At 36.9% G+C, this 72089-nt stretch overlaps 1 pseudogene across 1 annotated transcript; it reads left to right on the forward strand.

Annotated features, from left to right (window-relative positions):
- The first annotated feature begins 13591 nt into the window (after positions 1-13591).
- On the forward strand, positions 13592-14173 carry LOC307051269 (dematin-like; annotated as a pseudogene). The gene has a single exon. The product of its transcript is annotated as a dematin-like (transcript).
- Positions 14174-72089: the final 57916 nt, after the last annotated feature.

Below are 72089 nucleotides of genomic sequence, written 5' to 3' on the forward strand. Positions count from 1 at the left end.
TTTATTCACTTAAAATGGGAATTTTTAATCTCATAAGGTTAAAGAGATTAAGACCTTCCATTTGTCTTTTCAGAATTACCCACTGTTCTGCTCATATACCATGAAATAGAGGTATTTGTGTAATCTAGCTCTATATTCTCACTAAAACTTATTACTTTGATGTGACTAAACCTCAATATAAATAACTTTACCAAGTTAATAAAGTATTTCAGTTTTCTACCAAGATGGAAATACACAAATTAAATTGGTGATTAACAATATTTTACTCAACATTAATTATTAGAGAAATGCAAATCAAAACTACAATGAGGTAACATTGATCAGAATAGCCATCATCAAAAAGTCTACAAATAATAAATGCTGGAGAAGGTGTGGAGAAAAAGGAACTCTCCTACACTGTTGGTGAGACTGTAAACCGGTACTGCCACCATATGATTCTGCAATCCTACTCCTGGGCATATATCTGGAGAAAACTATAATTTGAAAAAATACATGCACGTCACTGTTCATTGCAGCTCTATTTACAATAGTCAGGACACAGAAGCAACCTACATGTCCATCGACAGATGAATGGATAAAGAAGATGTGGTACATATATACAATGGAATATTACTCAGCCATAAAAAGAAACAAAATTGAATTACTTGTAGTGAGGTGGATGGACCTAGAGACTATCATACAGAGTGAAGTAAGTCAGAAAGAGAAAAACAAATACCATATGGTAACACATATATATGGAATCTAAGGGGAAAAAAAAGGTTCTTAAGAACCTAGGGGCAGGACAGGAGTTAAAGATGCAGACATAGAGAATGGACTTGAGGACATGGGGAGGGGGAAGGGTAAATGTTTATTTTAATGCTAAACTTTTGGAAACTCTCCAAAAAAATCGGAGTAACAGTTTCACGCTTTCCATGAAGATGGTGACATTTATCCTCTGGCTTTATGTGCCTCTATGACAACTCTACAGTTGAGAATGTCAGCTAAGTGACATATAAGAATTACAAAACCACATATTATAAAAGAAAATAAGGTTTTCAATAAAGATGAGAAATTCAAAACAGGAAAATAAAGGTGGAAAATATTTGAAATCATGAATGAATGCAGTTAGTACAGTAATGTCTTATCATCTGTGGCTTTGGCAATCATGTTTTTATTTTTCTATAGAATGGAAAAATATATATTATTTTATATTGTGCAGTTACATATATCTGCATAAAAATTTTAAACTGCACGCATATATTTCTACATAGAATAGTTCCAATCCCCATGAACAAATAGTCTACTGGAATGACTACTTCCCCACTTTTCTGGGCCACTTAAATGAATCTAGGGGATACTGCAGGTATAAGGCATCTATTTAAACCACATGTTCTCAATATGTAGATAGAAAAGTATAAATACATGTCCTTCAGGATCATCATAATTTGTGAACGTGCCAAGCAGTTATACAAGCATTTGGCTGAGACTTACTAAAAAGGCAAAAAAGAAGTTAAGTGTAAGATACATTAAATTTCAAGTCAGTAAGGGTTGGTTTGAAAACTTTAAAAAGAAATCACTTTGCATAATATAAAACTTCTAGGAGAATCTGCCTCAGCAGATTACACCACTTCAGCAATATTTCCTGAACAACTATATGTGTGTGTGTTTAACTAGTGATTTGGTTTCAATGGGATGAATAAATTTAAAGCAAATTTCTAACTCAGATTGATCTTGTTTATTGTGGAAGTAGATTTTTACTATAATTTTTATTTCCTGAGGTTTAATTTTTTTAGCATATTAAATGCAAGTTTTTTCTGTGTTCTTGGTCTAGTCAACTTTAGTTTTGCCACACACTGTACTTTTCAATAATGTAAAACCTACGGTTGGCAATGTATCACTGTGCAAAAAATAGATGCCAGGACGATGCAGTTCACTAAGTAGATGTGGATCCCAAATCCACTTGGGATTTGGACCCAAGATTTTAGAAATGCAGTTGATTACATGATTCACAGCATCCAGGAGGTAATAATAAACCAGTGACAGTCAGGACATTCTTGATTTCTCATCTCAGGCTCAAAGTTTCTGGATTCATCTCTGATGTCTCCCTAACTTCAGGTCCCATATTTAATAATCAAGTCCCGAAGTTCTACTGTCATGGATCTTTCAAATCAATTTCTTCATTTCTATTCTCTTTGCCAACACCATATTTCAGACTTGCATTATCACAATCTGTTCTGTCACAATACAGACTTCACGCTAATCAATCCTGAAAATGCCATCAGGTTAATCTTCATAAAACGCAATTCCGGGCATGTCATTCACCTGCTCAAAAATTTTCAGCAGCTCCCCATTGCCTAGAGAATAAAGTCTCTACTTCTTAGCTTAAAATTCAAACTGTCCCCTGTATTATAATTATTGTTGGATATTTAGTTTCTTCTTAGGTGGTGGAACCAGTTTTTCCTTTTTACATAGAAAGTAACTGGCACAGAAATTTACACATAGAAGCATGAATTCATTCTTATAGATTCTGTCATGACTCACATATCTACCTTTCTCAATTCTAACATTTAATTATCATAAGATTACACTCTCTTATTTTTAATTTCCTCTGGACAATAATATTCATTACTCCAGAAATTTTTCTACTATGGTTTTTCAGAATTAAGTATCAGAGACAATTTCTCAAACGTAGCATTCAGTATTTTTTCTATATTATTGATATGAGATAAAGAAGAAAAGACATTCCATTACTTATCTGTGGAGCATAAAATCCTTGAGGTCAGAGATTGACCCTAATCTTCAGTCCTTCTCAATCTACCTTTACTTCCTTCTTCAACTTCTCAGCAGCCTTGTATGAGTCCAACAGATGTGTTCACTAACTTCTGAATGCCCAGCCATGGAGAAATCAGGTAAGAGAAGAAAGTATCAAATGATATTTTCAAAGGCCATATTTGTCTAATCACTTTATTCTGCATTAACAGTCCACCTGTTCTGGGTTGTTTATCAGTGCTGTCTCTCTGCAGGGAGAATGATTACAGGTGAATCTCCACATGGATAATTTGGATGGGAGATCACTTAGACCACTTGTGTTCAATTCAGAACTAAAAATACTATTGGGGCCCCATAAATGTTAAATAGCACTAATAGTAATAATAACTAACCTCTTCTTAGTAGATGTGCTCCTGGGTACACCCACTTGAATTTTTCCAATTATAATTCAAGAACATTTCAGTTCCCTTTATTCAGAACCATTATTCAGGCTCTTCTGGAAATGTTTTATTCAGTTTGCACATCTCTTCTCCACAATCTTTGATTTAGAATTCAGCTCTCTAATAATGAGGGGAAATTGGGGTCTGAAAGAGAAAAACACCATTTTCTTAAATGATGAATGCTGCAGGCACACACTGTCTTAAATTACAATACAACTACATTTAAAAAATATCCATGATCACATCTCTGACATTACAGCAAAATGACATGAGTAACATCAAAAACTGGTTTGAAAGGATTTTAGTGGTATTCTCTAGGCAAATGTGTGACCTGACTAGACAGGAATTGTGGGTATAAGTAAAAAATAGAAAATATCTTTTTCTTTTTGTGGTGGTGGTTGCTGTTATTGTTGTTGCCGTTGATAATAAAGAAAAAGGTCTGATCCCTCTGGAAAGCTGTGCTCAACCCTTTCCCTGGGCTGTAGTTTACTCTGCTATTCACACCAGAGGACATTGGGGCAGCATCTAAGGCACTGTAATGAGATCTGAACAAAAAAAGCTTTCAAAATATCAATAAATCAGCCCGGTTTATCCCCAGCTCAGAGAGCTGGGACAACTCATTGTGAGACTTCCCTGTTTTTAACTGCAGAGCAGGCTGTTTTGCTTTGACTCCTTCGTAAACCCAAGTGTAACACATATCTACTTGGCCATTCTTGGGAATAAAAGAAATAAAAAGAGTCAGTCCTGGAGCATCTGAGTACTATAAGTTTGGAGAGCTTTAAGGGTCCAGCTGAGGCAACAGGGAACTCAGCTGAATGACTGCTTGCTAATGGAGGAATGAAAGGACATGATGGACACAGAAGCAGTGGCGGACAAGTGTCTCGGTGGGGAAATCTGCCAACCTGACAATGCCTTGCCCAGGAAATAGGGATGCATTTAGAACCACACTATTTTTAAATGACCATGACAAGAGCTGTTAAGTATTAAACAGGTGTGTGCTATCCATGATTGCATTTGTATCTCGCAATTTAGTGGTGTCAGTAGAACTAATGACTGAGACGGATAAAGTGGCATACTTCCCTCATGGATTAAGATTCTGTATGAAAGCCAAAATAAAGTGCTGCACACCTGCCACATTTGAGAAAACAGAGTCATAATTCCTAAGATGCTTATCTAAACTTTCTGGTCTTAAATTCTCAAATGGATCAGCTGAAAATTTCAGATATTTGCAAGTTACAGAAAATCACAAAACTTCTTTGGGCATATATCAGTTCCAAATCTCTTACTCAGGCTAGCTTCAAAATTACATTTACTATGACTCCTGCACATGTGATCTAGTAAGATCACTGACATATATTAATTACTATAAGATGAAACAAAACAATGATGTAGAATAAACCAGTAGTTTAAAAAAATCCCCAGTTCCAATACTTTACACTTGAATTTGTTAAATTTTTAAATATATACATAAACACTATTTGGCAGGTGAAATAAAAACTTGCAAAATATCTTTGAAATTTCCCCTCAGAATTTTAAGCTACTTTATTAACATTATCTTTCCTTCCTTCTTTCTTCAATATAAGTAAGACTATAGTTGATTTTTTTCTGAAAATAGCTCAGCAATTCAAAAACTCTTTGCTCTATTCAAGATGTTTTGCTATGAATTATACAGTGTAAATGAATAAATAAGACATTAGTCCATATCATCAAAAAACCTATTAAATGCTGGAGAGGGTGTGGAGAAAAGGGAACACTCTTGCACTGCTGGTGGGAATGTGAATTGGTACAGCCACTATGGAGAACAGTATGGAGGTTCCTTAAAAAACTAAAAATAGAACTACCATATGACCCAGCAATACCACTACTAGGCATATACCCTGAGAAAACCATAATTCAAAAAGAGACATGTACCAAAATGTTCATTGCAGCTCTATTCACAATAGCCCGGAGCTGGAAACAACCTAAGTGTCCATCATCGGATGAATGGATAAAGAAGATGTGGCACATATATACAATGGAATATTACTCAGCCATAAAAAGAAACGAAACTGAGCTATTTGTAATGAGGTGGATAGACCTAGAGTCTGTCATACAGAGTGAAGTAAGTCAGAAAGAGAAAGACAAATACCGTATGCTAACACATATATATGGAATTCAAAAAAAAAAAAATGTCATGAAGAACCTAGGGGTAAAACGGGAATAAAGACACAGACCTACTTGAGAACGGACTTGAGGATATGGGGAGGGTGAAGGGTAAGCTGTGACAAAGCGAAAGAGAGGCATGGACATATATACACTACCAAACGTAAGGTAGATAGATAGTGGGAAGCAGCCGCAGAGCACAGGGAGATCAGCTCGGTGCTTTGTGACCGCCTGGAGGGGTGGGATAGGGAGGGTGGGAGGGAGGGAGACGCAATAGGGAAGGGATGTGGGAACAGATGTGTATGTATGACTGATTCACTTTGTTATAAAGCAGAAACTAATAAAAAACATAAATTAAAAAAAAAAAAAAAAACCTATTCTGTGAGTGTAAATTACATCTTCAGAAAAGCACAAATATAATATATGAAGATTTAATTGCCATACTAGAGATACAAAATAATTGGAGCAACAAAAAATTTTAATTAAAAATTATGCTTTCAAAATTTGAAGATAATATTGAGACACATCTCAGACAAATGGAAGAATTTCAACAGAGGTAAAAGGTAAGGCCTTTTTGGGAAAAGAGAATATTTTAAGTAATATTAAAATAGATATAATAAAATTATCTTCATAGAAGATATGCAAATCAATCAATGTGATACACCACATCAACAAAAGAAAAGACAAAACCACATGATCATCTCAACAGATGCAGAAAAAGCATTTGACAAAATTCAACATCCATTCATGATTAAAAAAAAAAAACTCTTACCAATGTAGGTATAGAGGGAGCATATCTCAACTTAATAAAAGCTATTTATGACAAGACCACAACCAATATAATACTCAGTGTGAAAAACTGAAAGCCTTTCTGCTAAAATCTGGAATAAAACAAGGATGCTCATTCTCACTTCTCTTCAACATAGTATTGGAAGTCTTAGTCACAGCAATCAGACAAGAAAAAGAAATAAAACGTATCCAAATTGGAAGGAAAAAGGTAAAATTGTCATTATATGCACATGACATGATACTATATATAGAAAACAATAAGGACTCCACACAAAAACTACTAGAACTGATAAATGAATTCAAGCCAAGGTAGCAGGATACAAGATTAACACACAGAAATCAGTTGCATTTCGTTACACTAACAATGAAATATTAGAAAGGGAATGTAAAAAAAACAATACCTTTTAAAACCACACCAAAAAAAATAATAAAATAAAATACTAGGAATAAACCTAACCAAAGAGGTGAAAGACTTATATGCTGAGAACTATAAAACATTAACTCATTATTGCCCAGGGGATTTTTGCAGGAACTAATGCCTGTGGCCATAGATTTTTATTTTGGCCAGCCAAAAATTAATTCTGTTATTTCACTAACACTCTGTTGTTTATTACATTCAATAGTTACACCTGACACACCTGTAAAGTCTTCTAATTTTTGTGAAATGTTGTCTTCAATCCACTCTTCTGTAGAAGCAAAGAAGCATTCTCCAGCACTGTGAGTTTCATTTTCACTTTCCATATCAGAATCAATCACTAAAGTTTTTGTCTTTTTATTGGTCTAACAGTCACATAGTCTGAATCAGAACTATGTTCTGAAGAACTATCACCTTCTGAGACACTAGTATATGTGTCGCTCAGACAATCAGAGAAAGTATCTGCATAAAATTCACCAAAAAATTCTTCTTCACTCATAATTTCGCGGTGTGTCAGTTTTGAAAATTTTACGTTTATAACATACACAAGGTTGGAACAAAAACCTAATGGAGCAGAATGCGAATGATAATGATAATCATAAGTTGTATAATGAACCCTTGATCAATTGTAAGCTCTAACAACTTCGCACAGTGATGTTAATTGTAGCACTCTCTATAAACGTATTGATAACATCTCCAGTCAATAACGTTTGGGTAACAAAAGACCTACTATTATGTCTCCAGTCAATACTGTGTTAATAAAGGAAATTAAAGATGATTCAAAGAAATGGAAAGGTAACCCACATTCTTGGATTGGAAGACTTAATATTGTTAAAATGGCCATACTTCCCAAAGGAATATACAGATTTAATGTGACCCCTATCAAATTACCCATGACATTTTTCACAGAACCAGAACAAATAATACTAACATTTATATGGAACCATAAAAGACCCAGAATTGCCAAAGCAATTCTGAGGCAAAAGAACAAAGCAGGAGGCATAACCCTTCCAGACTTCAGATAATACTACGAAGCTACAGTAATCAAAGCAGCGTCGTATTGGCACATAAACAGATATACAGATCAATGGAACAGAAGAGAGAGCCCAGAAGTAAACCAACATACCTATGGTCAATTAATCTTCGACAAAGGAGGCAATATAAAATGGGAAAAAGACAGTCTCTTTAGCAAAAGGTGCTGGAAAGGTTGGACAGCTGTATGTAAATCAATGAAGTTAGAACACACCCTCACACCATGTACAAAAGTAAATTCAAAATGGCTTAAAGAATTAATTATAAGACACCATAAAACTCCTAGAAGAGAACACAGGCAACACATTCTCTGATATAAATCATACCAATGTTTTCTTAGGTCAGTCTCCCAAGGCAACAGAAATAAAGACAAAAATCAACAAATGGGACCTAATCAAACTTACAAGCATTTGCATAGCAAAGGAAGCCATAAACAAAATGAAAAGACAACCTATGGAACAGGAGCAAATATTCGCATATGATGTGACCAACAAGGGTTTAATTTCCAAAGTATACAAACAGCTCATACAACTCAACAACAACAAAAAAAAAACCCAATCAAAAATTTGCAGAGGGAAGAAAAGAGCTTTGGGACGCTGTCCAGTACTGTTTTGCCAATCCCCTCTCCTCTCTGTCTTACTGGCTTCTGCTCCGACAATTACCTTTCTTGTCTGCCCCATTCTGTTTTTATGATTCTGGGCAGAGGAGGAATAGGGCTCCAGAGAGGGCCCAGTCTAGACAGGCCAGGCTATGGGAACACTTGTTGGCTGAGTGGCCTTGGCCAAGTCACTTCATGGTTAGAGGGTCACAGCCCTTCCTCTCTGAGCTGAGACCTCCTTTCATGTGATTTTTGTTCCTGCAGTCACTAATCAACAAATATTTATCGAGTGACTACTAGGTGCCGGGTGATGTGCTTGGGCATGAGGATACAGCAGAGAAGACAGGCACAGACTCTGCCCTCAGAGAGCTTGTCATCTGGGTTGGACGGGGCAGGGGAATCAAAAGAGACAATAAGATCACTACAATAGACGAAGCTGACTGGCTGGGGGCAGTGGAGGGTGCTTTGGCAAAGCCAAGAAAGAGCAATTAACCCAGTGTGGGAGGTTGGAAATAGCTGCACTATTTGGTCTGGGGTGGGGGGAAGGGAGCCTTGTGGCTGGACAGTATGGGAGAGAATGACCAGAAATGAGTGAAATAAAAGTTCCCTCAGGCTGAAGTGTGGGGAATGGATTCACCTATCCTCTTCCCACCATTCCACACTCTTTTCCCCTCTCATACCTATCTTCCCCTGCCTGGGCTACATACAGACAGGTGACAGACAGCTCCACGGATGCCAGTGGGAAGCATTGCAGTCTGGGCATGGAGAAGCTGTGCTTCCACCGCACTCACCCTCACTTACACTCACACTCACAGTGATACTCCTGCCCTGCTGCAGCTGGGTCAAGTCTGGTGCACGGGAACAGGAGGCCTGGTCCCCAGGGCTTCAGCAATTCACATCCCTTCACTCAGATGCAGGGCTCTGTCTGTTGTATACTAAAGAATTTGGCTTCTGTCCCTGGTTCCTGAGAGGGAGACTCTAAATCTTTGGAATACCTCAAGTAATACGAGTGTCTTTGTTATCTATGAGTCCCTCGGCTCACACCTGAGTTGATGCTAAGAGATGAGGTGACTTGGGATGAGGCCTGGTGAGCAGAAAGACCAACCATATCATTGCAGAATTGGGGCTTTGAGCCAATCCGTCAGAGGAGATCGAGTCATGTTGCCAACAATTCATTCATGCCTATGTATGAAATCTCAGTAAAAACTCTGGACACCAAAGCTCATGGAACTTCCTGGTTGGTGAACATATTGATGTACTGGGAGGGTGACATGCCCTTTGTGTCTCCATGGGGAGAGAGCATGGGAGCTCTGCACTGAGACCCTCCTTGTGTGTCTTTTCATTTGGATGTTCCTGATATATATACTTTATAAAAAACTAGTTGTCAGTATAGCACTTCTGAGTTGTGTGAGTCATTCTAGTGAACTATTGGACCTGAGGAGGGTTTGAAGACCTCTGGACTTGTAGCTAGTTAGGCAGAAATGCAGGTGGCCTGGGGACCCCACTTGTGACTGGCAGCTCAAGTGGAGGCAGGCTTGTTGGGACTGTAAAAAAAAAAAAAAAAAAAAAAATTTGCAGAGGACCTAAATAGACATTTCTCCAAAGAAGACATATGGATGACCAATAGGTACATGAAAAGGTGCTCAACATCACTAATTATTAGAGAAATGCAAATTAAAACTACAGTGAGATACCACCTTACACAAGTCAGAATGGCCATCATTAAAAAGTCTACAAATAACAAATGCTGGAGAGGGTGTGGAGAAAAGGGAACCCTCTTATGCTACTGGTGGGAATGTAAATTGGTGCAGCCATTATGGAAAACAGTATAGAGATTCCTCAGAAAACTAAAAATAGAATTACCATGTGATCCAGCAATTATCTGGGCAAAACCGTAATTCAAAAATATACATGCACCCCTATGTTCATAGCAGCACTATACACAATGGCCAAGACATGGAAACAACCTAAATGTTCATTGACAAATGAACAGATAAAGAAGATGTGTACATATATACAATGGAATACTACTCAGCCATAAAAAAGAACAAAATAATGCCATTTGCAGCAACATGGATGCAACTAGAGATTATCATACTAAGTGAAGCAAGTCAGAAAGAGAAAGACAAATATCATATGATATCACTTATATGTGGAATCTAAAATATGACACAAATGAACCTATCTATGAAGCAGAAACAAACTCACAGACATTGAGAACAGACTTGCAGTTGCCAAGGGGGAGGGGTGGTGAGGGAGGGATGGATTGGGAGTTTGTGGTTAGTAGATGCAAACTATTACATATAGAATGGATGGACAACAAGGTGCTACTGTATAGCACAGGGAACTATATTTAATGTCCTGGGATAAACCATAATGGAAAAGAATAAACAAGAATATGTGTGTGTGCATATATATACACACACACACATATATATGTATAACTGAGTCACTCTGCTGTACAGAAGAAATTAACACAACATTGTAAATAAACTATACTTCAATAAAAAAAAAATAAAAGGATTCAAATTCCAATGCAAAAACAAAAACAAAAACAAAAATAACATTTTACCCATGTGCTTCCCTGAATACTTTAGGAAATCCTGTCCAGAATTAAGACTAACATAAGAGAAATCTGAAGCTCTCTTCTATATTATCCCTAAAAGCTGATGAGTCCAAAAACCACAATTTGGTCTCTTTTATTTCTAAAAAACTTACTAATACCCATAACTTATTTCTTTTTTAATATAAATACATTGGCCAAATCTTTTAATGGACTGTAGCTAGAAAAAGAGACCGTAGCTGCTTACTGGTAAGATTTACACCTATAGTTTAAAATTCATGCTATCTGGGTGAACACTGGGACCTAATAAACACCTCCATATACCCTTTAAACAGAAATTTTAGCAGGGGTCTAGTACAGGTTCTTGAAGGAGCCATTAACAGTAGTACCCTCAGGTCTCACATTAATGGTAAGTAAAATAATTCCCAGGTGAGAAATGATGCTATTAAAACTAGGTTGGGAAAATGGAGGCACAAGTAATTGGTTAGCCATTTCCTTCTTCTTCTTTCTTTTTTTTCTTTTTTTTTTTTGTAACATCTTAATTATAAGGTCTTCTTTTTCCCTCCCCAATGTCCTGGTGTTAAGGCCTTTCAAATTGTATTAAAACTCGTAGCTGATTTAGGAAGAGCTAGAATTTCTATGCTTAAATTACTGATTCTAACCCAGAAGTCATATTGCAGCAGGGGAACATAACACAGTTACCTGGGAACTTTTCAAACTAAATACAGTCCCCAACACATACCTCATGCAATGGAAATCTTCCTATATCTGCCATTTGCCATTAAAACCACTACAAAGTAAGCCATTGCTTCTGACGGTAGTGGATCAAATTTCTAAGTTGTGAGAATTATTTATGTATTAACTAAGAGATTGAGAAACACCTTTGCATCAAGTAAGAGTTTAATTATGCAGTAATTCAATAAACATTTTTTGAGCAACTACTACCTGCCCAGCACCTAGCCTCTAGGAATACAACAGTGTGGAAAATAGACACAGTATTAAATAAGCCAGCAAGTTCAGCATGGAGAGAACTATGATAGGTATAAAACAAAGCATTATGAGACTATGCAGAAAGAATACTAACCCAGTCTTAGTGAGTCAAGGGAAAATGTCCAGTGGAACTGGAATCTGTATTGAAACATAAATGATGAAACGACTTAGGCAAAAAGGAAGAGAATAAAGTCCCCAACAGAGGCAACAGTCTATATTAATGCCCAGTGGTGGGAAATTATATCATGTTTCAAGAACTAAAGAAATCCAGAATGACCACAGTATAGAATTAAAGTGGAAGAAAGGGAAAGAGATTGAGCAGTACAGAGATAAAAGATGAGGCTAGAGAAGTAAAGAGGGGTCAGATCAAGGGTGCTTTAAGCCATGTAAACATGTTTGAATTCTATCAAGAGAACACAGAAGAACAGATGAATATTTAAAGCAGGAGAGAGACCTAATTTTTTCCTTGAGAAAGAAAACTGACTGCAATGTGCAGTACATATGGGGGGGGAGGGTCTAGAATCATAGAAATGGGTTAATATTCAAACTTGTTTTGTGTTTACTTCTGAATAAAAGTTCAACTAAGTATTAAACAATCAGAACTCTCTGGCTAACCACTGATTATTCTGTGAATTATCTAGTTAAAACACAGTGTCTTAACGATTATACTTAATAATTGCACTGTTTATAATCTAAGTTGTTTATTATCTGAGGTTTAACACTCAGAGAGTCGATTAAATTGGGTAACTCCTCTCTTGGATGAGAGTAGTAAACTTCAGTGGGACGCTAACTACCTCTGAGAATTATGCTTAACTCAGAATTCCTTTGCCATAGGAGTATTTGATTTTAGGCTGGGTGAACTGTTTCTTAATATATATGCCCACAGGGAGAATGTTATTTTAATAAGATGCTTCTATAAGCCACACCCTACTTAAAACAGAAGGTTTCCCCTTTGTCTTCATAAGCAAAAACTGAAGGAGCCCTGTTTGTCCTTAAGTAAACAACTGGGAGGTAATGTAATACTGAGTCGGTGGTCTGCAAAGTATCTCTTTGCCAATTCAGCTATCCATGTTTTGCTTTTGTTTTTAACTATAGCTTTCCTAGAAAATACATCTATGTTTAACCTTATTGAATACCACTAATTTGACCTAAATCTGCTTGTACTGGTCTTTCAGCTGTTCTCTTGATTTCATGATCCACTGTTTTGCTCTGCTACCACTATGACACAATTAAAATAAAAGTATCCAAATAATTAGAAATTGTGGAGGGGAGGTAATAAAATAAACAATGTCATCTCAGAGATCAAGGTAAAAGATGGAGTCTTTAAAAAATATAAAATCATTGATTCATCTAAGCAGTCAAATTCTGATGCTGAGTAATAGACTTGACCCAATGGAGTATAAGCACTAAGGATTGCTCAAGACTATCAACTGAATTGTGGGGAAAACTGCTTATAAATCTATTTCTATTCATGTTTATATAGCCGTCCTTTAAAAATTTTAACTGTAGTGTATGTTTGCTAACTCAGAAAATTATATTAATATAATATATTATGTTAAATTTATTTATAAATACATAAGTGTTCATCTATTTGGGACTAAACTGTGTATATAATATTGTTAATGTTATATAATCAAATTTACCGTTCATTGTTCTTACTATGTGGCATCTAGTTTACAAAACCCCACAGACAGCCTATTTTATGGGAATTTACATTCAATTCAAAAAACAGTTGCTTTAAACTTATCTAGTCGTGGCTGGTATTATAGTCCTTTAAAAGTCATTTCCAGAAACTTTAATCTCTCTCAAACTGCTGAGGATAACCTGGCTTATTTTATATGGTACACAAATAAACATTTTGTGCATTTGTTTTAATGGCAGCTGGAAATATAGAGCTAGCACACAAACTAGCACACAAATCAATGGACAATCACATGCTGGGCACAAGGACTTGGCTGCCACCCCCCAGGACAAGGCCATCTTGGACATGGGGTGGCCTAACCTCACAATCTACAAGCCCCACTTTACCTTCCCTCATGGAACACGTGGAGCTGCCCAGAAGCCAGGAGCTCACTGTCACTCAAATCAACCCCCCCCCACTACCATCTCCATCACCCTGGAGGTGTGGGCAGAGAGCTGGTCTCCTGGAACCATCTCTCAGATTTTAGCCCCAAGAACCAGCCTCTACCATTTCCATCATCCCAAGACCACCTGCCCAGATTCCAACATTTACAAGAAGTTACTCATCTACAAACAGAGAGAGTTCATGGGAGGCAGCCCTCAGAGAAAGGCTTCATTGAGGAACTCATCGCTGAATCACCCAAGTTCCCTGTATCCCAGCCTCCTGACTCCAACCAGTTGGCCAAGATCGAAACTGACTACTGGTCTGCCTCCCATGACTCTTCATTGTGGAGACAGAATGGAGGAAGCAGAAGGCATCTCAGGGACTTCCCTAGTGGTGCAGTGGTTAAGAATCCGCCTGCCAATGCAGGGGATGCGGGTTTGATCCCTGGTCTGGGAAGATCCCACAAGCCGTGGAGCAACTAAGCCTGTGCGCCACGACTACTGAGACTGCACTCTAGAGCCTGCAAGCCACAGCTACTGAGACCACACGCCACAACTACTGAAGCCCACACGCTTAGAGCCTATGCTCCACAAGAGAAGCCACTGCAAAGAGAAGCACACACACTGCAACAAACAGTAGCGCCTGCTCACCCCAACTAGAGAAAGCCCGTGCAGCAACAAAGACCCAATGCAGCCAAAAATAAATAAATATATAAAAATTTTAAAATAAATAAATAAATAAAAAGTGTATTTTTTTTTTTTGTTTGTTTTTTTGGGGTTTTTTTGGCGGTACACGGGCCTCTCACTGTTGTGGTCTCTCCCGTGTGGAGCACAGGCTCTGGACACGCAGGCCCAGTGGCCACGGCTCATGGGCCCAGCTGCTCCGCAGCATGCGGGATCCTCCCGGACCGGGGCACGAACCCATGTCCCCCTGCATCGGCAGGCAGACTCCCAAGCACTGCGCCACCAGGGAAGCCCTGTTGTTTTTTTTTTTAAAAAAGGCATCTCACAGGGAGGCAGATGAAGAGAAGGAAGAGGAGGGCGATGGTAACTCCAGAGAAGAAATGGCACTCAAGGAAGCATCAGAGAGAGAAATTCAGTAAGGTGATGTCCAACTTGGGAAAGATGGTCTTGAAAGAAGAGATGGAAAAGTCATTGCCTATCCAGAGAGAACCAGTCACTATTGGACTGGACACCCTTTCATACTTCCTTACACCATGGAAAGTCTAATTGTTCTCTCTCTGCCTATGGCAGGACCACCCTGAGCTTACTATACCTCTCAGACTTCAGCCCATGGGGAGTGAGAATGGAAGCTCACACCTTGGTGATCTGTCCCTATGAAATGCTGGTGGTGACCAGTAAGGGGCAAATGAAGTTGCCTCCAGGCTTGACAGGCATTTGTCAGACAAGGACTTCTCAAGGGTATTTTCCATGTCTTCTGCAGCCCTGGGGTTGTGGGACATGGACTTCCTTCCCCACAATGAGGGCACAGTCCTCTTTCTCTCATCCCTGGTCCTCACTGGATGGGGTATATCCAGCCTGGACTCAAGCACACACAGAGTAAATGTTTGTGACCTCTCCCTGTCTCCATCCCCACATGAAGGTTCCCAGAAGAAATTAAGGAAAAATAAATATGGCACTTAAGAGGTCAGACCTGTCAGCTGTCTTGACCAATGGGTGGGTAGAACCCCCAGCCCTGGAAGGAGGAGGGTGAGAGTGGGAAGCAGCCAGGCAGGCAGGGAAAGCTCCAGGATCCCGTGTGTACCCAAGCACTCCTCCTCACTTCACCTTTTACAGCTCCCCCATCACCATGACCTCCAGCCTCTTTGACTCTAGCAAAAGCAGGCTCCAGCTCAGGGAGATTTCAAACAGGGAGGCCGCCCTGCCCTCTATCTAGTTCACCTTGTCCTCTACTTGCGACCCCCAAGCTTCAAAGACTCTTGCTCCAAACCTGTGGCTTCCCCTAAAACCTTGGCTTAGAGTGGAGATGTCACCAAAACAAAATCCTTGCCCACCATCAGCCTCCAGGCAAAGTCAGCTAGAACTCTACCTTCTAGTACCAGCCCGAATCCTGGGCAGAACCCAGGCCTTCAAACTCCCTTGGATGGGATCAAGAGGCCAGGCTACAGGAGCATTTCTGAATGTCCTGGCTACCAGGTCCTGCTCCCACCCATACCTAAAGAATGTAATTTATTGGAGCACCACCCCCTCACACTGCATTTGTCACCTAACTCTCTGCCCTACCTTAATTATACTCCCAGCTTTTCCTCTTTACAAATACATATTTGTATATAATTTTTATATATAGATGTAAATAGGTATAGATCTGTCTATCTCTGGGTCTGGGTTTTATTGCCCAGAGCCTGGGCACCATGCATGTGATAATGCTGGGGAGGGGGGACTCTGCTTGGAATTAAAGGTTCCATTGGGTCCCCCCCCCCAAAAAAAGATACATGTATGTAAATATAATTACGTGAACATTCTATTATTGCCAATATTTAAGTGAAAGTAAAATAAGACCCATTGAGAAAGGGTGGATTTGAAATGTGTGTGTGTGTGTGTGTGTGTGTGTGTAAAGAGAGAGAGACAGAGATAGGGAATCCAAGTATAAGTGATACTCAGAAAAGGCAAAAATATGAAGGTAGCTTTTTTCCTGCCTTCAGACTTTAACTGAAACATTAACTCGTCCTAAGTCTTGAGCCTGCTGGCCTTTGGAATGGAACTATATATTCTCAGCTCTCCTGGGTCTCCAGCTGGCCGAATCACCCTGCAGATCTTGGAACTTGCTAGCCTCCATAATCATGAGCCCGTTCCTCAATTCTTTATAATAAACATCTTTCTAGAAAGATAGATAAACAAAAATGTCAGAAACAGATGTTATATTGTGCTATTATGCATGAATGCACACGTGAGTGTGCACACACACACACACACACACACATTCTGTTTCTCTACAGTACCCCAACTGAGACACTGTTATATAAGAGGACTGAGGACAATATCTCCATTCTAACATGAGGACCAAGAGATCAGTTCATGCTTCATATGTTATCTGGTGATGGAAACAACATAAAAAGAATAGTTATCTCCCAGCATAATGATGCATTTGATAACACCTGCACATTTTTATAACTTGCTTATCTGAAAAAAAACTATTATTAAGGTTAGCCAAAAGTTAAGTGAGTCTTATTAATAATTGTATTTTTAATTTTCTCCTCATCAAATGATTTATTTTCATGTGCTTCTAATCGTGAGAGCACATTTTAATATAGCTATAGAGTGTAGCCCTAAAGAGATGGCCCATTTACCATTGTGGAGTAATATAAAAGCAATGGCAGCTAGTCATACAGGTGTTTTCAATTTCCCTCGTACATGGTATACAGCCCTTGGTTCAGTGGATAATCCAACTGTAAACAGTGAGTCATTGTTAACAACTCTGGGAAATAGGATTAACAATTTCTAATTTCAAAGTAAACCTATTTCATTTTTGTCCTGCAAATAAAAACAATGCGTTCAGAGATTTAGCTTTTCATATTTCAGAGCTTCCCAGAAACAAAAATGTTGGAAACAAATTTTTTATTGTACCGATGCCATTATTGGAAACCATTGAGTATATGTTCTTAATAGCTTTTTAACAGTTTGGTACCAAAATAATAATGATGATGACGATGATGATGATGATGACGATGATGACGATGACGACGACAATGATGATAGTAATAATAAAAATAAATTGAAGTTCAATCAGATGAAACTTAAAATTTGAATTGAAAAAAATTTAATTGAATATCTGAAAACTAAAAATCTTTTAAGTATCTACTACTCAATGTAATCAGGAGAAAAATAAAAAGCTTACTTAATATTAGAAAGCTTTGTTTCCAAAACGAAAGTTTTAGATGAAATTTTAGGAATCCGGTGTGCCTTAGAACACAGTTAAATTGAATCAATAATCTTGTAATTTTTCTGACTTGTTTATTGTACCATTCTAAAACCTATTTTCCTCTACCTTATCTGTGAATTCCTTTAGTAGAATATTGCCTCAATTGAAATCTCTACCTCTACACTGAGTTATAGACTCTTCTCAACTCCCTATTCCAAAGAATAGAGGATGGTGGCTTTATTCTGGTTTTAGAATACAAAAGTGTCACTGTGTAAGGCCATAGGGTCTCTGTCAATAACACTCATGCCTGGCTTTTAAAAAATGTTCATGCTTGAGCCCTACACTCAGGGATTTCTCTAATTGGTTTGAAACTGCTAATCTGTGTTTTTTAAGCTCTCCAGATATTTACATATTATACAGCTATAGTGGGAAACACTAGCCTGGATTAACCAAGGAAGGGTTACTCCAAAAGGAAGCGTGAGGCTTTGTAACTGGGAATTAGACCCACAATATTTATTGTCCAAGTTTGTAGCAAGAAAATTGTACTGAATCCAAAGGGCGAATGAGATCAATCAAGAGACAGAAAAAAGTTAGTGGACAGGAAAGTCAATATTGCAGACTGGAGGAATTTTGTGGAACAGTTTTTATGACTTGTGATCATTAGCAGAAAGTAGGTTCAGGAGATAACTTGAATAACCCATTCCAAGGTGAAAAAACTAAGACTAAATATCTTCCTAGCTCCTTCTGTGTGAAACTTGACTACCTGTCTAGCCAAAGAAATTATACTATCCTAACAGTACAAGTTACATTTTTTCCATTGAAGTCATTAATCATCGACCAACTTGTTCACATCATTCTGAGATGGGTAAATAACTCTCTAATGTGAGATTAGAGAAGGTCTGTGTCATCTATAAGTTTATGGTAGAGAGAAGTTAAAAATCAGAGCTCCACGTCCATGACTGACCAATTCTACTCACCTTTAAAATCCCACTCACCTTACAAATTTGTAAAGTATTTTTATATATCTGTACTCTCGATGGATTTTGGAAGCCACTAGAATTCATTCATTTATCAGTCTTTTAGTCTGTATTAGCTATATTTGGTAGGTACTATGCAAGGCAATCGACACTCAGAAAAAGATATAATCCTTGTCCTCAGAGATCTGACATTCTCATAAACTAGACAAAAGTTCTGCAGCTATTAAAATATATTTACAATACTGCATAATTAGTGATATGTTGGAAGATAAGACCAAGGTGCACAGAGGGCAGGCACAAAAGAATTTAACAACTGTGGTTGAGAGTGGATAGCTGAAGACCATCAAAATGCTTTTGAAAGGAGATTATATTTATAGTAGTTCTTGAAGCAAAGAAGAAGAGGGTTAAGTCCCTATAATGCAAAGCCACAGAAAACTCAAAGAGCATCATTATGGTATGGTCCAAAGAGCAGCTGCATGTAGGGAATGAAGTGGGGAAAATAGGACAAGACTAAAAGATGGCCTTTTCTTTTATACCCAAAATAGTTTGAATTCTATCTTGAAGGTAATGGAAAACAATTTGAAGATATCACACAAGAGTGTGAACAATCAGATATTTAAGAATTAAAAGAAGCTAAATGAGAGGCGGAAACATTAGCTATAAGACTATTAAAATAATAACAGTTGAAAATTATGCTGGACGGAGCTAAGATAGCTAAGATAGAGTCCGTAAGTGCAGAAAGAACAGAATTCATTGAAGAGGTATTTAGGAATTGACAGGATTTAGTGAACAGTAGGAAAGAGGATGGTTGGAACAATATAGAATGACTCCCAATTTTTAGCTTATAAAACCAAGTCAAACTGAAGTGCCATTTACTAATGGGATAAAATGAAACAACTGATTTAGGACACATAAAGCTGAGGTGCCACTGAGCAGCCAACAGGAGCTATCTTAGAACTGTTGGAGATATGCCATGATGCTTGCAAGTGAGTTGTGCTTCAAATCAGGATTGTGGAGTTATCAATTTAAACTATTTCTTTGTTATAGCCATGGGTCTTCTCAGAAACACAGTTCCCAGTTTCTCCTTTCTGATACAGGGGAGACCATAGAAACAGTTGATGTCAATATTGAGGTGACAGAAAATCTGGCAGAATTCACACATTTGTCACCTAATATGTTTTTAAGATAGTAGGGCTTTGGATAAAACCATGAAAAACACTGAAACATGGAATATGTTGGAGGATATAGGTACAAAAAGGAGGCTAAGAAAGCTCAGAAAAATAGAAGGAAAACAAAGAAGCCAAGAAAGGAAAGCATTTCAATGAGAAGAAAAATTAAATAGTCAATCCTACTATCTAATACCACTCAGAAATTAATTATATGAGAACCATAAATAATTCATTCAATTTTGCAATTAGAAGTTTTGGGCAACTTTGGCAAAAGTAGTTTTGTTGATTTCCAGGAGTGATATTCTAATTACAGTAAGCTACATATAAGAGGCATGCATATGAAGTAGAGATATTGTTTCTCTACTTCTTTGGTTGTTAATGGACAGAACAATATGATGTAATACCTGCAATAATATACGAGACTGAGTTCTGGATTTATTAATTGTGTTTGGTTGCAGAGGTGAAAGTTTGCTGAATGGAGTCAGTATAGTAAGAAACATTCAAGTTATGAGATTCAATCATGATGCTTGATGAAGTGCCTGAGGAAATGGGGATGATGTGGGACCCATGGCAAAGTAGGAAGGATATTTTTTAAGAAAAAAATGACTGCTTCTTATGAGAAGAGAGGAAAAAAGGCTAGAGTATATACAGATATTTTGTAGGTGAAAGGCTGAGAAACTAGAAGAATCCTCCTAGTCTAATCTACTCTGTTTTCACCATTAATTCCAAGGCACAGTCTACTTCTGGGAGTCAAAGAATAGGAGTAGCTTAGGGAATCTGAGAAGGGTTGTGGGAGCTTAGAATAATAATGCATGGAAGAGACACTGATGAAAAGCTTAAAAGATTTCCAGGAAGATTTAAGTACCCAATTGAAGCTAGAAGCTGTAAATCTGCTTTCTCCAATACCCCCATAGTTATATGATTTCCTTTACCAGTGCTCAGTTGCCTGGACATAATAAACGGATAATCCAGGTTGACAACTGTGCCTCGAAGTGCAGCTAGAGAGAAAGACGTGGAAACAAAACTGTTGAAGTTATCGGAGGAAGAAGGACTGAGAGAAAGTTTCAAGATTAAATGCAGAGGAAAATGAAATCAGGATGGAGAAATAGAAAGCTGAAGAATCAAGGAACTAAAAGTTATCTTAAATTTAATACATGGATATAGTGAAGAAAAGGGATTGAAAGTTGGAAAGGTATATTCAGTAAGTAGACTGTTGTAACTTACCATTGCATAATACAGCAATTATTTTGTTTTGTACCTTCATCTTCTACTACCATGCCTGGCACTCAGTAAATGTTTGTCAAATTAAACTTATTCTGAGAAAAATAGAAAAAAAAATTTTTTTAAATTGAGAGATGAACCATACAGTGTTCTATGTTGTAAAATACTTTCCTCATAGAGACAGAACATAAAGGGCCTATATCCAAGTTAGTAAACTACTAAAAGCAATAGCAAGCACTAAGCCTTCAATTTCAAGTTAAAACTCGGAGGATGTGATTCAAATACCCTGACCTTAGATTAGTAAATTCTAATTTTAAAACTAGATGAGTCATCCTGTTTATAGGATATTTTAAGTAAAGACTGCATCCCATGAAGAAGAGAACCCCTATTAGAGCCTAAAACTAACACAGAGCAAATACAGCAAATTATACACAATTTTTGTTGTTGGCTTTTTTCCACAGAAAAGTAAATCAGTTACCGGAATTTGACTTCACTCTGCTGAAGAAACTGATCCTAGGGATATATATATTGAAAATCACTTGTAAGAATTTCTACTATTCTCATTTTAGAGGAAAAAAGTCCTTAGATATCATTAACCCAAGCGCTTCATTGTACAGCACAAAGAGTAAGTCCTGTAAAGGTTATGTGTTTTCAACAGCACATGGAGAGTAAGCCACTGCACTGTAACCAGGATCAAACTCTTCCACTATAGTGAGAATCACTGGAATAGTAAAGAATCTCCCTAGCTTATCTATGTAAGTGTGTATATCAGGGAAACTGAGTAAAGTAGCCATGATTTCAATAAAAGGGATTTCTTTCCATCTACCCTTTACCAAAGTACTGTGGGCTACAAATCCTTCTTGTACATTCTTTGTGTGTGTGGCAAATGAGCAACAGAAAAGTTCAAATAGGCCATAATACACACACACACATGTATGCACACATATACAAACAGATACAGAGACAGGGAGACAAAACAGAGAAGAGTGACAAAGAGAGGAAGAAAATATGATGAAAATGTATCATTTAGAAATGGAAGTTTCTCTCCTTGGATAATTAGAAACAGGCCATATTCACCTACCTTTTTTAAAAATCCCTTATGTGTTTTACTAAAATGGTAATTAGCTGTATTTTCCATTTTGGTTGAGACATATTGTATATTATTTGCAGTGTAGTTCTGGTCTCAAGAGGGAAATAATCAGGAGAATATTTTTCAATGTCTCCTCTCTGTAAAGATTTACTGAGTTGTCTCTAATATACACTGACAGCCTCTGCATTGAAATTAGAGGAAAGTAGACATCAATATTGTCAAGCTAAAAAAAAAAAACAACTCTCTCCTTTCATTTTCATTCTACTAAAATAAATCAGGTCCATATCTTTTAATATTTTATTAGAATTGTTCATTCCTGAAGGTCAAGAGCAAAAGGACTTTTCAAAGTTTAAAAAAGATTCAAAAACGGTGGCTGCTAATTGATAGTCTCCAGACACCAACAGAAGGCTGGACTAGCAGCTTAAAAGCCATATTAATTTCCTTGTTGAAGCTGCTGGTGTTACTTACCAATGTAACTTAACTTCGGTATATCCTATATTAGAGTTATTTGTTTGCAAACAACAGAAACCTATTCTAGATAACTTAAATAAAGAGAAATTTATTAGAAGGATATCAGGGTGTTACTAAATGCATAGAGTTCTAATCCTGGAAAAACCAGGATTAGAAACAAAGCAAGAACCCACTGGAACTGCTTTGCTGAAAGGGAAAAACTGCTGAAATAATTGAGCTCTAGCTATTTCTTCCATCCTGTTTCATTCCACTGGAGATTTAGAATTCTAGAAGAGAGAATCTATTTGGATAAACTTAGGTTTCACACGTACCCCTTGATTGTACCTGAGTAGTGAGATGCGGGGACCCCTTCAGCTTCAGCAAGTCAGAAAGACTACATACAATAGAAGAGAGATCAGTTTTCATGAGAAAATCAGGGTATTGATAAGAAATAGAAATTGATGCTGGGCAGTCAAAATATAAAAACTGCCCACCTCAAGCCAACGGTCAGTGTTAATTTTGAAGTTAACAAAAAATATATTATTATGACTATTATTGTTGTTGTAGTTGTTATTGTTACTATTATTATTCTAAGTGCTACATTTTGCAAATATGCCTGTTAACATATAAGAAAATGTATACATTATTAAAATGTCCCAGTACCTAAACAGCATAGGATACACTGAAATTCTGGGACAAGTGTCCCCCTCAAGTGATAGTGTTTATGAATATCTTTGCTTCCTAGAAGCAGTCTGAGTGCCTGTGGGCCCAACAGTCTGTTTATTTTTTCTAGAGTCACAAATCAAGCTTTATTTTTATAGTCTGGTGAGTCAGCATAAGTATAAAGTGGAGAGAGCCATTCAGTCTTGCCCCAAGGAAGAGAAAAGGAATCACCTCAGAAATTATTTAATTCATGCTTCAAACTAGTATATATACCCTGAAAATCATTTCTGACTGCATGAACACATGAGAGAAATTTGCATCAGATAGTTCTGATCTGACAATCATAAACATTAAACCCTAATAACACGTAATGCTGCAGAAGTTTCATATATCTGCATTCATAAAGCACTATCTGTTTGGAGCAAAAATAAGCCACCAAAAGAAGATTCAAATGGCTTCAGTTTAATGTGATGACTAATAAAACAATGCTTAACACTAAGTAAAACTCTAAATTCTGTATCAGTGGTTCCAACAACTTCTATATTTCCTGAATTAATAATTACCTAAATGCAAAGAAATCTTACATAATATGAGCATTTTCTTTTATGTGTATTGTGTGTTGTTTAAGAAATATAGTCTTATATAGTGAAAAATCAATGAACAAGTTTAAATAATTCCAAAAAAATTTTAGTCATTTTATGTATGAACTGAGATGATATTTTAATACAATATCTAAAGCATGTTACATAGAGTTATGAGACATATGTCTTAGAAGGTAATTGAGAAGCATTTTAGTCCAAGCTTTATTTCATGAGATTATCAATGCTCTAATAATGAATATTGCATAATTAAGACAAGTCAACACAGTAAACAGGATTGGGTCTGGACAATATCTAGCACACTCCTGAATATCAGAAATATATGGCTCAAAAAAATGATATGAAAGCTAATACACTGTCTACCTTTGACATTTAACTTCTTCGGGGCCAGAAAAAAAAATTGTCACCTTGAACATTAACACTTGCCCTTATTTTCCATAGTCTCTAATTTTCAAACCTTTCATGGAAAATGTACTGCTGTATATCGGGTCTCAAATACTTTACTGACAGTCCTCTTCCTCCTTCCTCAGTATTACCATAGGGCTTTATGGAGAGCAAACAAGTGGCTCATTCAGCACTAGAATATATCAAATGGTTTCCCAAAGAAATTATGGCAACATATTCTCACAAACTGGCGTTGCTATATGAGAGGTTTTCATAAAGCATTATCTTAAAATAGGTAAATTTATATAGAGCAAATCATATGTTTATTCTATTTTGTTGACAAAACACTCTCCCTCCACACACACACACAGAATCAGACTTTCAAGATTAGAAGAAAGTGAGCAGATAAAAGAGAATATTGTTTCCTAAATACAGAAAGATTATTTTATGTAGGGGAATATTAATTTTTAATGAACATATTATTTATGCATCAAAAAAGTATGATTGGAACATCAACTGCCTTATTTCCCAGATATGTGCATTACAAAGAAGTTAAAGGTTTATTATTGTTTGGTTTGGTTTGAATTTTGGTTTTGGTTTTGGTTTGTTTTGTTTTTTCAAAAGCCTATTTTAGAGTGCTAATAATTTCTGAATATAGATGAAGGTAACATATGTATTCATTATACTACTCCTGGAATATTTCTATGTATTAGAAAACTTATAGTATTAGTTACTTCATGCCTCTACACATTTTGCATACATTGTCCTTCCCTACCTGCTCCACCCATCTAATTCTAATTATCTTCAAGCTCAAACATCACTTCCTCAGCCAGGTGACCTGTCCACACAAAGCCAGGCACTCTCCCAACTGTAATTGAACTATATATGGTACCCAGACAATGATATTTGTTGTATTCTTCTATGCTTGTTGTCAAGGCCAAATCTTCCACTTTCAAGGGTACCAACTGCAAATATGCATTAAAATAACATGGAGAAAATTATTTTAAGGTGCTGATATAATTCCCTGCCTAGACTTACTGAGGGAAAAGAATATTTATTTTTTTAAAGTCCTTGAGCCCAGTGCTCATCTATAGTTAAGAGTAACTGCACTAAACTGGAAACTCCTCAATGTCAAAGAGCTTTTCACTTATTTGCTTACAACTTGTTGTTGATTCAAACACATGGTAGACACAGAGCAATGTTTAGGGAAGCATATAATGTAGTCACAAATATCAATCAATGAAGATGATGAAGACAGAAATATATAGAGAAGTACAGGTTGAGCTAGAAGATCAGTCAGGATTCAATCAACAATGCACAGAGGCCTGTATTCACCTGATCTTCACATAAGGCTCGGCTGAAGAGACAAGAATAATGGGAGGATCATCAGTTCTAGCAGCACAGACTGCTTCCTGTATTCAGGCATAAATCTATATTAACAAAGAGGAAATACTTCCTGCAGAGGGGATCACAGCTTCTAGTTAAGTCATTCCTATTAGAGCAAAAGCTTCTAATGCTCCAACGTAACTGTAAACTTTCTATTAATAAAGAACTCGGTTGCATTTACATATTTTCAGGTGGCTGTGAGAATACTTTCATGAGATTTTTTAAACTGAACTAATTTTATTACGTGTCACTTTATTATTATTATTGAGTCCCATATCCCTTTCCTCTGTAAAACCATATAATTCTGTCTCCTTTAAAGTAGTTTCTTCAACCATGAACAAGACAAAAAGACAACCCTCAGAATGGGAGAAAATACTTGCAAATGAAGCAACTGACAAAGGATTAATCTCCAAAATTTACAAGCAGCTCATGCAGCTCAATATCAAAAACAACAAATAACCCAATCCAAAAATGGGCAGAAGACCTAAATAGACATTTCTCCAAAGAAGATATACAGATTGCCAACAAACACATGAAAGGATGCTCAACATCACTAATCATTAGAGAAATGCAAATCAAAACTACAATGAGGTATCACCTCACACCAGTCAGAATGGCCATCATCAAAAAATCTACAAACAATAAATGCTGGAGAGGGTGTGGAGAAAAGGGAACTCTCCTGCAGTGTTGGTGGGAATGTAAGTTGATATAGCCACTATGGAGAACAGTATGGAGGTTCCTTAAAAAAGTAAACATAAAATTACCATACAACTCAGCAATACCACTACTGGGCATATACCCTGAGAAAACCATAATTCAAAAGAGTCATGTACCACAATGTTCATTGCAGCTCTATTTACAATAGCCAGGACATGGAAGCAACCTAAGGGTCCATCAAAAGATGAATGATAAAGAAGATGTGGCACATATATACAATGGAATATTACTCAGCTATAAAAGGAAATGAAATTGAGTTATTTGTAGTGAGGTGGATGGACCTAGAGTCTTACAGAGTGAAGTAAGTCAGAAAGAGGAAAACAAATACCATATGCTAACATATATATATGGAATCTAAAAAAATAAAAAATAAAATGGTTCTGAAAAGCCTTGGGCAGGACAGGAATAAAGACGCAGACACAGAGAATGGACTTGAGGACACGGGGAGGGGTAAGGGTAAGCTGGGACGAAGTGAGAGAGTTGCATGGACATACATACACTACCAAATGTAAAACAGCTAGTGGGAAGCAGCCACATAGCACAGGGAGATCAGCTCGGTGCTTTGTGACCACCTAGAGGGGTGGAATAGGGAGGGTGGGAGGGAGACACAAGAGGGAGGGGATATGGGGATATATGTATACATATAGCTGATTCACTTTGTTATACAGCAGAAACTAACACAACATTGTAAAGCAATTATACTCCAATAAAGATGTTAAAAAAATAAAATAGTTTCTTCAAACCAAGCATTCTGAATACTATAAAGAAATGGTTTACTCCACAGAATTCAGATAAATATATCAGGCATGTGGAAAGCATTTGGTTTGCTGAGTAATGAGTCACTATCTGAACTAAAATATAAGAAAAGTGTCCCTGCACCCAGGACAGCCCATTCACGATGAATGAAGCATGACTGAGTGCCTCAGCATCACTGCCTCCTGAGGACATTTTCCCTTCCTTTCATCTACCATTATTCATACATAAAACTATTCCTTCTCTCCTAACATTCCCTTCCTTTTATGAGTAAGAAATTGTAAGATTTCACCAGGTAAGAAAAACTCATGTGTTCAGAGTCTATTTCAATATATAATACTAATAACATATTAAATTGGCATTAAAAAGTTACACTATAAAGTCATGGACATTGTTGTAATCACGTCTGTATCCCCAACTTTTGGAACAATGTCTGGTCTAGAACAATAGGCACATGACAAATATTTGTTAAATAAATCAATGACTTAATAATATTAGATCTACTCTTCTTTAGAATAAATTATTTAAAGCAAATGTAGGTTAGTCTTCCTGTGTTATAAAACACATATTTTTTCACTCAAAAACTTAGACTTCAGAGAATCCAGAGTAGCATATCTCTGCAAGCTCAAAAGCTGCAGTCAACCACGGTGGTACGACTATCAGTTGACACTCTTCCTATCTCACTAAATCCTGAGTTAGAGTGCCCTTGAAAAATATTCCAGAGTGAAAGAGGATGCAGAAGCATGTGAAGTTTCTATCCAGTAAGGCATGAACAGTTTTGGAAATAAGGAAAATCACAAGACCACCCAGAAATGGAAATAGTACATTTTAGTAGGTAGAAGAAAATGCATTCTCTTCTACTATTGATACGTTTATAAAATGTGGGATTAGGTTTCCTACCAACAAAGACCCAGACACCTGAAAATTTATGTCCCAACTTAATCATAGTTTAGAAAAAAATCTCATATCTGATATTGTAGAATCTCTAATGTGGTGCCTTTTTAAAAATTTTGTTGGGTACAAGATTGTAACAGAGAAATACACTTAGACTAGCATGTCATACAGAGGTCTCTATGCCTTTAATGTTGCTATTAATAGCCAGGGAAATTCAGAGCCTCTTACTTATTCTCTCATTGTTTGCACCTGATGTCAACTTAGAATGATTTGCTTAAAATACGTAATTCAGTAGGCACCTCAAGAAGTCATATGGAATGTGTAAACCTGGCCTGCCCAATTTCAAGTGAAATGTAAGAGAGAAATGCATATTAATGTAAAATGACTATAACTCAAAAGCTATTTCATTTTCTAAGGTAGTGGAAAAGCCAAACCTGTTTGAAACCATAACTCATCTGTCATAATCTCTTAGACATACCATTGATCTTCCTTAGAAGCTTCTGTCACACAGAAGTGAATAGATCAGGAGGAGCAACATTAAATCACACGGCATCACTGAGAGCCAGGTATGTGAAAATAATTCAGCCCACTTGAGCATGTCCTTAACCACAAGTCCCACTTTCCCACATACCGATTCCTTGTGCTACACATGTACATACCCTGACATAAAATGCATTCACTGTGTAGACTCTACAATGAGATGCATTGTGTATTCCATGCTAGTGCTTACAGATTTTTTTCAATCAATATTGAACTTGATGATCCAATGTTTTCAAGAAACAACTGAAAGATTTTGTGTTGTAATTCCTGAAGCCACATTGTCTGATTGACTTAAGAATGTATATTTTCTCTTGGCATTTTATATTTATTATTAATAAACAGCAGTAGCTAACATGATTGCTTGGCTGCCTACCTCTCTAAAATGAATTATTCTATTAAAATTGTGACTTTCAATGTTCAGTCTGAGGTAGGAAATGGGCTTGAATCTAAAATCATGTTATTCACCAATGTAGGGACTGGTGCAAGGGATTTAAAAAAAAAAAAAGCTTTTTGAAATAAGGGTTAAAGAACAATCTGCCTTTGGAACTTATGGGACTTTTAAACCGGAAGGAAATAAACAATGTTTATTAGGCTCCACTTGCAATTTGTTACTGGATTTTCAGTGCAAAGCTGGTGTTGTTTCTGTGCACAATAATTACTTTATCATTACCTCCCCCCAAAGGTATGAGAAGATAAAATTGTTTCTTTAAAAGCTTTTTAAGTCTGTCAGAATTTCTTATGATTGTGGATGGAATGGAGGGTAAGATGTGGAGTACAGAGACCCCTGCTCAGAGCTTCAAACAATTATTAGGAACTGCACTACAAGTTCTTGTCTTGTGGATCCATGTTCCACCCACAAGACTTTCTCTTAATGAGTATCTGCTGATCTCTAAGAGTTTTTAAGAGATAAGGAGAACTCTGGAGAAATTTTTTAAAAAAAGAGAGAGAGATAAGCAGAAGAAAACCGTTCATCTTACAGTTGAGGAATAATTGATTCTGTAAAGGTAAACTTACTCTATCCACAAGAAAACATTTTAATAATCATTTCTACTATCTAATGCAAAGACAGAGTATGAAGTGTTTGGTTCTATTTAAAACTCAACTGATAATTTTCTGGGTGACTTACTCTGTACCTCAATTTTGTACTTATAAAATGTGCAAGTTAAATAATTAAAAAATAAAAATGAATACCCGGCATACAGTAAGTGCTGAGTTTTTACCAAAAAAGTCATATATTAAAGCATGATTTCAAATTATTTGTGTAATTACTAAATGAATGATCAACATATATTTTTTTATGTGTACAGGGCACCATGATATATGATGAATAGTATTTTTTTATAAAGAATGCATAGTCCCTGACTTCACAAATGTTACAATTTATATGGTAAAGCCAAGTTTTCAATGGTTCAATTCATGTTTCCAGAGTCATTTACAGATTGACCACAAACAATTTTCTAACAGCCTTATAGCCATCCCTCACACCGGGTGAACAGAACCTGCCACAAGAGGCCGGGTCACTTTTAAGGAATCTCAACCTAACTTGACATAGTTTCTTGAGAAAAATAATACTAGGCAGATAGTTTCCTTATCACATCCCTAACCCTCAAGCTCTTTTAAGATCTTACATAGAAATAGGCTTCAGTTAACTCAAAGTTATAAGAAAACAATTACTCTGTCATTTAAAACCTGGAAATATTTCTTCTGGTAACAAAAATCAGTCAATTTAGTATCCCCACCTCATGTTCCTGTCCTGAGCCTCCTAAGACCGCTGTAGTGCACCTTGCTTCCTGGGATGAAAATAACACACTAGTGATTCCTGGCCCCCACCAGTTCCTCAGACACATGCCCTGCTTTTATGAGCATCATCACTTCTCACACACCTGAGAACTCCTCTCATATTTACTCTAAAGAAGAAAGAAAAATTAAGCCATCCCCAAAACAACTACTGCAGAGAGTTGGCACTAAACTCTGCCTTATAGGACTCATTCACAAAATTTGGCTCTGTCTGTGACTGGTGGGAAGATGTTTGAATTCCCTATAATTACAAATGATGGCAAATTAGAGGCCAGCTACACAGCAAAAGAGAAAAAAAAGCGCAAATATTTATCTGATATCTTAAACTCTTTCTCCTGAGAAAAACATTTAGGTGTAGGTGTAGGTCATTTAAAAATGTAAAGAGGAATAATTAGAAAGAATGAAAATGGGAGGTGTTAGGAAAATAATTAGATGAGTATAACTTTTTTCAAGAGCATTTATATAAGACTGCAAAGAATGTACGATAAGTATCCTTTGCTTCTGGGAACTACTTAATTATCAATCACCAAACCTTGTAAGGTTCCAGAGGTACCTAAGTAACCTAAGCCATAAGATAGAAGATGATTTGTAAGTTATGAAATAAAATCTAAGAATTGTTACATCTCAATGAAGGGACTGCATTCCTGGTGAGGAAAAGATTGAAGGAGTGAAGTGTAGGGAAGGTGACTACAAAGACAAATCTTTCATGTTCTCATTGATGAATAAAGGAAATTTATATCAGGAGCAATAGTAGCTGCAAAGAAGAATGATAGGGTATTTTCTTTAATCAAGAACTGAATTACAGGATGAACATCTCATTCACTCTCATTGTTTCAAAGACTACTTATATTTTGTAGACCTCCCAAAGTTCTATTCGGTTGGCCAAATAGCTCATTTGGGTTTTCTTCTGTAAGATATTATGGAAAAACCTGAATGAACTTTTTGGCCAACCCAATATTTCTATATCAGAGACTTCACCTGAACTCCGTATCTTTAGCTCTAAAGTGTAATGGACATCCCAAAGGAATGCCAAAAGTCAACTCACACTTGGCAGGTCCAAACACTGAACTTATTTATTTTACTACTGGCCCATTCTTACTCATTTAGGCAGTCAATCAGTCAGTCACTCAATTATTTAACCAATATTTACTCAGTAGCCACTATGTGCTTAGCATTGTTCTAGAAGCGGGGGATACAATAGAGAAAAAACGTTCACAAATGTCTTACACAAGGAGTTTATATTCTAGTGGGTATGTACAAACTAGGAAAAAATAAAATGTAACAGATAATGATAAATTCTAAAACAAAGAAAGCAGGAAATGGGGAGGAGTTTTAGAGAGTGGAGTCACCTCATAGAATTTGATCCTCTTCCTGTGTTTTTTATCTCAAAATGTCACTAACACACACTCAATTGACAATCCAAAGACAACTGTTGATTTTCAATGTTGCAATTATTCTATATCCATAATAACTCTCCAATTCAATTATTTCCTTCCCACTGCTATGACATTAGGTCAACCTGACGTTATCTTCTGCCAAAATAATTACAACAGACTGCTAAAAGGTCTCCCTACTCTAGTCTTGCACAGCTTGAATCCATTTTTCATACTGTAGCCAGAGAGATCTTACGCATAATCGTTAGGGTTGCTTAGGTTCCCCCTGCATAAAGTCCAAATGAGCTATTTTCCTCTCTCACTCCTTCTCCATCACATCACTCTCTATTTTACATTGTACTTTCAAGCCATATACTGACCTACTGACAATCCCCTGACCTCTTCATACTTATCTTGTTTCTGCATGTGCTATTTCCTTTCTCTAGAGTACTTCTCATTCTCTCCCTTCCTCCCTCTTCTCTCCCCCCATCTTTTATTTTCAACTGGATAAATTCTACTAATTTTTCAGTTTAGACACCAACTTTTTCAGGGACTGTTGAGACTCCCTGGAACTTATTCCTAGGGCTTTTCAGAGTGTACTGTGCCTACGCATATGAGAAAGCTTACAACATTATATTGAAAACCCAATCACTTATATGATAGAATGATACTTTATGATATTAACTTGTATTTTCTTCTCCCTCTCTTTTATTCATACAGGTAGTTGGTGATATAAATGTTGCTCCAGGAAGTGATGCAACAGAGTAGAAAGGAAAAACATCCCATGAATCCTCCTGCTTCCAAAGTGTGGAGAGGATTTCTAGGTGTAGGTAAAATGCCTAGGTTTGCATCATGAAGGAAGACGGATATCCCTGCTATAAGAAAGAAACTGTTCTGTCATGGGGTCAGGGAGGGGGTAGAGAACAGAGATCTGTGGGTCCAAGAGCAAACAGGACCTGGGCTTGGCTCCCAGAGCAGAGTCTAGTGGGGGAAAATAACTGTGTGGTACATTACTGCAGTTTTCAAAGACAACCTTACCCCAAAAAGGAACACATAAGAAGTAGAATGCCAATAGACCTGAAACAGCCATGTGGAGCAGGGTGGCAGGTGATTCAGTGATATTCTGGTCACTGGGGACTGAGGACTTTGTGTCTTGGCAGCGCATGTGAGTCCAGATTTTTTGGTACAACCGAGGTGATGAGATCCTCAAAAGGACCAAGGGTCAGTGTGGAAGATGCGTCTGGCTGCCTACTCAGTATCAATCTACTCTTCACCTTATTAACAAGAACCAATTTTTTTCAGGGTGTCAATGTGCCCAATAAAAAAAACACTATGATTTCCAGCCTTCCTCATAGCTCAGAGAGCCTAACAAGATGTAAGCCCAAGTCCTTGGAGGGACTTCTTAGAAAGCTCTTGAAATGTGCAAACCCAACTGGCATGTAGACTTTACCCTTTGCGTTTCTCAATTTCTTGCCTCTATGTTAAGTGGTGACATTGAAGACTGTCTTTGTCACTGTAACATTCCCAACAAAGTACTGCATAGTGATCATTTAATAACTATTATTCAAAGAGTTAATAAATACATAGGGGAACATTGTTTTCTGTAAATACAAATGATAATAAAATAATAGAAGAGCATTTAGGTCACATTACTCGAGAGTAAGGACCTACGTATTATCCATATTCGACACATTAATTACATACAGTCTGATGTCATTTTTTAAAATAATTACCTCTAAGGCATCAAAAAATAATAAATGACATTTTTAAAAAAAACTACTCTGAATCATCTTTTATTCTAACAGTATGAGGACTTTCCTTTAGCTCTCAGGATAATAATCCCCTAAAATTGTCTGCCCGTGCTGGTTTTCCCATGAAAAGTCAGGTACAAGCCAGGATAGGCTAGTTTATGCAGGAGTATTAAATAGCCTTCAAGTCTCAGGGATTTATCACTAACCACATTTTTCTCTAGCTCATGCTAGGTCTACTGCCAGTCCAGGTGGTTCTCCAGAGGGGTTCTCCTTCCAGAGCTGGCCCAGTATCCCAGTCTGTTTTAATCTTTTGCACCTTTATGTCAACACGTGCTTCCGTGGTCATGATAGCAGGAAAGCAGAGTTCTTAAGAATCTCTTATCAGCCATCAAATGTTCCGACAGACAGTGACACGTGTCATTGCCACCCACAACACATTGCTAGAACCAACAACATAGGTTTGCTCTATCATAGGGCTATGAGGATGTATACTCCTCCCTTCTCCAAAAGGAGAAGAGAAACGGGCATGATGATCATTTACAGTCTCTGTCATACACAGACAATTTTTAGAAGAAACATTCTCATATCCCTGAAGGCAGAGGTTCTCAAACTTTTTAGTTTCAGGATCTCTCTATACTCTTATATATTATAGGGGGCCCTAAGAGCTATTTTTGATGTTGATTTTGTCTATTAACATTTGAAATTAAAGCTGAGAATTTAAAACTATATTTATTAATTCTTTTTTTTTTTTTTTTTTTGCAGTACGCGGGCCTCTCACTGCTGTGGCCCCTCCCGCTACGGAGCACAGGCTCCAGACACGCAGGCTCAGCGGCCACGGCTCACGGGCCCAGCCGCTCCACGGCACGTGGGGTCCCCCCGGACCGGAGCACGAACCCGCATCCCCCGCACCAGCAGGCGGACTCTCAACCACTGCACCACCAGGGAAGCCCTATTAATTCATTTTAAGAGAAAAGTATGTTAACATAAATAATGTTTTTTAGTGAAAAATAACTATATTTCCAAATAAAACAAAAAAATAGAAGAGTGGCATTGTTTTATATTTTTGGAAATCTCTTTAGTGTCTTTATTAAAGAGAAGACAGCTACATTCACATATCTACTTCTGTATTCAATTGGTTATGATATCACAATTTAAGTAGCATCTGGAAATGTTTTATTGTGTACCCATGAGAGAATTTTTAGTAGTAAAAGCAAGTAACACCTTAGTATTATTACAAAAAGTTTGACCCCACAGAATCCCTAAAAGGACACTTCGAGAGGCATCGCCTTAAGATGGCTAATGTGATTGCTCACTGACACTGCCAGCTGTACAAAGGTAAAATGCATACTGCCTATAATGTCTCCTATTTTTCTTTACTTTTGCTCTGAAAAGTTTTATTAGGTCAATTCATTGTGCTTTGATTGAAACGTATTCAGTGCCTCAATCAGGGGATAAACATGCCTGCTGGTTTTTCCAGAAACGATCTGTGAAGAATGTCCCCAATATCTTAAATAATAGTATTGTTTTCTTCTTCTGGTGTGTCTTTTCAGCTTTCTCAGTGAATCCATCTGTCATATTCTGATCAGCAGCTGAATAGGCACATTTGCTTTCATATCCCCTTAAATCCACTTTCTCCATCTGTCAGGACCCTAAATCTCACAGTCTGGGAGGCCTTATCCTTAACAAACTCTTTCTTCCTAACTGTGGGGTTTATTATCTGACCCTGTTTTTTGGATAGCCCTTCAGTTTAAATCCCTTTATCAAGAGAACTCATGGATTCTCTAAAATAGTATGAAGATACTTCTTCCCATTTTCTTTCTAATTAAAATATCTACATCAACAAATATTCATTGAATACCTACTATATACAAAAGACTCCTAGTACATATAAAAGATTCTACATTTGTTCAAACAAATATAGTTTAAACTACAGACTCTCGGTGGTGATTTTAAGGTTATCAAAACAAACAATATATCGGAGTAGAAAATAAGATACAAAGTCAGAGGACAAAAATAAAATTGTTTTGAGTCCCTTCCCCACTTTTGAAACTCACTTTCCGAATCCATAAAATAGGACTAACCAGAGAGGTATGAGGCATTTGAGAATTCTCTTTTCAGTCGGCCAGGAAGTGTACCCACTCCTCTTGCCTCTTTGGACCTTGAGAAGGCTGCAATGTCACAGGTGCCCTGGGGTCAATCTCTTGGGGCTAGGGGGACAATGCAGGATGCATGCCCAGCCCCAGGCTGCTGACCAAGGACTTCAGGGTCCTCTTCTCTTGCCCCTGAAAGGACATTCTCAATACTGTAGGAACCAGAGTCCAAAGGGCACAAATGGAGACCCACCAGGAGTAGAGGTCCTGGGCAGGCCTGCAAAGTCACCCCTCTTCCATACCCTCTGCAGGCTGTTGTCTTCAGCCACTTCGCCCCTGCCATGGGGTTCCCTGTCCTCCTTGTCCTTGTACCCACTGTCACAACATCTTGCTGTCATAGGGGGCCAGTGCCCTGATGTTGTACATGATGTCAGCTGGAAGCCAGTGGCTGGTTTTGGTTTTGGGTGGCTGAGCTGTGCCATAGGAGTTGTGCTTGGCTTGGAGCTCATGCTGTTTTTGATGCAACTGAAACTGTAGGTAAGAATGCCACCCTCCAAACACAGATGCCCTCCAGGAAGACCCCCAAGTGGCCAATGTCTTCCCAGGTGAAGGGCCTCCATATTTATCAACTTCCCCTCCCACAGAAGGATCTCCCTCTCCAGAGATCTGAATTCAAATCCCTGCTTTTCCACTCCTGGCTGTGTGGCCCTGTGTAAGTCCCTTAATTCTCTGAACATGAGAGGACATGACATATTACTGTGCACAGAGTAATTGCTCAATAAATGTTAGCTTATGATTACTATTACTGTTTTTGTATTTCCATTTATTAACTGTGTCACCTTCATCTAATAACTTCTCTAAGCCCCATTCTCCTCACCTATAAACTTGATTAATTGCACCTGTTCTCCCAATAGGGCTGTGAGAATTAAACAGCAAGGTGCCTGGCGTACACTAAGTGTGCCGTAAATGTTAGCTCTTTTTACTTCCATCCCTACTTACTAGCCATGTGACTTCCACGTTTCTTCACTTCCCTGAGCCTCAATTTCCTCATCTGCAAATAGCATAAACCTCCTAGAACTATGAGCATTCGATGATGTTTAAAACACTGTAACTGACAAAATGTGTTAGTATATTAGTAGTATTATTCCTGTTGTTATCCTTACCAGCTATGTGACCTCAAACAAGGCTCAGCTTCCTCATGAGGTAAGATAGTAAAAAATCAATCCCTTTCCTAGCTTTGCTGTGAAGAAGAAATGGCTACATCAGTATTCTGTTCTTATCAGTTCTGTTTCCTGGCTCTGTGACTGCAAGCAAGTCCCTTCCCTTCCCTGTACCTCAGTCTCCTCATATTCCCCATGAATCTCACAATCTCTTACGTGAAGCCGTAGAATAGGAGGAAACACTCTGAGCCATGCGCCTGACTAGGAATGGCATGGACCATGTAGGGGCCTTGGCCAACCCCTAGGAGAAGAAAGGGACCCACCAAGGAGGAGAAACTTGCACCTGTCTGCATAGAGCTTCAGCAAGCAGGCACAATGGTCCTGAGCCGGCAGTCCCAGGCAGTAATTCCACAGAAGCAGCACAAACTACTGGATAGGATTGGAGAGGGGGGCTGTATGTGCCAAGGCTGCTTACTCTACAACTATGGGGGACACCGTGCAAGTTCAGTCCTAGGGGGTAACTCTTACCCAAGCTCTGCCTAAAAGACCCAGAGCCCTCTGGAAGGACATGTATGAACCAGGCCTCCTCCTCTGTGGCCTACTTGGGAGACATCCAGAACCCTTGGACTGCATGACAGGATAGGATACAGAATCAAACAGCCTGAGTTCAAATCATGGCCCCTTCCCTGATCAGCTCTGTGAAGAAACAGGTTTTTGACTGGGCTCTGCTATCAATTAATTATTCCTTTAGACTTCATTCTCCTCAACCAAACGAAGAATATTTTACTGTTCATACTCATTGACCTCTATCATTCTATGAGATGAGTCAGTGTCTGAATAATCCATCTATATATTAGCAAATATCTTGACATATGTTCCTTTTCCACCATCTTTACTATATATCTTGTATAAACTCTACAAATATTAATTATTATTTCATTGTCAATCATTATCTGAAATTCAGAACAAACTCTAGCCAGTATCATACATGGCTCCCTGAAAAAAAGAGCGAAGTAACCAGGACATCCCACAAGATAGCTGTTCACAGTTACTCCTTACAAGTGGTAGAAGTAAACCGAACAGTTAAATAGTTAGTAAAATATTTAAAGTATTAATAACCATGTAAAATATGTCTGTAACTTGAGAACCCGAGGTTCTCTAATTGCTATCTCCAAATACAATGGCCTATTAAGAGATAGTTTCATGGATAAAAAACAAGGTCTTACGTATAGCACAGGGAACTATATTCAATATCCTGGGATAAACCATAATGGAAAAGAATATAAAAAAGAATGTATATATGTGTATAACTGAGTCACTTTGCTATACAACAGAAGTTAATACAAGACTGTAAATCAACTATACTTCAATAAAAAAAATAAATAAATAAAGAGATAGTTTCTTGTGATGGGGGCAATGCTTGAATTTTGAAATTCATGAATGTTGAGTCTCTTATCTTAAATTTTCAGTTTCAACTAAACTATTTCTCTCATTAAATCATTTAAAAATGCAGTTGAAGAGAAAAAAAAACCCTATCCAAGATAGGTTCACTATCCAAGAATCTGAAAGAACCTCTTTTTTTTAGCATTATAGGTAAGAAAAGCAAACATGAAAGAAAGGAATCCAATAATTCAGTGGATCACCATCTTTGGAACCAGAAAGACTCAGATTTGACTCCCACTCTGTCATTTTTAGAGGTGTAACACTAGGCAAGTTATTCAACCTTGCTGAGCATCAGTGTCCTCATGTGTATGGAGTCCTCCCCATCTGTATGACTGAAATGACATAGTGCTTGTACCTGGCATATTTTAGGAATTCAAAATAATTTCTGGACAACATCATCCTTTTGATTAAATTATAAGGTTCATATGAATTTGAGGTCTAAATTATATGAATAGGCAACTTAAAAATACCCAAACTTTCTCGAACATACACTTACCTTGGCATATTCATTTTCAAGTGATTCACTGTGATCACTATAGGGAAAGGTGGATCATTCAAATAAGAAGAAATATAAAAAAAGAGAGTCAAAGCTCTGACTTTTACTTTGCTGATTGAACTGGTTTCATATAAAGGAGAAGGGACTTTGAAACATCCGTTCAGTAAAGTATTAACCACAAGATTTAGAAACATGATTTTTAAAGGATAAAGCTAATGTAAACTAAATGTAATTTTAAGCAGCTTTACAAATTAAGTTGTTAAGAAAAAAATCACAACTAAATGTCTGTAATATTAATATCAATAGTAATAATAATATCTTTGCAGATAAAGATATTTACTGATAGTCTCAACAAAACAGTATTCTTTTACAGTCTTAAGTTCATGTTAGAGAGTGAAGTGTACTGTTAATAATAATTCAAGACTGAAAGGAAGGATTGGGTATGCAAATGAGAATGCAGTGCCTTTTGAGCCTTTTTGAAAGATAAAAATGAATAAGGAACTGACAGCTTTCACCAAAATGATTGAAAATGATTTCAGAGGAATTGAAGTAAAAGGTACAACTATCTACAGCTTACTAAAATGGTTCATATGGGCAGGGGGTAAGTGTGTATAAGGCCAGCATGACCAGAAGGAACGTCTTCAGCTGAGTTGTCAAAATGCTCAAGGTGTAGCTTTACATTGGAAACAATCTCATCTTTGAATGGAAAATAAATCCAAAGAAATAAACTTACTAAGTGGTTCAAAAAACAAACCTAATCTTTCAAATGTGTGAAAACTTAGAGAAGTCTGCACATAAAGAACAACAGGAAGTTTTCATATAAAAAATAAAATATACTTGAATATTCCCCTGCACATAATTAATTCTACCTAATAAAATGCAATAATCAGTAAGTCTTACTTTACCCACCCTACCCCACACATACAGTTACAATAAAATCCTCATGGTGATAATTTCCCTGAGTAAATATTTCTGTAATCACAACTTTAACATTTCTCTAAGTCTATATTTATGGATATAAAGATATAGAATTATTCTGGTAATATCTCTATTCGGTAATATGTATATGCTATTTTCAAACTGTCACATAGGACTTGTCTCTAAACACTTCCACATTCACATTTATGGGAGTAGAAATTACTTTAATATCTGTATTTGGTAAATATTCCTATGTCATTTTCCAGGTTTAAATATATCTTGCAAATGAAACAATCCCCAGGAAAGCTTTTCTGAACTTACTACATTATGCTCATGAAGGGGTCCCCTCCCTGAAAAAAGTCATTTGGGAAGTGGTGACAAGGTGTGACTGTGTTCGTTGTTTGACTTAAATCAAATCATTTCCGACACAGCTCAAATCCTTAGGAACCTATCTATGGCCAATTCAAACAAATAAACACTCGAATAAGAAAAGTAGAATGAAATCCTGCTGTCATACATTTCACTTAATAGTTGCTTTCCTGATGTATCCAAGAGGGGTGTTTGAAAGGACAGTATGTATTTTCCTGTGATGTCAAAGTGTCAGTTCAAAATCCATCTGTTTTAGCAGAAAAATAATACTTTGTCATAAATATGAGCTAACAGCCAGTATTCTACCTGGCACCCAGAGGAGATTGAGAAAATCCTCTATTGTCCTAGCACAGTATTAGTTATTATTTATAAGGTCTTATGGAAAAAAATAGTTGTCTGACATTCATATAGTTTTCTTAGGAGAAATATTCTCTTTCCTCAAACAATGTTTAAACATACCTGGGCAGTCAGAGCTATGGTTATTTACCTTGATATTGAATTATTTTTCTAAAGCTTATCGTTTTAAAGAAGAGATGCTAAATATTGATAAGGTTTCATTGGTTCCACTGCTTCCACACTAAGAAGCATAGAGAAAACCAGGAATAAAATAATACTTTTCTCCCACTGTGCTGTAAATACATTTCATTCAAACCTGGTGTGAGTGCCCTTCAAGTCTACAGTCTGTAGAATTTTAAGACTCAAAGCATATCAAAGACAAGATTGCCAGATCAGTACCAATTTAGTGCAATTTAAAATTGTGTAATCTTGTATAAGAGAATACAAGCTGGGGCTTCCCTGGTGGCGCAGTGGTTGGGAGTCCGCCTGCCGATGCAGGGGACACGGGTTCGTGCCCCGGTCTGGGAGGATCCCACATGCCGCGGAGCGGCTGGGCCCGTGAGCCATGGCCGCTGGGCCTGTGCGTCCGGAGCCTGTGCTCCGCAACGGGAGAGGCCACAACAGTGAGAGGCCCACATAACGCAAAAAAAAAAAAAAAAAAAAAAAGAGAATACAAGCTGGGACTCATTTATCTAGTGACATTTTTGGCTGCCTCATTGTTCTTTACTGCTTCACTCTTCCGGGTATAGCAAACATCTTTTCAAAATATCATATGGTTTTCTGGTTAACATGGGGGAAAAACATCTATGGAGGCCAATCGTTGGTCTGGTGGGTATTCATCTTTTTAAAAAGCCACAAAACCTAATAAGCGAGCCAAAGAGACCAATTTTCTTTTAATAAATAAAATAGTGTGACATTCTAACCATAACATTTTATCTGAAATACAATAAAAGTACAACCAATGATTCTTTTAAGAGCAGGTTTGACAAATAAACATAATACATAACAAAAAAGATTGGAACAGTAGGGGATGGGGTAATTAATGATTTCTTAAACTAAACAATATTCTTAATTGTGTTTTTAGTATCTTTGAATTTTTCTCCCTTCCTCTCCCCAAGGTATAATAAAACAACTTTGATTACAGTTAAGCAACTAGAAAACTCAGTCTCACCAGACCCTATATCTTCTTTTTTTTTTTTTAATTGGGGTATAGTTGTTTTACAATGTTGTGTTAGTTTCTACTGTACAGCGAAGTGGAGTTCCCTGTGCTATACAGCAGGTACTCATTAGTTATCTATTTTATACATATTAGTTAGTGTATATATGTCAATCCCAATCTCCCAATTCATCCCACCCCCCCATCCCCCCTGGTGAATTTGTTCTCTACGTCTGTGTCTCTATCTCTGCCTTGGAAACAGGTTTATCTGCACCATTTTCCTAGATTCCACATATATGTGTTAATATACAATATTTGTTTCTCTCTTTCTGACTTACTTCACTCTGTATAATAGCCTCTATATGCATCCACGTCTCTACAAGTGACCCAATTTCATTCCTTTTTATGGCTGAGTAATATTCCATTGTATATATGTACCACATCAGACACTATATCTTCTTAAGTAAAATGAGAGTATCAGATCAAACCATTCATTCACTCATTTTGTGTGTTCCCCAAATATTAATGACTATAACATGTCAGGCCTGTGCTATACACTGGGGCTACATCAGCAAATAAGACAGACATGGTCTCTGGACTACTGAAGCCTAGAGCCTATGAGAAAGACTGACATTCTCCACAATGACAACAAAAATCTATTTCAGTTGTGATAAATACTATAAAGAAGCAGTACAGAGTGATATGGAAGCATTTGGCAAGGAAACTTGACCCATGGTTGAAAAGGAGAGTCTTTCAAGCAGAGAGAATAACATCTGAAAATGCCTTGAGGTGGGAAAAGTATAGGTCAAGTTTAAGAAACCAAAAACAATGTCTGGTTGGAACAAAGATAGCGAGGGGCAAACAGAACGAGATGGGGCTGCAGAGCTGGCAAGCAGCAAGACAGGTGGGTCTCTAAGGCCATGTGAAGGGTTTAGGGCTTTATTCTGAGAACAAGGAGAAGTGTTCAAAGATTATGAGAAGGGGGATGACATGACTTAGTTATCCTAAAGTTAATACCTACTCTAAAAATTCTATAGGAATTTTTTTCCCATTTAAAATTGAAGTAAGCAGGGCTGGCATTATTATCATCATCTTACTATGGAGATTACGAATTGACATAGGCACAGAACTCAGATTGATAAATCGTAATTTTATTATTACATTTGAGAACTAAAATATTGTCTGCCATATCAGTAAACAAAGGCTGTTGCAGCCATCAAGCCACCACATTACAGCTGCCCCAACAGTGAGCCCTGAGGGAACTCAGGATGGAAACAAAGAATGCCTGCCATCTAGCAGTCAACTGCTGCAGTCACCCCTATGGTGTACCCTGTGAAGACTCAGGATGAGAAAACACAGGATGCTGGCCCCAGATAGCTGAGGTGCATATCAAAGTAATGATTTCAGTGAGCCCAGACTCTTGCATATTCCCATACATAGAAAAGCACTAAATTCCTTACCTTGAGATATCTGGTTTTCTTTTAGAAACAGTCATCTTTTCATGTTCCAACCACCTGGCTTTGTTGCAAAAACTCCTATATATCCTAGCTCTCCCCCCTCTTTGGGGGGAGACTTTGGAGACTTCGGAGAAGTCTCTCAGAATTATCTGAGATGCTGCGTCCTTGGCTTAAGTCCTCAGTTTTGTCCACCGAATAAAACATAACTTTCACCTTTTAAGTCGTGCACTTCTTTTCAGTCGACACACTGTTAAACCGAATTTACCTCATGAGCTTCAATTCCTCTATTCCCAACAATGAAAGGATAACTCAGTCTTTGCAATTCAAGTTAACCAGCGTCACTTCTACATTAAACCTTGATCTCTGTTTAATACAACTCAGTCAACTGCAGTCACTCCTTAGGATTCTTCCACCACTCTCATCCCCATCTGACTTCCCTTTCCTTTCTTACTGGAGGTAATCTATGTTCTGAAGGGCTGTTTGTGTTGTTGGAAATCTTGCCCAGGACTCAACTCTCCACGTTGTATGTAACTCATCTCATCTAGTCTCCTTCATAAGATTGATATTTTCTGCTGATGGCCTCAATAGTATTTTTACCCAGTCCAAGCATGTATCTATTCCTCACCCTGACCCAGGCTGTAAGATCTCCTTCCCCAACTAAATAGGACAGCACTTTGAGAGAGTCCACCAGGCCAAGTGTCCAAGGTATTCCTCTCAGCCTCTGCTGCTCTGTTCTTCCAACAACACACTAGATACCAGTGTTCCAGAGAGGCTTGTAGCCTCACCAACTATACTTGGTAAGGGAGGGCATGTGACTCTTCTATTCCCACATTCCCCTAGACATATCTGTGTTTTATATAGTCTCCAGCCCCACTATCTACCCCTACACCCACCATGATTCCAGGCAGCCTCTGAGTTCTAGTCACAATCCCTCTGATCTTCTTCTCTCAACCACTGATCAAAACAAAGCTGGCTCCATTTGAGTGGGCACAATGCTTTCATGTCATTCATATAGTCTTCCCCAGTCTGTGGTTTATTGTGTAAACCCTGTGCCCTGAGTCCTCCAGGTTTTGCTCTTGATATTCAGAGCCCATCTTTTGGAATTCAAACAAAACAAAACAAAACTGTTCTCTCTGAATGAATTCTACCCATTCCAACTCAAAAGAGCTTTGACTTTCAGACTATTGACTTGGCAGTAGATTTTTAAAAGTCTACCTGGGAGCTCAAAAGCCAAGAATTTGACTCTTCATTCCCTTTAGATTATTTCTGCGCTTCTTTCAATGGGCAATATGCCTCAGCTTCTCAAACTAGTTCTATTGGGAGAAATGTTTCAGTATGCAAAGAAAAAAGAAGTATATAAAAGGTAAACTATATCTGATACTCTTTTAAAATTTTAACCCAATACATAATAAATGAAGCACTAAAATAAGACAACAGGTTGTAAGATCCAAGATTGAAAACACAGTCTTCTATGTTAACTTGTTCAAAGAAATAGAAATAAACATTTCAGATTTTGTTTACAGAGTGTGGCTTCCCTTCTGATCAGCCATCCTCATAAATTTACAACAAAAACAAAAATGTGGCTTCACTACTGACATAGGTTAGGAAATCTGAAAGAATTCTTACATAAAACAAGGAGTAACCTGGAATATAAAATTTGCTGTCACAGGTTCATAGAAGATGATTAGAATGTCTTTCCTCATAGTTCTGGAACTCAAAGCAACCAAATTCCAATAATGACCAAGGCACATTTTTCCCTAGATTTCAGGTACTTCCATTTAAAATGAAGTTATGTGAGCCAATATGTTAGCTCAGGTTTTGCTACTGAAAACATGGTGCATGAACTACATGCAAAAGCATCAACAGGAAGTTGTTAGAAATGCAAATTTTTCAGGTTCCTCCCCAAACCTAATGAATCTGCATTTTAACAGAATGAATCCCTGTGACCTGTCTACAAAGTCTGCAGAGTCCCCTGGTCTAGGGTATTGCTCTGTTAGTTTCTCTTCTACAAAAGAAAAAATGAGACATTTTATTAAAGATAGACGTAACCATATAGTAATTAAGAGCTCCTTCCTGAAAATAAAAGATAATTTTAATGTCATTTGCATAGCATTCAATGATGAAATATATAGTTAGTTAACAAGGTACACTAATGTTGTTAGTGAGCCAAACACAATATATGAGTGAGCCCACACTTTCCATTATTAATCTGTTCTTGCCAGGCTAACATGAATTATATCAAGTCTACTGCCAAGATAGAGTTTAGAGTCTTGGTGCAAATGGATAACTCATTAGTTCTCACTCTATCTGCTCTAAAGCATCCTGCTGTGGCTTAAAATAAAGTTTGAATCTTCAAATATTTTTCTGAGAGAACTCTCTTTGTGTGTGGTTTCACTCTGTGTGTGTGTGTGTGTGTGTGTGTGTATGACTGGTTATAAAGCTCTCACAAAACTGAATAGTATAAAATGGTAAAAGAAAAAGCATCAAAGACAGTGTTGTTTACAAGGCTTTTAAACATTTCACTGGGGGCTTCCCTGGTGGCACAGTGTTAAAAAATCTGCCTGTCAATACAGGGCACATGGGTTCGAGCCCTGGTCCAGGAAGATCCCACATGCCGCGGAGCAACTAAGCCCGTTCACCACAATGACTGAGCCTGTGCTCTAGAGACTGTGCTCCACCACCAGAGAAGCCACCACAATGAGAAGCCTGCACACTGCAACCAAGAGTAGCCCCAGCTTGCTGCAACTAGAGAAAGCCCACGCACAGCAATGAAGACCCAATGCAGTCAAAAATAAAATAAAAATTAAAAAAATTTATATAAAAAAAATTTCATTGGAACAACTTATACATTAAAGTCTTATTGATGAATATGACACATTTGAACATATCGTATTTTTAGTTGCTTCATCAAAAATTGGAAACCATGTGTGGCATGCTTTTCAGTAGTCATGATAAAATCTTACTGTGGTCATTTCCCATCATGAACACTCCCTTATGCATTAATGCATGACCATGTCTCCAGAACCAAAATGAAACTTGGAGTTAAGCAATCATTCAGTAATTTCTAGTTCCAGGTATGGTCTTGGTCCTGGTGAATGCTTATAAATGTTTATTGATGATGATGTCTTATAAAGTTGCCACTATTTGCTATGAATTACCCAGATTGCCTTTTGGAATGGTGAATGTTCTCTAAATAACTCTATGCCTCATTTTTATTCTTCAATCCTGGCACGTATGTCTATCTTGAAGGAATTCTTCCAAACTGCCCTGGAATACCAAATTTTGAAAGCTTAATGTGCCGTTCCTCTTTAGGCCTTCTAATTCTGTCTATTAAGTGGTAGAGTATTGATGAACTGTGAAGACTAAACCTCAAAATTCATTTTAAATTATTTCTCAGGCAGAGGGAATGGTTTGTTCCAGGCCATCTGTAATCTCTTTGCTTTTTTTTTTTTTGCGGTATGCGGGCCTCTCACTGTTGTGGCCTCTCCCGTTGCGGAGCACAGGCTCCGGACGCGCAGGCTCAGCGGCCATGGCTCACAGGCCCAGCCACTCCGCGGCATGTGGGATCTTCCCGGACTGGGGCACGAACCCGTGTCCCCTGCATCGGCAGGCGGACTCTCAACCACTGAGCCACCAGGGAAGACCATCTCTTTGCTCTTTTGGCCCACACCACATAGTGGTGAGGCAGTTGGTTGGGTTGGAAATGTAATAGAAGGCAGTTCTACCACCATCACCACCCCTTTCATGAAGTTCACTGATCTAGAAAGAATTACAATAATGTCTGCTGGCTATTCATGGTTCAGTGTATTTCAAGTAACATATAGGTGCTTTTCACTCTTTATCTCATTTAATTTGAAAAATATCCTATGAGGTAGGTGTTATTATCATCATTATTCACATTTTACAGGTAAAGAAACTATGGACTAAAGCCAAATAGTGAGTAAGTACTGTAAGCAGGATTCAAAGCCAAGCTGTCTTGCTCCAAAGCCCTATTCTCCTCTGTCTTTCATTACCATGGCATTCACCAAATATAGTTCTCTGGCCTAGGCTATCCCACACAATATCCCACTTGAATAACACTGTTCAGGTGAATAGAATTGAACTTTATATTCTTAAAATAGAAGCCTACAAACACATATATATTCAGAAATACAGGCTTAAAATGGAGTTGTTTCTGAGTCATAAGTGCTACACATGAAGTGACACACATCTGGTACAAAACTATAAAATGTAAATAAAATAAGAATTACTATGCCATTCCTATTGGATAATATCTAATCTCACAGACATCAATGCAAATAACTAAATGTACATGAAAGTGACAATTTGTATTCTCTAGATAGACCATACATGTGAATTCCAATTTCCACATACAAATGGACCTACACATATAGACCTCCACTCTTAAGACACACAAACAAAGGACCATTTTTACGTAAGAAAAACCCTGAGGACCCATTGAATTCAGAAGTCCACTTCAGAAATTTGTTTATTCCGTGTGTATTGACATCATTACAGGCTGAAAGCTTATTAACTGTAATCAAGAAGGTCCTTTTGGAATTATCTTCCTTACTCTACTTCCAAGGGAAATCATTCGCAGGTTTCTTCAGAGCAATGGTTATCAAACAAGGGCTCAGGCTCATCTTCAAATGTTCCAGACCAAATTTATTGTAATAATGATAACTGATCTTTCAGTATCCTGATCTTTTTAACTGCTGTGCATCTTTTCAACTATTTCCATTTCCCTTAGGTAGAGTGCAGACTAAGAAATCATCAGACCCATTTTTCAATACTATACATCATCAGAAACAATTTTGATAATCATATTATTAGTGTGCGCAACCCCATCCTTCAGAACTCTGCTAAAAGAGTTGCCTAAATATCCTGCTCTTATTCACATGCTCTATTTATATCTACATATGTCAAAAATTCTAAATGGAGTGTATGAGCCTTGATTGACAAAGAGAGATGGCTCCCTTTTGTGGCAAGTAAAACAATAGTTAATAAAATCCTAGCACCTGCTTAAAATTGATCTTTAAGTTTTTAAAAAATTGTTCTTTAGTTAATTCAGATGATGCACATTTGTACCCTGGTTCTGGAATAGTTTTTTAATGCATGATTATTTGGGAGAGAATATTTGATTTATTACTTTTGCTAATGAACACTTAGAAAAAAGTGGTATTCTCAAGATAGGTATTCTCAAGAGGTGAACTCTGACTACCATATATTAATTTTCACTTCAGTTCAGAATTACATAAAGAGTGAGCCTAGTAGCTTTACATATAGAAAATGGGACCTCTCCAAAGTACACTCTGCCATAATTCTCAAACATCCCTTGTCACTTTTCTAATGTCACATATCAGTAGAACCAGAATTCATCATCATGGAGGTAATTTCAGAGGTTTAAAAAAGCAGTGGATGGGGACTTCCCTGGTAGCGCAGTGGTTAAGGATCCACCGCCAATGCAGGGGACACGGGTTCGAGCCCTGGTCCGGGAAGATCCCACATGCTGCGGAGCAACTAAGCCCGTGCACCACAACTACTGAACCTGCGCTCTACAGCCCACGAGCCACAGCTACTGAAGTCCACGTGCCTAGAGCCTGTGCTCCACAACAAGAGAAGCCACTGCAATGAGAAGCCCGTGCACTGCAATGAAGGGTAGCCCTTGCTTGCCGCAACTAGAGAAAGCCCGTGCACAGCAATGAAGAGTAAACATGGCCAAATATAAATAAATAAATTTATATATATATAAAGCAGTGGATGAAACTTTAAGTCACAGTATTTAACTTCAGGTCTTTAAAACGTGTGTTAGCCCTGTTTCAATGGGATTGAGGGATCTGACTTTAAGAGTGGTCAGTGAATTGGCTGAGATACCTCTTCCCATACATTCTTTTTTTTTTTTTTTCACATTTTTATTAAATGCAATCAAAATCTAAGGAAACTTTTTCAAGTATTTTAAGGGTGTCAATACAAGAATTTTTCTAGGTGATGCACATTGTTTTTGTCAAGAAAATCACATAACAATAGAAATATTTCCCAACATCTATTTTTGAAATCATCTCCCCGTAGCAAAGTTTCTTTCAGAAAGTAGTTGCTTTCTCATTCAGTTAAAACATCATTTTTACCTTAAATCAACAGAATTTTAGGAAATATGTACTAGGTTTCATACAATTAATAGCTATTTATTACCAAGAAAAAAAAAAGGTTAATAAAATTGGAACGGTTTTATTTTTGCAAAACAAAAGTACATAATTCATTGTTAAGTTCAAGGATTCTTTTTTATGTTGTCACAAGATAAAGAGCAAACCTCTGGATGCATAAACAATAATCATGGTCACCCCCATCTCATCATAAAGTACTACAAAGACTATATATTTTACAGCATTTTTTTTAGCATTTTAACCATTATTTTTAATTTTTGAATTTTATTTTATTTATTTCTTTATACAGCAGGTTCTTATTAGTCACCAGTTTTATACACATCAGTGTATACATGTCAATCCCAATCGCCCAATTCATCACACCCACCTCCCCACCCCCCTGCGGCGTTCCCCCCTTGGTATCCATACATTTGTTCTTTACATCTGTCTCAACTTCTGCCCTGCAAACCAGTTCATCTGTACCATTTTTCTAGGTTCCACATACATGCATTAGTGTATTTGTTTTTCACTTTCTGACTCACTTAACTCTGTATGACAGTCTCTAGATCCATACACATCTCAACAAATGACCCAATTCCATTCCTTTTTATGTATGAGTAATGTTCCATTGCATATATGTACCACATCATCTTTATCCATTCATCTGTCTATGGGCATTTAGGTTGCTTCCATGACCTGGCTATTGTAAATAGTGCTGCAATGAACACTGGGGTGCATGTGTCTTTTTGAATTATGGTTTTCTGTGGGTACATGCCCAGAAGTGGGATTGCTGGGTCATGTGGTAGTTCGATTTTTAGTTTTTTAAGGAACCTCCATACTGTTCTCCATAGTGGCTGAATCAATTTACATTCCCACCAACCGTGCAAGAGGGTTCCGTTTTCCCCACACCCTCTCCAGCATTTGTTGTTTGTAGATTTTCTCATGATGCCCATTCTAACTGGTGTGAAGTGATACCTCACTGTAGTTTTGATTTGCATTTCTCTAATAATTAGTGATGCTGAGCAGCATTTAATGTGCTACTTGAAATGTAGCACATGTATATCTGTATGTCTTCTTTGGACAAATGCCTATTTAGGTCTTCTGCCCATTTTTGGATTGGGTTGTTTGTTTTCTTAATATTGAGCTGCATGAGCTGTTTATATATTTTGGAGATTAATCCTTTGTCCATTGATTCATCTGCAAATATTTTCTCCCATTTTGAGGGCTGTCTTTTTGTCTTCTTTATGGTTTCCTTTGCTGTGCAAAAGCTTTTAAGTTTCATAAGGTCCCATTTGTTTATTTTTGTTTCTATTTCCATTACTCTAGAAGGTGGATCAAAAAAGATCTTGCTGTGATTTATGTCAAGAGTATTCTTCCTATGTTTTCCTCTAAGAGTTTTATAGTGTCTGGTCTTACATTTAGGTCTTTAATCTATTTTGAGTTTATTTTTGTGTATGGTGATAGGGAGTGTTCTAATTTCATTCTTTTATGTGTACCTGTCCAGTTTTCCCAGCACCACTTATTGAAAAGACTGTCTTTTCTCCACTTTATGTCCTTGCCTCCTTTGTCATAGATTAGTTGACTATAGGTGCGTGGGTATATCTCTGGGCTTTCTATCTTGTTCCATTGATCTATGTTTCTGTTTTTGTGCCAGTACCATATTGCCTTGATTACTGTACCTTTGTAGTATAGTCTGAAGTCAGGGAGACTGATTCCTCCAGCTCCGTGTTTTTCCCTCAAGACTGCTTTGGCTATTTGGGGTCTTTTGTGTCTCCATACAAATTTTAAGATTTTTGTTCTAGTTCCATAAAATGTCATTGGTAATTTGATAGGGATTGCATTGAATCTATAGATTGTTTTGGGTAGTATAGTCATTTTCATAATATTGTTTCTTCCAATCCAAGAACATGGTATATCTCTCCATCTGTTGGCATCATCTTTAATTTCTTTCATCAGTGTCTTATAGTTTTCTGCATACATGTCTTTTGTCTTCCTAGGTAGGTTTATTCCTAGGTATTTTATTATTCTTGCTGTAATGGTAAATGGGATTGTTTCCTTAATTTCTCTTTCTGGTTTTTCATCATTAGTGTATAGGAATGGAAGAGATTTCTGTGCATTAATTTTGTATCCTGCTACTTAACCAAATTCATTGCTTAGCTCTAGTAGTTTTCTGGTAGCATCTTTAGGATTCTCTATGTATACTATCATGTCATCTGCAATCAGTGACAGCTTTACTTCTGTTTTTCCAATTTGTATTCCTTTTATTTCTTTTTCTTCTCTGATTGCCATGGCTAGGACTTCCAAAACTATGTTGAATAATAGTGGTGAGAGTGGACAACGTTGTCTTGTTCCTGATCTTAGAGGAAATGCTTTCAGTTTTTCACCACTGAGAATGATGTTTGATGTAGGTTTGTCATATATGGCCTTTATTATGTTGTCTATGCCCACTTTCTGGAGATTTTTTACCATTAATGGGTTGTGGATTTTTTCAGATGCTTTTTCTGCCTCTATTGAGATGATCATATAGTTTTTATTCTTCAATTTGTTAACATGGTGTATCACATTGATTGATTTGCATATATTGAAGAATCCTTGCCTCCCTGGTATAAATCCCACTTGATCATGCTGTATGATCATTTTAATGTGTTGTTGGATTCTGTTTGCTAGTATTTTGTTGAGGATTTTTGCACCTATATGCATCAGTGATATTGGTCTGTAATTTTCTTTTTTGCTAGTATCTTTGTCTGCTTTTGGTATCAGGGTGATGGTGGCCTCATAGAATGAGTTTGGGAGTGTTCCTTCCTCTGCAATTTTTTGAAACAGTTTGAGCAGGATGGGTGTTCACTCTTCTCTAAATGTTTGATAGAATTCACCTGTGAAGCCATCTGGTCCTGGACTTCTCTTTGTTGGAAGATTTTTAATCACAGTTTCAATTTCATTACTTGTGATTGGTCTGTTCATATTTTCTATTTCTTCCTGGTTCAGTCTTGGAAGGTTATACCTTTCTAAGAATTTGTCCATTTCTTCCAGGTTGTCCATTTTATTGGCATAGAGTTGCTTGTAGTAGTCTCTTATAATGCTTTGTATTTCTGCAGTGTCCATTGTAACTTCTCCTTTTTCATTTCTAATTTTATTGACTTGAGTCATCTCCCTCTTTTTCTTGATGAGTCTGGCTAATGGTTTATCAATTTTGTTTATCTTCTCAAAGAACCAGCTTTTAGTTTTACTGATCTTTGCTATTGTTTTCATGTTTCTAGTTCATTTATTTCTGCTCTGATATTTATGATTTCTTTCCTTCTGCTAACATTGGGTTTTGTTTGTTCTTCTTTCTCTAGTTCCTTTTGGTTTAAGGTTAGGTTGTTTATTTGAGATTTTTCTTGTTTCTTGAGGTAGGCTTGTATAGCTATAAACTTCCCTCTTAGAACTGCTTTTGCTGCTTCCCATAGGTTTTGGATCATCGTGTTTTCATTGTCATTTGTCTCTAGGTATTTTTTGATTTCCTCTTTGACTTCTTCAGTGATCTCTTGGTTATTTAGTAGCGTATTGTTTAGCCTCCATGTGTTTTTGTTTTTTACCTTTTTTTCCCTGTAATTCATTTCTAATCTCATAGCGTTGTGGTCAGAAGAGATGCTTGATATGATTTCAATTTTCTTAAATTTACTGAGGCTTGATTTGTGACCCAAGATTTGATCTATCCTGGAGAATGTTCCATGCACAGTTGAGAAGAAAGTGTAATCTGCTGTTTTTGCATGGAATGTCTTATAAATATCAATTAAATCTATCTGGTCTATTGTGTCATTTAAAGCTTGTGTTTCCTTATTAATTTTCATTTTGGATGATTGGTGTAACTGAGGTGTTAAAGTCCCCCACTATTACTCTGTTATTGTCGATTTCATCTTTTATAGCTCTTAGCACTTGCCTTATATATTGAGGTGCTCCTATGTTGGGTGCATATATATTTATGATTGTTATATCTTCTTCTTGGATTGATCCCTTGATCATTATGTAGTGTCCTTCCTTGCCTCTTGTAACATTCTTTATTTTAAAGTCTATTTTATCTGATATGAGTGTTGCTACTCCAGCTTTCTTTTGATTTCCATTTGCATGGAATATCTTTTTCCATACCCTCAACTTTCAGTCTGTATGTGCCCCTAGGTCTGAAGTGGGGCTCTTGTAGACATCATATATATTGGTCTTATTTTTCTATCCATTCAGTGAGCCTGTGTCTTTTGGTTGGAGCATTTAATCCATTCACGTTTAAGGTAATTATTGATATGTATGTTCCTATGACCATATTCTTAATTGTTTTGGGTTTGCTTTTGTAAGTCCTTTTCTTCTCTTGTGTTTCCTACTTAGAGAAGTTCCTTTAGCATTTGTTGTAGAGCTGGTGTGGTGGTGCTGAATTCTCTTAGCTTTTGCATGTCTGTAAAGCTTTTGATTTCTCCATCGAATCTGAATGAGATCCTTGCTGGTTGAGTAATCTTGGTTGTAGGTTTTTCCCTTTCATCACTTTAAGTATATCATGCCACTCCCTTCTGGCTTGCAGAGTTTCTGCTGAGAAATCAGCTGTTAACCTTATGGGAGTTCCCTTGTATATTATTTGTCATTTTTCCCTTGCTGCTTTTAATAATTTTTCTTTGTCTTTAATTTTTGCCAATTTGATTACTATGTGTCTCGGCATGTTTCTCCTTGGGTTTATCCTGTATGGGACTTGCTGTGCTTCCTGAACTTGGGTGGCTATTTCCTTTCCCATGTTAGGGAAGTTTTCAACTATAATCTCTTCAAATATTTTCTCAGGTCCTTTCTCTCTCTCTTCTCCTTCTGGGACCCCTATAATGAGAATGTTGTTGCATTTAATGTTGTCCCAGAGGTCTCTCAGGCTGTCTTCATTTCTTTTCATTCTTTTTTCTTTATTCTGCTCCGCAGCAGTTAATCCCACCATTCTGTCTTCCAGGTCACTTATCCATTCTTCTGCCTCAGTTATTCTGCTATTGATTCCTTCTAGTGGAGTTCTTGTTTCATTTATTGTATTGTTCATCTTTGTTTGTTTGTTCTTTAATTCTTCTGGGTTTTTGTTAAACATTTCTTGCATCTTCTCAATCTTTGCCTCCATTCTTTTTCTGAGGTCCTGGATCATCTTCACTATCATTATTCTGAATTCTTTTCCTGGAAGGTTGCCTATCTCCACTTCATTTAGTTGTTTTTCTGGGGTTTTATCTTGTTCCTTCATCTGGTACGCAGTACTCTGCCTTTTCATCATGTCTATCTTTCTGTGAATGTGGTTTTTGTTTCACAGGCTGCAGGATTGTAGTTCTTCTTGCTTCCGCTGTCTCCCCTCTGGTGGATGAGGCTATCTAAGAGGCTTGTGCAAGTTTCCTCTCTTCCTGTATATTCTACACCCAAGAGAATCTCTTACTTATCTGCTCATTTTTCATAACAGCATTTAACACAGAGACAAATGTAATGGAAAATGTAATTCTTTAGTAAATCCAAGGTGCATCTGCATCTCCAATATTTGAGACAATGCCACAACCACTTAGTACCAAATAGTGACTCTAGGGCCACAGAACTCATATTCTCTGCAGGATCTTTCCTTGTCCTGATGCATCTTGTGCAAACATATATCATGAAGCCAGCATAACTACAATTCTAAGGAAAATTATTTAATCTTCTAACTAACTGGAATTGAGCAAGAAAAAAATGTATTGCCTTCATGAATTCTGAGAACTAGAGGTGCCCTGAACCATCATATATTGTGATAATTTATGCTAGCATATTTGGTATTCTGGTGGACCTGGGAAATATCAACTTATTCTGCAATATTTGCTTCAACAGAGAAATGGCACATCTACATGATTAATTAGCCTGTTTGCACTTAACAATAGTTTTTTATCCTGTGTATCTTTTTTAAAGTATCTCTTCAAATGGCTAACTGTTTTAGTGAAACATGATCAAAATTAGCACTAAGCATTTTAACTCTTTTATAGTAATATAACACACATACAGAAAATTCACAAAAGTGTAGAGCACAGGGAATTTTCACAAAGGAAACACACCAATGTAAGCAATATTCAATCAAGAAATAGTGTATCTGCCATGTCCCTCAAGTCCCTCATTCTATGTTCCGTCCCAGTAACTACCTCCTCCCTTCCCCCCAAAGGTATTACAGATTTAGTATATGTCTGTGAATACTTTGATAATCCTACCTTCAAAAGGTAGAGCCCAATTCCCTTCACCTTAAGAGCGGACTGAACTAAAATGCTTAATGCTTTTAATAAATTTGTAATCATTGTAAAAGATTAAGTGTTCCCAAAATAAGAAGAAAAATATGACATAAAACTTTGTCCCTAAATCCTGTATTTATTTGTTTATATAATAAGATAATTTCATAGCACCAGGCTTGAAAGAGATAATGTCATGCTTTAACCATGCTTTGGAATCTATATAGTTAATGGTGTACATGCAAGTTCTTATTCTAATGGTAGATGAAAGAATCCCCAAATCTGGACTTTGCCTGCAGTTAACTATCCTTTATCAAGTTTCGACAGATGAGGCCCAATAAAGTACTGGTAAATTATAACATAACAAATAAATGATGTATAATAAGGCCTTTTAAAAATGCTTTCCCACACATGCATTTCTGTCTCAAAGGCACATTACAAAGTCCCACAGAATAGGACATATTTAACATTATAGCAAATAGGAAAGGTGAAATAGCTGAAGTACAAAATGCATTAGCCCACTGTTTCTTACATAAAAACACAGGTATCCCGCAAAAATAATATATTAACATGATTGTGAACTCCAGGACTTCAACACCTACAACTTAGGCAGACTCTATCTCTGCTCAGTAAATACTAAATACTTCACCAAAAGAAAAAAAGTATTCATCTTTAACAGAAGAATGGATGATTAATTAATCATTACAAATAGTCTCCCAAATACATAATTGATTTTCTTCTACTCATTGGTGGTTCTTATGGATCCACTAAAGAAAAAGAACTAAAGGCAAGCCACACACACACACACACACACACGCATACACACACACAAAGAATAGGAAAAAGGAAGAATGAATAGCAGCACCCAGAATGGGTAACAAACCTTTTAGTTATCATACCAGGAAAATAAATGTTAGAAAATAATTTTAAGGCACTGCTATTTCACATTGCAGCCCATACTAGAATTTAGTTTGAAAACTACCATTATAGACTTCTATTCATTATATATTTATTGAGCATTCATTATATTCCAACCAGTGTTCTATGTACTGTGGATACAGAAGTGAATGAAACAAAGTTCCTGCATTCATGGAGGTTGCATGCAAGTGTGATAAATGATGATAGGATAGGATAGGATGGGATGGGATAGGATATAGGATATGTATGCATACATATAATATTAGGTAGCACTTTGAAAAAAAGTTGAAAAATTATTTTAAAAAATAAAGCAGGGTAAGGGGATAGTTAAAAATGATGAGAGGGAGGCAATTTTAGGTGGCAATGGGAGTGTCAGAAAAGTTTTCTTTGAAAAAGTAAAATCTGAGTTGTGACATGGGAAAAAAAAATGAGGAACTAAGCTGAATTATGACAAGACCTTAGGGAAGAGCATTTTAGGCAGAGGGAAGAGCAAGTGAAGAAACTTAGAACAGTAAAAGTACTTATTGCTCTTGAGGAACTGCCAGAAAGGCACATAACCAGAGCAGAGATCATAAATGGGGAAACAATGAAGGTGGTGAGACATACAAGGGTCAGATTATGAAGGACCTTTTATGTCATATTAAGAAATTTGGAAATTATTCTCAGTGTGATGGAATGACACTAGGCTTTCTCACAAAATCTGAATAATGTTTTTAAGACATCATTGTTTATAGATAATAGAATAGAATAGGATAGAATTGAATAGAATAGAATAAAATAAAATAAGGGGGTGAGAGCTGAAGCCCCAAGAAGAGTCATGAGGTTATTATAGAAATGAGATAATGGCAGCTTTATGAGAGCAGTAGTGGCAGTGGAGGGCGGGTGGGTGGAGTCAGGATACATAATGAATATGGAGCCAAACAGATCCAAAGTGGGAGGAAAAGGTATCAAGAATGACTCCAAAATGTTTGTACTGAGCAACTGGGTAAATTTTTACTGATAGGAAAGAATAGAAGAGCAAAGTAGTGCATAGGGGATGTAAATCAAGAGTTTGATTTGAGACATGCTAAATTGTAGGAGCCTATTAGATGTCAAAGTAGAAGTGTTGAGTAGGAAACTGGATGCAGAAAAAAAATTGAAGAGGAGTGCCCCACACTGGAGAGATATATATATATACACATATATGCATACATACATATATATACACACATTGGAAATACGTGTGCGTATATATACACATATACACATACATATGTATGTATATATATAATTGACTGGTTATTATGTATTACATATTTGTAAAATATAGTTACTAGCGTTTTATTAAATTTAAAGTCCCAGGACTAAGTGAAATCCCCCAGAGACTGAGTGTAGCAGGCAGATTCCTTTTAGTGAATCACATCTCCTTCATCTTAGGCCATGCATTTGGGGTGGTATTGATCCCAAATTGAAATACCTTGGCTTAAGCAAATCAGAAATTTCATTTGCTTGGCTAACAATGACTTCAGATTTGGGTCAGGTTCAATTTTGGCTATGGAAAAGATGAGTTTCGGGGCAAAAGTTTTTCCTGATTTTCCATGAAAGTTATCAAAAAAAGAAGTAATCTTTAAAGGGAAGTCTGAATCACAAAGAAGTTGACCCTGCAGAAGGTAAGTACAGAAGTGGAAAGAAACAAGGTACTCAGGGTGTCTTTGATCAACTATCAGCTGAAGCCAGAATACCTCTGAACTTTCAATTTAAGAAAACCAATAAGCATCTTAACTCAAGCAGATGTCTTGGTAGTTTTTGTGGATTTTAATAAGCATCTGAGACCAAAAATAGAAATAAAGGTAACAAAGAAGGGACAGAGGGAGTAAAGTGAAACAAAAGGAGGAAACAAAGGAACAACATGGAAGGAGGAAGAAAGAAGAAAGGGAGGGAGGGGAAAAAGAACATACTTCAGTTTCAGCAGTAAAAAAGAAAAATGAACCAGAGAAATTTATTCTTTCATTCCCTAAAGGAGCTTTTCCAACTATTTTCTTGCAAAATCTACAAATATCACCAAATTTAGAGGAGGACCAGTCCTCTCAAGTAGTTAAGATACCTGCCAGAAAGGACCTTAACACCTCTCGGTTTTACAAAAGGAAATTGATGCCAGTGAACTTTGGGTGCTTGGTCAATGTTACATTACCATTCTGCTATCAGGTACCACACTGTTAAAAAGATATTACTCTTGCTCCTGAAATTTGCTTCCTCAGTGCACTCTCAAAAGAGTGACTGATGAATCCTGATGCTTCGTCATCGATGGGTTCTAAAATTTCAATGGATAAGACGAGAGTTTCATTGTGTTTGTTTTTTAGGTCAGTGTACTCAGCTGTTATTTACAAGAGATCAATAACAACATCATTTAAAATATTTTAAAAATCCATTTCAACTAAAACATAACAACAGACATTGTTTTTAACATCTTTATTGGAGTATAACGGCTTTACAATGGTGTGTTAGTTTCTGCTGTATAACAAAGTGAATCAGCTATACATATACATATATCCCCATATCTCCTCCCTCTTGTATCTCCCTCCCACCCACCCCTCTAGGTGGACACAAAGCACTGAGCTGATCTCCCTGTGCTATGCAGTTGCTTCCCACTAGCTATCGATTTTACATTTGGTAGTGTATATATGTCCATGCCACTCTCTCACTTCATCCCTGCTTACCCTTACCATTCCCCATGCAGACATTTCTTAGTGCCTGAATTTTCAAGAAATAGTCTGAACAAAATGAAACCATTTCAATTAATATGGCATTAATCGTGCTTTCAAGGAATGGTGAAGGGATTACAGGCTTTCTTTCCCCTCAACTCTCTGTGCTATTCACCTGAACTTGGCCTGGGTTCTTGGCAAATGCAAGGAGAGTAATTAAGGATTATATTTATCCTTTCTGTTGACATCTGGAAAAAACCCCAGGCAAAAGTCAGCAGCCGTTAATTCAAATAAGTATAGCTCCTTTGACAATGCAACTGAACATCTTTCTCTTTTAAAGATGTAAAGTCTCATTCTAATCCATCAAATTTTCACCACATCTAAGCTTTGCCACATAACTTACATGCTGGGAAGTTGTTCAAACAACATTGTAAGTACTTCCTGATTTTCTAATAAAGATGTAGTTATAGAAGAATAATATTTTTCAACAGCCCGATTTTGGGTAACTTCACACATACCAGAAACATCTGCCAGCTACCTCTACAGAGACCTTCTTTCCTAACATTGTATACCTTAAATACTCATATGTATTATTCATGATGTACTCCTAATTGATATTTGTTATTCAGATGAAATGCAAAGCTATGGATCTTACATTCCTTAAAAAGCATGTAATCTGGTTTATATGAGATTAGAATCAAATTCAAATACTCTTCTTTTTCTTTCTTTTTTTTCTTTTTCTTTCTTTCTTAATTAGTTAGTCAGTTTTGGCAAGTAAGTTCATTTGTTTTTGTGACTGGCAACTTACAGCTTCTGTCGCCTAAAAGGGTTCCTTTCCCCCTTAACTCTCTGTGTTATTCACCTGTCTCCTAAAAAGGCCAAAAAAAATTCTGGCCACCAACGTTGTCAGAATCATATTCAAAGTTCTTTTGACAAAGTTCTTGCAACTCAGCTGCCTGCTGTGTGAAAGAGCAGAGTATAACAGCATATGAGGCAGGAGGGGAATAAAATACAGGTAAAAGAATTACCACAGCAGCCACATAACTGCATTTGAGTAGTTACATTTTTCCAGAACTATGCAAAACACTATTTCAAGTCATAATTACTTTGTCTTCAGACCTTATATTCCAGTCATTTTTAATAAAAAATATCGTGTTTTTCATCTTCTACCTTTTTTTTTTTTTTTTTTTTTGGTAAAACACACACTGCTTCCATGGTACGGCTATTGCTGAGAAACATGATCATCCACCTTCATGGCAACATTTCAATGTACAGCAAAATGTCTGCATGCTCCTAGCACACTGGTGAAGTCTCGGATGGAATAATTAAATGCCTTGACCAAGATTCCTTGAGAAGCCCCAAATTGGTAAACCCAGTCCCACAGAAAAATATTTCCTACAGCACCATCACTAAATCCCAAATCACAATTGAGAAGACTATTCTCAGCTTTCTCGATTGCTTCATTCACTCATTCACTGCTCTAAGTGTAAATATTGATATTTACTCATTGTATGCTTTATATAAAGATAGATAGATGATTTATTCCTAATTACTGAATTTAAAAGTTATCTTGAAATGTTCCTATATAGATACATACACAAGTGACTAGATCAACCTGCTTTCTCATTTTCTCTTCATTGTTGTTTTGTCATAGCTGGGTATCTTTCTATTTTAAAGTAGGTTTTTTTTTAAAGATGTCAATACCCAGTAGTCTATCCCATCACATCAAAGTCACTTTTTCATAAATAGAGAGGAAAATGCCTTGAAGGGTTAAAAACAGCAGCATATTATAATCATTGTTTGACAGAGATTCTGTTAAATTTATATAATCACCGAACCTTATTGTTAGGAGTCCTCGGTTACCTAAAGTGGGCTCATTAACCTGCATGATCAGATAGGCAAACATAGTAGCAAATAATATAATTTAGCCTTTTGCTATGTTCTTCTTGTCATTGCTAAAGGCACTACATCCTGACATGGAATAAAAGAAAACAAAATGGAATCTGACTTTCAAGTGAAGAAAAATAATAAAACATTATGATAATAAGGTTTCATTTACAAAGTTCACATGAACACAACTAATTGCCCTGTATTAATTTAAAAGGAAATTCATATTAAGAGGAATGATTTTTAATTTTAGGCTACACACTGAAGTGATAAAAGACTTTTTTTCAGAAGAGTTATTATGAAAAAATGTACTTAAAGGACATTGATGCTCAAGCACTATGGAGAATTTAGCAAATTAGCCCAATTCATTTTTGTCTAATTCCTTCAAAAATGTTGACACTATATTTTGTGCTGTATTTAAAAAACCATGATACCTATTTTTTTAAATGATACATCTTTGTTTTCTCTGTCCCATGAAGGTTATTATTTTTCTAGAAGATTTGGACAATATAGCTATAGATTTTGATGTGCCAGATTTAAAGAATGTTTTATTTAATTCCTAGACGGAAGTGCCATGTGATGAACAGGACAGGGAATATTAAACCTATTCCCAGATCCAACTTTGGTGCTGGCAAGGCCTGTATGGAATAATGTATTATCCTTTAGTGGTTTCCTCTGTTTCAAGTAAAATCAGAATAACTGTTTACTTTACAGCTGAACTTAATGCTTTGTTATTTTTTAAATGGGGAAATAATTTTAAAGAAAAGGTGTATTATACACACAAGCACACAAATGTGGCAAACAAGTGAATCTATATTTAAGGCTAATTTTTACATCACCCACTGTCATCCACAAAAAAACTTGAGAATGCTTATAATATTAACATATACAAAATCAGATGCATATACAAATTTTTCACACTGCCTAAGTTCAAATCCCATCTCTGACAATTATTGTATAGTGACCTTGGGCAAATTACTTAACTTTTCTGCACCTTCACTTCCTTAAATGAGAAAAATCTATCTCCCTTATAACTTGTTTTGATGATAAGTATTGTTGTAATATATTTGAAACTACTTAGAACCGTGTCCAGCTTGTAGTAAACACTAGGCAGAAATTCCATCTATAATTATCATTGTATAAATGCATATGGAACAAGTTGGTTACACCACTAGAATATAAACCCACACAATCAGCCAATCAAAATGAAAAATGGAAATTTAAAAAGTGAAAAAATAAGATTTTATGTTTACCTTTACTCAGTAGAAGAAATCAGTATGCAAATTTCTATTTATTATTTTTATTAGATTTAAATATTCTATAAATGCCCTAAAATACATCAAATTATATCACTCCATGCATTCCTAACTGTTTTGCTGCAAACAAGATCCTTCCCCTCCATAAAAAAACATTAAGGAAGGCCACTTCACCATTTTGTTGATCACCCTCCTGGGCCTGGAAATTTCTTGAAGTCCAAAATCCCGAAGTTTCCAGATTTCTCAACAACTCTTAAGATCCCAGTTTCCCACCTTTGCGGAAGCAGAGGTTTAAGAACAAGCATAATTGGGCTGGTAAATGGAGAAGCAGGGGAGAAGATCACTCCACTTTTAGCTTTGTTGCTTTTGTTGTCATTGCTGGGTATACTTTGGGGGTCCTTTCTATCCTTCTCTTATATCTTCACAAGTCTCTATATCTTTCAAAGAAACCAGAAAATGAACAAATCCCAGCCGTGGAGTTGACAGGGTCTTGGTGCTCCAGCCAGCTGTCAGGCCTGTGCCTCTGAGGTGGGAGAGCTGAGTTCAGGGCATTGGGCCACCAGAGACTTCACGGCTCCATGTAATATCAAATGGCGAAAGCTCTCCCAGAGATCTCCATCTCAACGGAAAGACCCAGCTCCACTCAACAACCAGTAAGCTACAGTGTTGAACACCCTATGCCAAACAACCAGCAAGACAGGAACACAACCCCATCCATTAGCACAGAGGATGCCTAAAATCATAATGAGGCCACAGACACCCCAAAACACACCACCGGACGAGGTCCTGCCCACCAGAAAGACAAGATCCAGCCTCATCCTACAGAACACAGGCACCAGTCCCCTCCACCAGGAAGCCCACACAAACCACTGAACCAACCTTACCCACTGGGGGCAGACACCAAAAACAACAGGAACTACGAACCTGAAGCCTGAGAAAAGGAGACCCCAAAAACAGTAAGTTAAGCAAAATGAGAAGAGAAAGAAACACACAGCAGATGAAGGAGCAAGGTAAAAACCCACCAGACCAAACAAATGAGGAGGAAATAGGGAGTCTACCAGAAAAGAATTCAGAGTAATGATAATAAAGATGATCCAGGCCTTCCCTGGTGGCGCAGTGGTTCAGAGTCTGCCTGCCGATGTAGGGGACACGGGTTTGTGCACCAGTCCAGGAAGATCCCACATGCTGCGGAGCAGCTAGGCCTGTGAGCCATGGCCACTGAGCCTGCACGTCCGGAGCCTGTACTCCACCACGGGAGAGGCCACCACAGTGAGAGGCCTGCGTACCAAAAAAAAAAAAAAAAAAAAAAGATGATCCAAAATCTTGGAAATAGAATGGAGAAAATACAGCAAACATTTAACAAGGACTTAAAAGAACTAAAGAGCAAACATACAATGATGAACACCAAAATAAATGAAATTAAAAATTCTCAAGAAGGTATCAATAGCAGAATAACTGAGGCAGAAGAACAGAAAAGTGACCTGGAAGATAACATAGTGGAAATAACTAGTGAAGAACAGAATAAAGAAAAAAGAATGAGAAGAATTGAGGACAGTCTCAGAGACCTCTGGGACAACATTAAATGCACCAACATTCGAATTACAGGGGTCCAAGAAGAAGAAGAGAAAAAAAAAATGGACTGAGAAATTATTTGAAGAGATTATACTTGAAAACTTCCCTAATACGGGAAAGGAAATAGTCAATCAAGTGCAGAAAGCACACAGAGTCCCATACAGGATAAATCCAAGGAGAAACACACGAAGACACATAATAAAGAAAGTATCAAAAAATTAAATACAAAGAAAAAATATTAAAAGCAGAAAGGGAAAAACAACAAATAACATACAAGGGAATCCCCATAAGGTTAACAGCCAATCTTTCAACAGAAACTCTGCAAGCCAGGAGGGAGTGGCAGAACATATTTAAAGTGATGAAAGGGGATAACCTACAAACAAGATTACTCTACCCACCAAGGACCTCATTCAGATTCGACAGAAAAATTAAAACCTTTACAGACAAGCAAAAGCTAAGATTACTCAGCACCACCAAACCAGCTTTACAACAAATGCTAAAGGAACGTCTCTAGACAGGAAACAAAAGAGAAGGAAAAGGCCTACAATAACAAACACAAAACAATTAAGAAAATGCTAATAGGAACATACATATCGATAATTACCTTAAATGTAAATGGATTAAATGCTCCAACCAAAAGACATAGACTGGCTGAATGGATCAAAAACAAGACCCGTATATATGCTGTCTACAAGAGACTGACTTCAGACCTAGGGACACATACAGACTACAAGTGAGGGGATGGAAAAAGTTACCCCATGCAAATGGAAATCAAAAGAAAGCTGGAGCAGCAATTCTCATATCAGACAAAATAGACGTTAAAATACAGGTTATTACAAGAGACAAAGAAGGACACTACATAATGATCAAGGGATTAATCCAAGAAGAAGATATAACAATTTTAACATTTACGCACCTAACATAGGAGCACCTCAATACATAAGGCAAATGCTAAAAGCCATAAAAGGGGAAATCGAAAGTAACACAATCATGGTAGGGGACTTTAACACCCTACTTTCACCAATGGACAGATCATCCAAAATGAAAATAAATAAGGAAACACAAGCTTGAAATGATACTTTAAAAAGATGGATTTAATGGATATTTATAGGACATTCCATCCAAAAACAAGAGAATACACTTTCTTCTCAAGTGATCATGGAACATTCTCCAGGATAGATCATACCTTGGGGCACAAATCAAGCATTGGTAAATTTAAGAAAATTGAAATGGTATCAAGTATCTTTTCCAGAAACAATGCTGTGAGACTAGATATCAATTACAGGAAAAAATCTGTAAAAAATACAAACACATGGAGGCTAAACAATACACTACTTAATAACCAAGAGATCACTGAAGAAGTCAAAGAGGAAATCATGAAATACCTAGAAACAAATGACAATGAAAACATGATGACCCAAAACCTATGGGATGCAGTAAAAGCAGTTCTAAGATGGAAGTTTATAGCAATACAATCCTACCTCAAGAAACAAGAAACGTCTCAAATAAATGACCTAAACTTACACCTAAAGCAATTAGAGAAAGAAGAACAAAAAAACCCCAAAGTTAGCAGAAGGAAAGAAATTATAAAGATCAGGTCAGAAATAAATGAAAAGGAAATGAAGGAAACAGTAGCAAAGATCAATAAAACTAAAAGCTCTATCTTTGAGAAGATAAACCAAATTAGTAAACCATTAGCCATGACTGATCAAGAAAAAAATGGAGAAGACTCAAATCAATAGAACTAGAAATGAAAAAGAAGAAGTAACAACTGACACTGCAGAAATACAAAGGATCATGAGAGATTACTACAAGCAACTGTATGCCAATAAAATGGACAACCTGAAAGAAATGGACACATTCTTAGAAAAACACAACCTTCTGAGACTGAACTGGGAAAAAACAGAAAATATAAACAGTCCAATTACAAGCACTGAAATTGAGACCATGATTAAAAATCTTCCAACAAACAAAAGCCTAGGACCAGATGGCTTCCCAGGTGAATTCTATCAAACATTTAGAGAAGAGCTAACACCTATCCTTCTCAAACTCTTCCAAAATATAGCAGAGGGAGGAACACTCCCAAACTCATTCTATGAGGCCACCATCACCCTGATACCAAAACCAGACAAAGATGTCACAAAGAAAGAAAACTACAGGCCAATATCACTGATGACCACAGATGCAAAATCCTCAACAAAATACTAGCAAACAGAATCCAACAGCACATTAAAAGGATCATACACCATGATCAAGTGGGGTTTATCCCAGGAATGCAAGCAGTGTTCAATATACGCAAATCAATCAATGTGATAATACATATTAACAAACTGAAGTAGAAAAACCATATGATCAGCTCAATAGATGCAGAAAAAACTTCTGACAAAATTCAACACCCATTTATGATAAAAACTCTCCAGAAAGTAGGCATAGAGGGAACTTACCTCAACATAATAAAGGCCATATATGACAAACCCACAGCCAACATCGTTCTCAATGGTGAAAAAAAGCATTTCCTCTAAGATCAGGAACAAGACAAGGTTGCCCACTCTCACCACTATTATTCAACATAGTTTTGGAAGTTTTATCCACAGTAATCAGAGAAGAAAAAGAAATAAAAGGAATCCAAATCAGACAAGAAGAAGTAAAGCTCTCACTGTTTGCAGATGACATGATGCTATACATAGAGAATCCTAAAGATGCTACCAGAAAACTACTAGAGCTAATCAATAAATTTGGTAAAGTAGCAGGATACAAAAGTAATGCACAGAAATCTCTTCCATTCCTATACACTAATGATGAAAAATCTGAAAGAGAAATTGAGGAAACACTCCCATTTACCATTGCAACAAAAAGAATAAAATACCTAGGAATAAACCTACCTAAGGAGACAAAAGACCTCTATGCAGAAAACTATAAGACACTGATGAAAGAAAGTAAAGATGATACAAACAGATAGAGAGATATACCATGTTCTTGGACTGGAAGAATCAACATTGTGAAAATGACTCTACTACCCAAAGCAATGTACAGATTCAGTGCAATCCCTATCAAACTACCATTGGCGTTTTCCATAGAACTAGAACAAAAAATTTCACAATTTGTATGCAGACAGGAAGGAACCCAAATAGCCAAAGCAATCTTGAGAAAGAAAAACGGAGCTGGAGGAATCAGGCTCCCGGGCTTCAGACTGTACTACAAAGCTACAGTTATCAAGACAGTATGGTACTGGCACAAAAACAGAAATATACATCAATGGAAAAGGATAGAAAGCCCAGGGATAAACCCATGCACATATGGTCATCTTATTTTTGATAAAGGAGGCAAGAATATACAGTGGAGAAAAGACAGCCTCTTCAATAAGTGGTGCTGGGAAAACTGGACAGCTACATGTAAAAGAATGCAATTAGAACACTCCTTAACACCACAAACAAAAATAAACTCAAAATGGATTAATGAACTAAATGTAAGGCCAGACACTATCAAACTCTTAGAGGAAAACATAGGCAGAACACTCTATGATGTATATCACAGCAAGATCCTTTTTGACCCACCTCCTAGAGAAATGGACATAAAAACGAAAATAAACAAATGGGACCTCATGAAAGTTAAAAGCTTTTGCACATTGAAGAAAACCATAAACAATACAAAAAGCAACCCTCAGAATAGGAGAAAATATTTGCAAATGAAGCAACTAACAAAGGATTAATATCCAAAATTTACAAGCAGCTCATGCAGCTCAATATCAAAAAAACAACCCAATCCAAAACTGGGCAGAAGACCTAAACAGACATTTCTCCAAAGAAGATATACAGATTGCCAACAAACACATGAAAGAATGCTCAACATCAGTAATCATTAGAGAAATGCAAATCAAAACTACAATGAGGTATCACCTCACACCAGTCAGAATGGCCATCATCAAAAAATCTACAAACATTAAATGCTGGAGAGGGTGTGGAGAAAAGGGAACCCTCTTGCACTGTTGGTGGGAATGTAAATTGATACAGCCACTATGGAGAACAGTATGGAGTTTCCTTAAAAAACTACAAATAGAACTACTATATGACCCAGCAATCCCACTACTGGGCATAAACCCTGATAAAACCATAATTCAAGAACAGTCATGTATCACAATGTTCATTGCAGCAGTATTTACAATAGTCAGGACATGAAAGCAACCTAAGTGTCCATCGACAGATGAATGGATAAAGAAGATGTGGCACATATATACAATGGAATATTACTCAGCCTTAAAAAGAAACAAAATTGAGTTATGTGTTGTGAGGTGGATGGACCTAGAGTCTGTCATACAGAGTGAAGTAAGTCAGAAAGAGGGAAAAAATGCCATATGCTAACACATATATATGGAATCTAAAAGAAAAAAATGGTTCTGAAGAACCTAGGGGCAGGACAGGAATAAAGACGCACACATAGAGAATGGACTTGAGGACACGGGAAGGGGGAAGGGTAAGCTGGGATGAAGTGAGAGAGTAGCACTGACATATATACAATACCAAATGTAAAATAGATAGCTGGTGGGAAGCAGCCGCATAGCACGGGGAGATCAGCTTGGTGTTCTGTGACCACCTAAAGGGTTGGGTTAGGGAGAGTGGGAGGGAAACGCAAGAGAGAGGAGATAAAGGGATATATGTATATGTATAGCTGATTCACTGTGTTATAAAGCAGAAAGTAACACACCATTTTAAAGCAATTATACTCCAATAAAGATGTTAAAAATAATAATAATAAAATTTCTTAGAAAGTTAAAAAAATATTAACGAAAATGAATTCTAAGAAGCTTAATCATTATTATCTAAATGGTTTCTTTATCTGAGAACAGTTGACAAGGGGAGACCAAGGACAATTGAACTATCTCATGCTTAGCAGTACAAAATTTAGAGCAAATTCACCTGCTTTAAATCCAGTCCCATAAAAAGCATAGTTAGACCTTCCAAATTTGACTTTGAGTGCCTTTCAGAGTTTTGCTTTATATTCTAATCACAGTGCTATACATGTGCTTATTGGTTTATGAGGACTTCTCCAGGAAGCTCTTCTCAGCATGCTTACAAATTGTATTATTTGGGACCAAAGCCTAGATCTGCAAGCAGCATGAAAAGGTAAGAACAATATTTTTTTTTCCTAAATGAAGTTAAAAAAAAACTTGTTTCAGAGATTTTCCAAGCATCGTAGCATTTAGCTTTAAATTCAAATTGGATTCATACTGGAATTAGAACATTCAGTTATTTATTTACTTGACTTTAAAAGTCAGAAATTTATTAGCCCATTTATTAAGTATTTCCTTAGTTATATAAATTGCCTTTTTAACGTTTTCTAACAAAGATGTTTGCCACATCTAAAAAGAGTACAGCTGTTTATTTTTCTTAATAAATTTTATTGGCATTCATCACTACCATGTATATTTTCACTAATCACTCAGTACCAAGAAAATATATATCCACAGCTTTCTACTCCCATTTACTTTGCTCCAAAGGGATGTATCATATGTTGAAAATTCACCTGGTATTGTGGAGACCAAATTTCCCTAAAAGACACAATGCCAGATGTACAGCAATATGATCTCTACAATATAAACTATCAATGTATGTCAAATTCAAATGCTCTGGAATCATAAACAGAAGCTTGACTTTACTGACAAAATTATACTTTTAAATTATACTAGCTATCCCCTCCATGATAGAATTCAACTCCAACATCATTTTCCAGTCCAGAGTCACAATAATAAATACCAAAAAACTTAGATTAATATCCAGCCTTTAATTAAGTAGCTCAAAAAATGACTACATTTATAACTATTTCATGTCTTTATAAATTTTATTCTGGAGAAACTATTTTCGTTAAAGACAATGTAGTAAACAGGATACTCTTAAACTTAAATGTATACTGTTTATAACTTTTCCTTGTCTTTGTCATACTTTATAATCTGTATATTCACCATAAGCTAGTCAGATATTTTTTAAAATTCTAATATAAAAAGGTAATTATGAAAATAAAAACATATTTACACACAAAAATTTGGAAAGGAATGTTCATAGCAGTATTATTCGTAACAACCAAAAAGTAGAAACTACCCAAACATCCATCAACTGATGAACGAACAAATGTGGCATATCTGTACAAAAAGGAAAAAGTACTGATACATGCTACAGCATCGATGAACATTGAAAACATTTTGCTAGGTGAAAGCAGCCAGTCACAAAAGACCATACGTTGTAGGATTCCATTTATATGAAATGTCCAAAATAAGCAAAACAATAAAAAGATAATAGTGGTTACCAAGGGATGGCATTAAAGGGGAGGACTGCTGAAAAATGGGGAGTGTTCTAAAACTGATCGTGGGAATGGTTGAGTAAGTCTGTGACCATACTAAAAAACATCAAATTATAAAATTTAAGTTGGTAAATTGTATGACATATGGATTATATTTTAAGAAAGCTGTATTTAAAAAAGTAATAGCAAACTTCAGCAGTACTTCTGCTATGTTTACAAACTGCCCTCCCTCCATTTGGAGGACATTCTTTCAGTATGAGGCTTTCTAACCAAATATTTGAAGTTAATGATCCTCCTGCTCTTCCCCCTTAGAGATGACTCAAAGGGATGAAGGGACTTGCTCATTATTATACAGCTAGGTGGCAACAACTAGAAAACAAATATTCTCTACTCTTATCAGGCTTTTGTCAATACCAGGAAAGTTTCTTATTTGCTTCTTGTGAAATGGATTTGCACCTACTGTAAGAATTCTCCAACAATCTTTTTGTTATATTGTGACCAGCTTCTTTCTAAAATACCTATTTTTAAAATACTTTATCTCAATATGTAAATTGACTATCTTCTTCCTTGACCTTTTTCTTTTTAAATGGAATAGCCTCACTCTCTATGTGGTAGTTAGGTCTTGCACATTTGAAATCCAGCCATTTTAAAATTTAGATAACTTTAAAATGTCTAATATCTTTATAACAAAGGATGTCTAGAAATGATTTAATTTATAAATATATGTAATATTTTATCTTTCTTTGCTTGCTTTAAAGTAGTCCTTTAGATTATTGCTGCTTTAAAATTTTTTTCCAGGTATCAATTTGAAAGTAATAATTCATGTCACTTTGACTAAAGCTATAGTTTTTACATTTGGTATTTGAATCACTGAAAACTCCAGGGTCATCCTCTTGACTTTATGATCAAGGCTCTAAAACATAATACCCATGTGGGAATTGCAGATATTTTATTGGTGATATCCTGATCGACTATCCATTGAAAGATGGGATCTGTCCTCCACCCCTAAGAATCTCTAAGTTTTCACTTTCCTCTTTAATTCTTCTGAGAACAGCTTTTATTCTGCCCTCTTCCTCTGTCTATTCTACCCCTTTGTTTTTTTTTTTTTTTTTTTTTTTTTTTTTTTTTTTTGCGGTACGCGGGCCTCTCACTGTTGTGGCCTCTCCCGTTGCGGAGCACAGGCTCCGGATGCGCAGGCTCAGCGGCCATGGCTCACGGGCCCAGCCGCTCCGCGGCATATGGGATCCTCCCAGACCGGGGCACGAACCCGTATCCCCTGCATCGGCAGGCGGACTCTCAACCACTGCGCCACCAGGGAGGCCCTACCCCTTTGTTTTAATCACCTTACTTCTCTTATTTCCCTCCCACCCATTTCCTGAACAATCTCCACAGGTAGGCTTTCTTCCCATGGGAACAGTTCATATTAGCTTTTACCTAGAAGGTGTCACAATTTTCTCTCTGAGATATTGAGGAATAACTGTATCCCACAATTAGAAATAAAATAACTGAGACACAAAGATCATTAACAACATTATCATGATAAGTTAACGATAAGTCTAAACATAGAGACCAGTTCTTACTTGAGATCTACTATGGACATCCAAGTTACATTGATTAATACAAATTTAAGAAACCAGGCTCAGATTTCACCAAATCAGACAGAAACACTAAAAAGCAACTGAACACAGCTATCAGTCTTTAAAACCTATTACAATAGTGTGTGCTATATACAATATTTTTTTCTCTGTTAAGCTACTTGTAATTAGGATGCATGCATTTAAAATATTTATTGAAGGCTTGTCCACTAACCCTGCTATCTTTTGCAAAACCATCTCAGGTAGAAAATGTCTTCTTCCTTTGACACCGAAGTATGTTACCTATCACAGAACCTAGCATTTTTTCTGCCTCACATTCTATGTATGTTTTGTCTCTTCTACTAAAAAAACAATTTCTTGAGAGTAGAATCCACATCTGAGTCATCTTTCTCCAACCAATGATACTAGGCAATTCATTTTCACCCAATAAAGCTCAGTATTTGCTGCAGGAGGATATGTTCCTATCCTCTTCATAGCCCATGGAGTTGTTGCAGAGCTATGAAATATGTTTCAAAGCTGTCACTATTTTTTGAACTATGAGAACCTGAATTATTTTCACTCTTAACAAGAATAACTGTTATTGTCAGAATTATGGGAAAAACCCTCTCTTTGAAATCTTTAGATAAAACCCAAGTATTACAGAGGGTACATTTTAAAAATCCATAAATATTACTACAT

Source organism: Hyperoodon ampullatus (genome assembly GCF_949752795.1).
Source record: "Hyperoodon ampullatus genome assembly, chromosome: 4".
NCBI lineage: Eukaryota > Metazoa > Chordata > Mammalia > Artiodactyla > Ziphiidae > Hyperoodon > Hyperoodon ampullatus.